General features: G+C 41.7%; 1 protein-coding gene across 1 annotated transcript; it reads left to right on the plus strand.

Annotated features, from left to right (window-relative positions):
• Positions 1-1956: 1956 nt before the first annotated feature.
• On the plus strand, positions 1957-46158 carry HEATR6 (HEAT repeat containing 6; the record flags this gene model as incomplete). The annotated part of the gene is made up of 20 exons (XM_082861199.1): positions 1957-2175; positions 4293-4400; positions 6591-6731; positions 7214-7329; positions 8187-8301; positions 9767-9868; positions 11154-11291; positions 13143-13441; positions 14225-14402; positions 20181-20387; positions 20774-20873; positions 31199-31554; positions 32455-32577; positions 33134-33220; positions 36480-36614; positions 37435-37557; positions 38294-38418; positions 39083-39179; positions 42234-42438; positions 44111-46158. 20 exons carry the CDS (start codon positions 1957-1959, stop codon positions 44680-44682), a joined length of 3546 nt encoding a protein of 1181 aa, XP_082717325.1. The 3' UTR covers positions 44683-46158.
• Between the last annotated feature and the right edge of the window lie 25931 nt (positions 46159-72089).

The raw sequence follows: 72089 nt of genomic DNA on the forward strand, positions 1-72089 counted from the left end.
TTGATATACGTTTCCTTCAGCTGGTGGTCACCAGAGAGTAGACATGTTCATTTCCTTGGAGAAACCACACTGCCATCCACAAGGGTATACTCCATCAGAACTCAACAGACTGGTATAGTTCACAATCTCTGAGTCATTTCAGTCTTGAATAACACTAAGTGTGGGTCATCCACATTTCAACCTAAGATTAGCCACACCAAACCTAGGTCCTTTCCACAGTTTCTTTCATGCCACCTTCACTGTGGTGATGACCAGGTCTCAAGTCCTTCTAGCCCAGTGTGTTGGACAACTCTTATGCACTGCTTCAAATACTCTTGGCCTTATAGTCTTATCCTAATCATTGCTATAGGAACCAGTTTATCTCCTGCATCTACTACATGTCAGCACAAGCTAACATGTCAGACTCCTACCCTAGTAGCCCACACCTCTCACTTTTGCCTCAGGACTTCTTTGTCCATGCAACAAGAGACTCCTGCAGGAACCACCACACACTGATGCATGCTCAACTCAGAAGCACTGGAGAATTAATGCTTGGTGGAGCAACACCTGACAACAGAGGTCAAAGGCTGGCAAATATATGCTCCCCCTTCCACTCCTCAGGACAGGTGTTCTGAGAGAATTCCGTAAGGTTTCTCATAAAGTCCGAGGACTGAGCAATCATTCACCCCTTGCAATGGGCAACTGGATAGCACATAGTTTTGTTGATTCCCCTTTCTTTCCTGTTCATTCCTGAGTAAATCACTCACATATCAACCTCACCTGAGGCTCTGTTTTAGGAGAATTCAAACTAAAACATCAGTGACTAGAGACTTGCCTGGCTGTCCGGTGGTTAAGACTCTGCCCTTCCAATGCAGGGGGCACAGTTTGATCCCTGGTCGGGGAACTAAGAGTCCACATGCTGCACAGTGTGGCCACAAAAAAAAAAAAAAAAAAAATCAGTGACTAGTTCTCAGCTACTGATCTTCTCTGAGCAAATGTTTGAGTATCACAAATACACATACATATGTATACACCCATCCAAGAAGAAATAATATACAAACATAATGAAATTTAAATTCAAAATAAAATAAGTATTTCTCCCCCCAAATCCCAAAGTTTTCAGAGAACTAGCTCTTCTAAAGCGTATCACCAATTCTCATTGCTAAACATAAGTATTTTATTCACAGGATAAAATATGTACATTTGGGTGACTTCAAGGGTTTCCCTAAGAGTTATGGGTGAGAATTTGCTTTATATTTGCATAACTCAAACGTCCTAGAGATGGTTTTCCCAGTCTGCCCAAATGTAAATTTCAAGCCTTCACTTCCGGTGTGACTGAAAACTGTTCACAGCTTTTTAAATGGCTATTTTCCTTTCCAGCTTCTTGCTTTTAAGGTTTCAGGAGATCTTGGGGTGTCCAATCTCAACCATGTCACCCTTAGGCAGGATATATTTTACATGGTTCAGTTTGAACTCCCAAATTACTTCTGTGTGATTAGGTGCTTTAAGATCTACAGGATTCATGGCCAGCTGCAAAGTATACTGGGGAACACAGTTTTTATTCAGGGTGGTTTTGTGTCTAGGGAAAAAATTAGGGGCTCCAATATGATGTAAGAAGAGAAGGATGTCGAACTAGCAGTTTCTGCCACTCCCCTCCACAGCGACCTTCCTGCAACCCCAGACTGAATCTGAAACGCTTAGTACTAAACAGGAATGTCAGCCCTGCCCAGTAACAAACTCTCTGGGAGGACAAACAGAGTCCCCACTTTTCGTCAGGGCTCAAGGAGAGGTCGGCGGCGAAAAAGTCTCCCACATAATTTCTCATATACCTTCACAGGGGACTAGTCCGAGGATCCGTTCTGTATTCTCAGAACCCCTCTCACCTCGGGTTCTGGTTTCAAACAGGCATTTCCGGAATTGGCGCGCGGAAGCGGAGAATACCCCGGAAGTATTTCCCTGTGGTCCTACGTACGAAAGATGGCGGCGGCGCGAGTAGCGGGTTCTTTGACGAGCGGGCCGGCGAAAGAGGCGCAGGGGGAGCCACCCCTCGAGCAGGGCCGTGGGTTCCGCTGCTTGTCAGCCAGGCTCTGCGCCCTGCGACCGGATGACAGCAGCTCCAGCCGCACCGAGCTCCACCTGCTCTTCGACCAGCTCATCTCCGAGAACTACAGCGAGGGCAGCGGCGTGGCCCCGGAGGTAGGCCCGCTGGCCCCGGCCCCACCCTTCAGGGATCTTAGCTGGTGGCTCCCGCCCGCCTCTCTAGCCTTTTCGCACCCCCACTTCGCAGTGCTTAGTTGCAGGCTCGTTTGCTCCCTCCGTCCGTGGCACATTTTCCACCCTCCCTTTCTGGAAGAACTGTGCCGTGCCTGGCAAACTAGCTTCTTTCAAAACCCAGCTTGATGACTTCTGCTCTGATAACATTGCAGGTGTCATCTCTGGTGCCACCTTCCCGTCCCTCCGCTCCCCGCATTCAGAGCACTTTGTGTATAAAATTCCTTACTACCACGTACTGCACTGTACCTACACGGTTCTAGGGATCTTAGAACGTGGGTATTATTAGGTCTATTTTACTGATAAACATACTGAGGCTCACAAAAAAGGTCCAGTGTCATATTGCTGGCAAAAGGCAGAGCTAGAATTGGAACTAAAGTGTCTCAAAGTCCCAGCCATTTTCTGTTCCTCCATGCTAGCTCCGCACTCTCTGAAGTACTTTGGCTCTGAGCAATAGTATTCACACACATCAGGCCTTGGATGCTACTGAGTTCCCTGAGCTCTTGACCCAGTCTTACCACTGTTTTCTGGTGCTCACAGGCACCTCAAACTTGACAGTTCTTAAAAATTAGTTCATTGTCTCCATACACCCACCACATCCCCAATCCGTCCCATCCCCCAACACACACAAACATGGAGTCTGCCCAGTCACACAGAGCAAAGGTGCAGACACTGGTTCTTCACCTTTCCTTCCTCCCAGATCCTATCCCATCTGGATTCTTCAGAATCTATGTCAGAAATGTTTCTCAGTCCACCGCCCCCCCCATTCCCATTGCCAAAGCCTTAGGCCCTCAGGCAAGATGATTCTCCTGGATTGTTCCACTGGTCTCCTCTAACTTATTATTTCCAGCTCTTCTCCAAACGATTCTTTGCTCTCCTGCCAGAGTGACCTTTTCTTTAGTGGAAAAGAATCTCATTAGAAAAGTAAAACTCTGATTTGGGAGGATCTCCAATACATATTGGTAACTGGGCAAAGCAAGTTACAGTATGAGACCAATATAGGGTGGGGAGGGCTTGAACATAAATGTACATTTATAGATGCAAAGAGTTCAAAACAATGTATGGGAGAGTTTACAACAAAATAGTAGTTTGCGTCACTAGGGAGCAGAGTGGAATTAAGGGAGGAGTCGGGGACTTTTGCTTTATTTATATAATTTGTGACTTTCCAGTCTTATGTCCCATCACTCCTGCTTCTGTGCCCTGTGTGCAGTCATTTTAAAACTTGCTGTTCCTCAAGCACATACTGGTGTTCCACACCTATTCCTGTTCCAAGCCTGCCCACTCCATTCCCTTTGCTTGCTGTGTCTTTCGGTGCCTTGTCTGTCTGGCAGAGTTTTACTCATCCTTCAGGTCATTCCAGATTCTGCTTAAAAATCACCTCCACAAGACCTCCCTACTTACTGTATTCCTGCAGAATTTGTACTGAATTCTTTCAGGACCTAATTCACTTTAATTATTTGTGAATAGTATTTCTGTCTCTTTCACTAGATTGTGAGCTCTTTGAGATTCAGGAATATGTCTGTTCATGTTTGGAGCCCAAAGACCTGGCACACTACGTGACACAGAGAAGGTGCTCAGAGCCTTTTAATTCAATAAACATCAATAGGTGAATGAATAGTGTGATTTGCAAATAGGTAAAAAGAATTCCTAATTTTACATGAAATTTGTACAAGTGTCATTTCTGATTTTCCCAGTGACATTGCAAATTTGGTTTGCTTACCCTTTGGTATTTTTAATTTCAGTGTGTGCTTTTATATTCTGGAATCCTTTCTTTGGTTATTTAATTGTACTGTCTCTACATATGTAGAGATTCTGGAGTCTTTAGCCTGAGAAAAATCATATTGATTCTTTTCCTTTTTTAGCACATGCTATTTTTATGCTGTCATCCTACTCTCTGCCTCATATTTCATCTTTCCCCATTTTGAGTGTGAACGTTCACTTTTATTTTCTCATTTGGCTGTGTTGGGGGCGGGTCTTCTCTTGGCTAACAGGTATAGCACCTTTTCATTGTCTGTTTTTTTTTTTTTTTTTTTTTTTGGTAGGACGTCAGTACTCTTCTTGTCCAAGCTTGCCAACTGGTGCCTCTTAATCAGAATCATCTTGTCAGCAAATTGTCTCAGCTTATCCACCATTTACTTAACACACTACAGGTAATCATATAGGTAACTTTAGAATTCAGATCATGAATTTTGAGAATAAGTAAGTACCTTTGAGATACTACATCTGTGATAGGTATGATAGGCTGGTCTTTTCAGAAGCTGTGCAAATGTGAGAAGCAAATGCCTTACTAAGAATTATATTAAAACAAATACAACTCTTACCAAAAAAAAGATTCTACAGATTTGTCCATCAGAGGTATTCCTATCAATTTGGTTCGGGAAACCAATATCATTCAAGCCCCCAGGTCTTAGAATTTTTCAGGAAAGATATATTTGACTAAGACATATCTATGAATAAATTGAAATATCCTCTACCCCTTTCCTACCAGTATTTTTTCCCCTCTCCCAAAGCTACCATTTTTGTCATCTACTTTTGGTCTTCATAGAACATAAGAAGTAGCTCAGGGGCAAGGTGACCTAGATAAAAAGATCCCTGTTATTTATGTCAAGGTCTGTACTGAAGCTCCCCTCTCTTCAGAATGTTTTCCAACTTGCTAGATAAATCTGGTATCTTTTTTTAGGAACAGTTCAAAATTTGAGGCTGTTACTATAAGCTACCACATGAGTATGTGAATGTAGTTAGCACAAAACTTATCAATTAGCATTATGTAATCTAAGATGCTTCTGGCTGCAAGAAACAGAAGAGCCAAGCCAGAATAGCTAAATAATTTTTAAAAAATTATCTTACATCACAGGCCCCAAGGGATGCAGCTTTAGGGGCACTTAATAATTAAGAGGCTTTCTGGCATCTTTCCATTCTGCCATCCTCAGTGGATGGGTTATCCTCAGCTAGCAACTCTCACACTTAAAATCCAGGCATCCCATGGAAAATAAATAACACCCAGCAGAAGCAAAAGAACTATTTATTTTTTGTCTCTTTTATTTAAGAATGAGGAGGCTTGCCTCACAGACTCTCCAGCAGTCTCTTCCCTGATAATCAGGCTGGAGAGACTTAGGTCATACGAGAACCCCTCTACAGCAGTCTGATCAGGGGAATGGTATTACCATGAATGGCTTAAACAAGGGATTTCAACCTTGACTGCCCATTAGAATCACCTGGAGGACCTGTGCTCCCTAGATGGTTACAATATGCAGCTCAGCCCTTATGTCAGGGTTTCTTATCCTTGGCACTGTTGATATTTTGGATTGGATAAATATGTGCTATGAGGGGGTTGTCCTGTGCATTGGAAGATGTTTAACAGCATCCTGGCCTCTACCCACTAGGTGCCAGTAGCATCTCTCCAATTTGAACAATCAAAAATGTCTACAGACATTGCCGAGTGTTCCCTGGGGGACAAAATTGCCACTGGTGGAAAACCACTGTCTTAGCAGAATTGGGGTTTACCTTCAGGTCTCGTGTGGGGAAGGTAGACACCCAAATAAGATCAGTATCCTGCCAGCAAGAAAAGAACGGCTCAATATGCTGGAGGTAACCAGGGTAACAGTGGGTAACCAGGTAACAGTGTATGCTGCATGTGACTTGCTAAATGAAATAAGGCTCTTTTCAAGTTTAGAATTTTTCAAACTGATGTGGTGGCTTCTGAATGTTTGCTGTTCTCAGCGGTAACATCTTTTTAACACTGGCAGTTGGAAAAGTTCCTAATCACCCATGGCACCCACAGCCCTTAACCAGGTTTCTAACGTTTGGTGGCAGTTTATTTCAGTTGTCCATGAATTGGTACTTGGATTAGCCTACTTTATCGCAATAAAATTATAAACTCCTTAAGGACAGGAATATGCCAGCTCTTTCTGTTATATTCCCCACATCATGGCAGAGACATAGTAGCTATTCAGCAGACATATTTAGTCACAGAGTATTTGTTGAGCATTTACTAGGCAACATAGTTGAATTAAAAGTTTTCAGCGGATTGAGTCTTACATATCTGTGTATTTACAGCTGCCGGTGTCTGGTTAGTTCAAGGAAAAGTTACAAGGACTTTGCCAGGTTATACTTTGAGTGGAGGGAGTAAAGGGGAAGAAGTGAGGAAGGCCCTGGGGCAGGGAGGGGGTCCTCTCGATAAGACTTTCAAGGTCTTTAAAGCTGATCTTTTTGACACGAAAAAGATGGATACATGTGCGCTCTCTGTTTCTTAAACAGCTTGATTCAAGTGAGCATTCATGTCTGAAAAGGATTAAATATCTTTCTAGAAGTTAGATCATAATTTTTTCCCCTCTTGATAGGTGATTGTTGATGAACAGAACCTGGATTTCCTGTTGGCATATACTATTTCTGCTATTCAGCAGTGCAGTTCCTGGACACACATGCAGATTCTCCAAGCCTTGGCAGCCCTGGTTTACTGCAACGGCTCCAAGTGTCAAAAGGTAGTTTAAACTGCATTCTGTCTTTCCTTTGAAAGGTTGGGAGCACAGGCTCTAAACCAGCAAGCCTGTGTTCAGGTTTCTGTCCTGCCATTAATTAGATGTGTAACGTTGAGTAACCTTCCTCAGTCACTCTGAGCCTCATTTTCTCACGTGTAAAATAGTTCCTCTGAGGGTGAAGTCTCACTTGTAAAGTGCTTGGCACTTGGTAAATATTAATCATTATTATGATTATCATTACCCTTCAGCTATGCAGCCAAGACGAAAGAGCTTCATTTCAGCAACAACCTAGGCTGGGAGTGCTGATCCTTACTGATGCTTTTTGGGCATATTTTTGCATGCCTGTCTGAAGGATTTACCTAGCAGCTAGTGTTTTGGTACCTAAATTCCCTTTAGTTAAAAAAAAGAAGAAAGAAATCTATTTAAAAAGTAATGTTTTCCTAGAAGCTTTTCTTCGGCCAACATTGGCTGTGATGTTGTTTCAGTACCTCCCAGACTTGCTTGGCAAGAGCGGACTCTTGATGAAGCTGAGTGACTTGGCTCAGTCGGACCCTGAAGTTAGGAGAGCTGCAGTGCACTGTATGGCAAACTTATGTCTCAGGTATGTGGAGTCAGTCAGATTTCCCAGGTGTAATAAGATAGGGCCTCTCATGGGCCCTTTGTAGGTGGTTCAATCTGTCTGAAGCCAGAGCCAACTTAGAAAAATAACCTACTTTGCATTTCCCATGCTCTTTGCTAGTGACATCATCTTATGTTGTTTATTTTTAATTTTAATGTTGCTTATGAAGAAAGCTTATGAAGAAGTGAAGGACTAGGACCTTAGACTAGGACTTTATTTCTAAAATATGGTAAAAGTGATATATGTGCAATATGTTGAGGTTTTGTTTTCTGTTGGTATAAATTCTAACCATATTAAGTCTTCGAGAAGGATATATTCATATTAATTTAAGCTTTGGTGAGATATATCTGTCAAGGCCAATTTCCTTTAAGAAAACAGAACCAATCCCAACTGCCCAATTCTAAATTCATGCAATAGAAAATGAGTGGCACAAGCTTGAACTGATGCGTAATATCTTATCTCTACATTGCAGTGTTGTCCAGTGGCTAGGAAGGCAGCTTCAGCTGTGTGATTCTAGCTTGACTACCTGTCTGCATTATTTCCCTCTCAGAACTGAAAAGCATAATGAAAAAGATTTTGCTTTCTGTGTACTTGTTTCCCTATAGACTTCTGTAACTTTTCCCTGTGGAAACCGTTCTTCTTCCTTTTCGTTCCAGCCTTGTGCTGGTCCACAGCAGTAGTTAATTAACCGGAGTGCACAATCTTCTATGATGCAGTTTCATTCAAGGGTATATTCTAACTCCATTAGTCAGTATTGCTGTTACTTTTAATTCTTATTCTTTGCAAGCCCCATTTCAAAGGCGACTGAGTTGGAGTTGCTTTTTCTGTGTGTGTTTTAGTGTGCCAGGACAGCCGTACTTGGAGGAGCCCTACCAAAATATCTGCTTCCAAGCTTTCTTGACCACTTTACAGTCTCCAAAATCATCTGATATGGATGATATCACGTTTTGCATGGTAGGTGAGACTACTACTAATCCTATGACTGTTACAGATGTGTTTACAAGCAGCAGTAGAACAAAAGCTGCTATTAAAGAGTTTAATTTTGTTGCTGTATTAGTTTTGTCTAGAGATATAGGCATAAGGGGATGTTTATAACCTAAAAAGGCTGAACCCATATCTTTCAGGTTTAAATTACAAGAAATTATTTTTGTTTGTTGTGTTTTGCCTTGTTTTTTTGTTTGTTTTGCAATTCTAGGTTCTTAAACTATTTTTACCCTCCTGACTATAAAAGTGGAAATAAAAAATTTCTGACTAGTGACTGTCTTTTAGATGGAATGGAAAGGAGTGGATTTCAACAATATCTGCAGTATTTTATTTCTTTTTTTAAAAACCTGATGCAAATATGACAGTTTATTAACATGATTTAAATTCAAAGTGACACATTTCAAAAATTACAAATCAAAGATGGCGAAAGTTTCTTATAGTCCCCAGCTTAGACAGAGCCACTGGGAACAATTTGTTCTACATGCCCCCAGATTTTTTTTGTATATAAATGAGCATATTTATAATTTTTAAGTGGGATCATATTTAATATGCTGTTTTGCAGCTCTCTCTCCTTTTTAAACTTAATATATCTTGGACATCTTTTCAATCAATACCTGTTGATGTACTTCATGCTTTCTAACTGCTGTAGCTGGGAGACCTTGGCAATTTACTTAACTTCTTGAGCCTACATGTTCCTCATCTCTGAAATGGGAGAAATGTTATAACCACCTTGTAGAGGTCTTATGAGGTGTATATGAACTGTTCATAAAAGCACTTAAATATGCTTGGAAAAGTGCTTGCTATTATTGTTAAGTTTCATATGTAGCAGAGGGTTAGCTTCTTAAATATCATAATTGATGGAAAATTAAAGTTTTTTTCAGTGATTGCACTATTTCAAACAAGGCTGCAGTTCACATCCTTTCCATGTAGGGAGTATTTTTTAAGGACAGAATCCTAGAAATGACATTACTGGCCAAAAAATTAATCTTGATCAGAATTGCCCTCTAGAAACCTGTCCCCACATACATTTCTTTGCTTTTAAGAGCTGCTGTGAAAAGAGCTGCTTTGCTTACTGCATGATAGGGATTTCCTGTTTCCAGTCTCTGCTGCCACATTTTTATTCCTATCGTACTCTTCTCACTAAACATCTCTTCTTTTTTTTTTTCTTGCTCACGATTAGTACGTGCGGGTTTATAAACATGTATGAAAAGACCACTCATTCAAGAGAAGCACTCCATTCTAGAAAATAATTAGTAGTAGCTCATCAGCTTTCTTCTCTGGGTCCTCATCTCTGCTCTTTTTTTTCCCCTCCCCTGTCTAAAGTTTTTTTCATCATCTAAAGACTTCTTTCTCCATCCTACGTGGTGCTAGAAAGTTGGTCCCTGGACAACCAAATTTCATTTACCTTTTAACTTGGTCTCCTTTTTCCCTCTAGTTGTTACAAAATGCATTAAAAGGTATACAGTCTCTTCTAAATGGTGGGAAGATGAAACCGACACAGACTGATGAACTTGGAGCTCTTCTGGCTGTGCTAAAGGTAAGGCATTGCCCGTTTAAACCCCAGGTCTTCATGTGGTTAGTGTCTTTCCTGTTTACACCCCAGACATAAGGACCAGTTTACATCATTACTCCAAGGCTAGCTTTAGGGTATTATATTTTAAGAGAGAAGAATAAAATGTTCATATTTAAACATATTTAAAATTAAGAACTGGGACTTCCCTGGTGGCACAGTGGTTAAGAATCCGCCTGCCAACACAGGGGACACGGGTTCAAGCCCTGGTCCAGGAAGATTCCAGATGCCGTGGAGCAACTAAGCCCGTGTACCATGACTACTGAGCCTGCGCTCTGGAGCCTGCAAGCCACAACTACTGAAGCCCGCGCGCCTGGAGCCTGTGCTCCGCAACAAGAGAAGCCACCGCAGTAAGAAGCCCGTGCACTGCAACAAAGAGTAGCCCCCGCTTGCCACAACTAGAGAAAAGCCCGTGTGCAGCAACGAAGACCCAGTGCAGCCAAAAATAAATTAATTAATTAAAAATAAATAAAATTAAGAACTGAAAAGACTAAATCTTGCTTTAGTAAATTTATGAAAATTCTAAAATTTTATTGGGAATAGATTATGAGGTATGATCTGTAGATTATTTAATTTTAGATTATGTTGAATCTGTTTGGACTTGAAAGAGGAACCAGTGCTTCTCCTTGGCTTTAGCTCCCATGTAGTAGGCAGACCAATCAAGATGTGTATCATTAGGCTGCCATCCTTTGGCTTCTGAGCCTGCCAGTCAGTGGGAGAGTCAGATCAACCTCTCTGGGGATCCAGCTGTCTTCAGTTCAGCCAAGAAATAGTAAGAAACTTTGTGGTGGCCTTAGATCAAAGCCATGTACGATAACTTAGCTTTATCATGACTAAAACTTTAATTCTTTTCCTGTACCATCTCCCCTACTCCCTAGTAGATAATAGAGAGCTAGATTTGGACATGGATATGCTAAATAAAATGATAGATTGGTTAAAAAAATTATCGATAAAATATTGGACAAAACTGATTGGGTAAATTTTTTAAATTAGTAAATAAAAGTGGTAAGTAAATAAACTAGAATCTAAAGTTTAACCTGATCTGGCCAAACCAGATCCCTCTGGTCTAGATGAAATTAAACTCTCCTTTAAGCTCTAAACCTTCAGGGTATCTATTTTCTTTCTCATTTCAGTTTCCTTAATAAAGCTTTTAAACATTAATCTATTCATCTGTGATTCAGAACATGGTGAATAATTCTGTTTTATGATTTGTTGTATGTGTGTTTGTGTGTTCCTTAACCATCATTATTAGAAAACCATGTTCCATGGACTCCCTGGACTAAACATAGAGATGCCCACGGTGTTGTACCCCACTCCACTTCCTCAGTATGATGGACGACCACCCATCAAACCGCAGCAGACAGAATCCAGCACTTCTCGACCAGCTGTGGTACATTTGCATATATTTAGATTTAAGTTGTGAATTGTTTTTAATTGCTTGCTATGTGTGTTTTCTATGATTTGCATCACTGCTGTGCCAAAGGCTCACCTTGAATTTGATTTCAAGTTAGGGTTTTTAGCATAGTAAATTTAAATTATCAGACTGCTAAAACTACCAGTTAGAACATCTTATACTTCTAAGCAGTCTAGGCAATGTAACAGCTATAAAAATGGGCATTCACTTTATACCCATAGCCAAGCATCCGCATCCCTCAAATGCTTAACACCACAGGTCAACAGACTTTTTCTCCAACAGGCTAGCTGGTAAATATTATAGGTCTCTGTTGCCACTGCCAAATTTCCCAGTCTTTCCAGATAGCTGCCATCTCCCTCCTGTTTCTGTTGGAGAACCTAAAGCATACAGATATACGGCTGAGGTATTACACCTAGAAATGTAATACCTGATTAAAATGCTTATAATTAGAAATTCTTTCACTCATTCACTTAATCAACATTTACTGAGCATCTGTTATATCCCAGACATTGTGCTAAGCATTAGGAACATAGATTGTGGTTTTAGGAATTTGGGGGAGAAAGCAAAGGTGGATAAATAAACAACTACATTGCAGTATTATGATTTCTTTCAACAGAATATTCACGGGGTATTCTAGGAGCACATTCAGGGCAACCAATAGAGGAGTAAGGGGGTGCTTTTTAAAAGATATAGTGGCTAACCTGAGCCTCAAGAATGAGTATAGAGAAGGAAGGAAGGAGAATGTTTTATTCAGAGGGAACAACAGGTACACAGTCTTAGGGAATGCGAGTTGAACAATGGGCTAGAGTGTCAGGTGTGTGGAGGGGAAGGTGGGACAAGTATGTAGCAGAGGCCAAATCATAAGGGTCATGTACAGTGTGCTAAGGAGTTTGGGTTTTTATCTTATAGGTGGTGGAAATGAAGCATCTGATACAGGGGAGTGATATGATCAGATTGGCATTTCAGAGAAATCACTGTGATAGCAAGTAAAAGGGTGTGAGTCTGGAGCCACATTAATAACTCAAGGTAGAAGTCATGAGGACCTTCTCTCCTAAAGGCTAGGGACCTTGAGAATGCAGAGGAGAGCACAGATTCCAAAGATCTTTGGATGTCTGAAAGAAGGAAGTCGCAGAAGAGAAAGAACCTGGCTTTTACTTTAAGTTTTTTGTTTTTTGTTTTTCATTTTTTTGGCTGCGCTGCACGGCATGCAGGATCTTAGTTCCCCGATCAGGGATCGAACCCGTGCCCCCTGTATTGGAAGTGTGGTGTCTGAACCACCAGGGAAGTCCCAGGCTTTTACTTTATATCTACAAAGCCCCAGTGCTCTAAAACCTGGATTGTATGTAAAGGAGTAACATCCCTCCTATGCATCTAGAGTGGTGCTAGCTGCGTATCCTGTTTGGGAGAACTGAGAAAATAGTCACTCAGGTCATTTTCTGTAGACCTTGATCTCTTGCAGAACCTTTGTTGAGAAGGCTGAATGCTTTCACAACCGTTCAAGGAAGGTGGCATTAGTCTGTACTTAAACAGATGAGGAAAGGCAAGCTCAGCGAGGCTAAATGATTTGCCCAGGATCACAGATACAGAATTTAAACCCAGGTCATAAGGTTTGCTCTGTCCCATGTATTTCCTACCTTGTTTCTTTTGGTCCAGTAAGTTGTACATAAACACTTAGCATAGTGCCTGACGTATGGAGTATTAAGTGCCGCTTTTTTCTCTTCTCCTCTTCTTTATCCGTACTACGTGTTGGAGACATATTTAGTAATTATCAAATGAGAAGTTACCAATAGCTATCATATATATGTTTTCATTTACTCCTAAAATCAGAATAAAAGGAAAAAATCAAAAGTAAAAGCGAAGAAAATCCATCAAGGAGAGGAGGAGGAGGAAGAATCCAGTGGTGAAAGAGAAGTAGCCCCAGTCACTGGCTCAGGCAGACTGAACCCGCATAAAGGGGACACTCAGTGCCCCTCCTCCCTGGGTGTTTCGAGTTTGCCATTAGCTGGAAGTGGAGCTGCAGGAAAAGACCAAGTCTCCTCATCCTTCAGTTCTTCCAGTTGGAAGAGAGTCAGCAGTAGTGAGTCAGACTATTCTGATGCTGAAGGAGGCATGCAGAGTAAAGTGAGGTAGTAGTATTTTGTTATATTTTTATGCCTTATATTCTAAGTTGTGTGTATAAGTTTCTAACCTTGCTTAAAAGTCTGACTGCCGCATGTGATTTAACTTGGAAGTCTCATTTACGTGGGACTTTGTATTACTATGCATTTTGCATTGTTCTCTTATCTGTCTTTGTACATGTGGTTCCTCTGCCTGGGTTATTCTTTCTTTCATGTTTTTTGCCTTTTGCCTTGTTAACCACTACCCATCTTCAGTTTGAGCTCAGCAATCATATACTCTGAGAAGCCTTTTCTGACCCCTTATTCCGGCTTAGGTACCCCTCCTATGTGACTGTTTGACTTATCTCTGATTACTGTGTTGTAGTCTCTTTAACTGTATGTCTCTGCCTTTAATAAGCTTGTCAAGGGCAGGGGCTTAGTTTATGTCTGCCAGCCTCAGCACAGTGCCTGGCACATACGTAAGGATTCTCAGTACATATCTGTTGGATGAATGGATACTCTGCAGTATCTCATATTTAATACTGATTTCCTAATATCAAAATGTTGCCATCTTATTCTCTATCTAGTTGTGTTTTTTTAATTGTTGACTTTATTAACTTGTTAGATAAATTGCTTTAACATGTTTTGATCACATTTTGAAATAATTTTTAAAATGTTGGCATCTTTCAGATTTATTTAGAATGTTGAATTTCCCACTGTATCATTTGAGTTGGCTGGAATAAATAGCATTTCATGCTTATGTTTTTAAAAACAATTAAAAGGCTTTTTTCTTCCTTCTTTTGGTTATTAAAGGTCTTACCAAGCCAAAGTTCGCCAAGGAGCATTAGCCTGTTTTCTTTCTACTATAAAATCAATAGAAAAAAAAGTTCTTTATGGCTACTGGTCAGCCTTTGTTCCTGATACACCTGAGCTTGGAAGCCCACAGTCTGTGTCCTTGATGACTCTTACATTAAAAGATCCTTCTCCAAAGGTAAGAGCATTTAAATTCTAAGGGTTATAACTAGGAAGAAAATCTTTACAAGTCTTTGTTGTTTTCTCTGCCCCATCTGATCTTACTGCCCCATCTGATCTTATGTGAACAAAGCTCTTATTAATACCGACCCAAGTCCTGACTTGAGAACCACTAAATGGGCAGGAGGATAGGAAATGGGCTTATGTGAATATCAGGTAGAGGGAGATCACACTGAGCTCACCTCCTGCCCCAGGGCTTGCTTGAAGCATGAGCACACTGAGTTATTGTTTCAGTGTCCTCTGAGCTGCGCTGAAGCAGCTGTGCTTCTCTCTCTTTTATGAAAATGTTGATTGCCATGGTGTTTATAATAGAAAGAAGTTAAAAATGGCTTTAATACTCACTGGAATATCATGGTATATAATGGTTATGAAAGATGTATAAGGCTTAGGGAAATGCTGATGATGCTTTATGAAAGTATAGGATATAGAATTATATGATCCCAACAGTGTTTTTTTTTCCTTCAACTTTTCCATATTTTTCAAATCACATGTAATAAATAGTAATACATATTTTTATGAGAAAAACTTATTTTTAGAAAAGAAGGAAAAGTAACTTGGCAGTCATGGATAGCTACAGCAAGGTAACTATGGCTGATCAAATATTTACCTCTTCTTGGATATGTTAGCTATTTTCCAGAAGTTAGCTTTTTACCCAAATAAGGAAACCAGTGTGGTGTTTAGATTCCTCTTACAACAATGAACATTAAAAAGTCATGCTACAGGGCTTCCCTGGTGGCGCAGTGGTTGAGAGTCCGCCTGCTGATGCAGGGGACACGGGTTCATGCCCTGGTCTGGGAAGATCCCACATGCCGCGGAGCGGCTGGGTCTGTGAGCCATGGCTGCTGAGCCTGTGCGTCCGGAGACTGTGCTCCGCAATGGGAGTGGCCACAACAGTGAGAGGCCCGCGTAACGCAAAAAAACAAAAAAACCAAAACAAACAAACAAGTCATGCTACATGGCATCTGGTATCCTCAGGTAATTAACCTACCCTCTCAAAATGAAAGTTTTAGTTAGGCCAATAGTATTATTTTCTGTTTTTAAGATTTTTCCCTTAAAAATGAGGAGGACTAGCAATCCATCATACATTGAAACTCCCTTTGATCATCTCCTTGACTAGCTAATTACTATATAAGAAAACTTCTAAATGACCCTTCAACACTCTTACAGGGTGAAGAAAAATAAACTAGCCTCAATTATGCACACACAAAAATGCCTTGTACGGTATTTCAAATACCCAATATACTAAATAGTTAAACCAGTAGAAATTTTTCAGATTGACTGAATCATCGGCAAATGAGAACCTGAAAAATGGTGGTGGCAAATAAATAAATAATGAGGCCATTCTAGTAATTGGAAGGAAAACTGCTATGAGGGTTGAAAAAATATATATATATATGTATTTATGTTTTTGAAGACCCTCCAGCTGAGGGAAGCTGCCGTAAGTAGCCAAGGAGATGGAGATGAAAGTAGATTGAAATAATTTTCATGATGTTTATATCTTTGTATTTTTCGAACATTTACATTTGAATTGCCATGAGAAATTTTACTTACTGCAAAGTGGTCCTCCTTGATTTGTGTACTTCTTACATATGTTCTTGCTGTTTAATTTCAATAATGCAAGAGACGTGATGAGTGAAAAAAAATATAGAACTCCCTTCTGGAGAAGTCCTAGGTCTAGCACGAAAGCCACACAAAGGTCCTGGAGAAAGGGAAGACCAGTCATCATTCTTACACAGTTTTTTAAAAAGATCAAAGTAATGATTAAAATTCATGAGTTCAGTGTAATGGCAAGCGAAATGAATATACTCAGATTTTTTAGCAGATACTAGGTTTAGAAGGGTGTAAATAAGGGTCATGATAATTGTCCACAACAGGTCTTGGAGTGCACCACTGCAAACTGTCCGTAGTGTAATTAATTGTGAACCAAGACCCATGTTAGAAAAAAGTGTTTTGTTAGATGATGTCAGTGAGAGAGTCTTTTTAGAAAGACTTCTAGAAAGTTACGTGCAAAAATTAAAAGTACTAGTTCATAGACTTCCCTGACAGTCCAGTGGTTAAGACCCTGTGCTTCAGCTGCAGGGGGCGTGGGTTCAATCCCTGGTCGGGGAACTAAGATCCCACATGCCGCAAGAAATGGCCAAAAAAAAAGTACTAGTTCATGTCATTGGAATAGAACAGCATTCTGGATTGATCAGAGCTAGGTTAAAAGGCACAGCCATGTGTAAAAGCTGAGTGGTCATCTCAGGTGCTTATTGAGTATAGAGTTGGATAGTATAGACTGAAGTTTGTATTAGCCAGGATGAAACATGACAAGACAAAAATAATGTCTCTTCTCCTTGAAGTACACAGTGATGATGGTTTTGAGTTCATGGCAGCTCTGATATGACCTATGGTAGATTCAGTTGGAAGCACAGTTGTCACTGATATACTGAGAAATTTTCCAGAGAGAAATCGACAGAAGGAAACATGATTGGACTACTCCATTCAGAACACCAACAATGACAGGGATTACTTTCAGGAAACTGGAATGTAAGATGCTAGAATGGTTCATTGAGAAGGAGAAAACTTAGAAATTTCTAGGATTTGGCAGTGTGATGGTACTTGGGAAATTGTCACATGTTTACATGCTGGAAATGTGCTTCAGAAAGCACATCCTATGTTTTCAGGCAAGATAGAGCAATCAGTATAATAATACGACTAATTAAAATAATACTAATGCTACTAGTAACAATATGACTAATTTAAGAATTTCTTCTATATGATTTCCTCAGGTGTTACAAAAGTAGATTATGTATATATATCAACAAGATGTGACCTAAGGGACAAACTGTAGGGCATACCTTCTTCTTGGTACCTTTAGAATTATCCTGATTTTCAAATTCCATGATGATTATTTATTTCTCTTTTAAAGAGCTATGAAATGTGGAAACAAATCAAAATCTAGATAATAGATATCATAACTAGGAAAGAGAATAAAGAGTTGAAACTTTTAACTGTCACGGAATGGTAGATAATCAGGTTTCCTCTTTTATGGTCAATTAAGAACAGGTGACCTTTGCTTGGAGGTCTCTAAGTCTAGAGACCTTGACACAGTATGCACATGCCTCCACCTAAAAGGCATCCAGCTTTGGGGGTGTGCTCAAATGAAATTAACCCTGAACATATGTGAAGGATAATCAGGACTTGGACAAAGCCAAAGACAAGCACAGCCAGGTGCCCTGCATTGAAACCTCAGTGGTAGCCATTCCCAGCAGTGACGACTTCATCACTCTCCCAGAAATATGCTGAGACTGAACATACATAAAAAAGGAAAAAATAAGGATTGACTGAGCTACCTCAGCAAAAATTTCTACTATATCCTTAAATAGCAAAAAAGGAAAAGTGCTTTCTTGTTTCATTACCTTTGAACAAGCCTTCGTGCCCAAGGAGGTAAAACTACCCTCTAGTGAAACTGAGTGCACTGATGTTTATAAGATTAAAAAGGCTTTCATCTACCAATGTAAATATTCAGACAATAAAAACTTAACAAAATGAGCTGTCTGGAGAGCTGCACCTCTTATGGTTTGCTTGTACATCAGTACTGTCTGCTGGAAGTGCTGATTAGAATGGTAAACAGTATTAAATATTGATATAAAAATAAATGAAGCAGAACTTGAACCTGATTCAGTGTCATGAATAGCATTTTTATAACAACAGAGGTATATTAAACAGTGTTTAAAGGAAATAAATCAGCACTATGAGAAGTAAAATTCGATATAGTATCATATTTCCATGTAGATTTTATACCTCGATGGTAGAAAATGACTAATTTCAGTGACATTCTTTTGTTTTCATCTGTGATAGTCATGAATGCTTTTTCCCACTTTAGGTACCAAAGTTAATTGCGCTGAAAAATTTTTACTTTTGAATATTAGTTCATTTCTTTCTACAACTTGGCTTTTAATTTTATTTGGTTTGTGAGCTGTTGAAATTGTAATTTTTAATTATGTTCTAAAGAAATGGAGGTTTAGCATAACATCCGCCTTTTTTGGTTAAGACCAGCCAGCAGTCTAATCAGAGGTTGGCAGACTATGGCCTGTGGGCCCAGTCTGGCCAACTACCAGTTTTTGTATGACCTATGATCTAAGAATGGTTTTTACGCTTTCAAAACATTTTTTTAATCAAAAGAATAATATTTTGTGACATGTAAAATTTATATGAAATTCAGATTTCACTGTCCATAAGTAAAATTTTATTTGAACACAGTCACATTTATTTCTTTGTACAGTGTCTGTGCTCCCATAGCAGAGTTGAGTGGTCGCAACAAAGACTCTGTGGCCTGCGAAGTCTAGACCATAAAATTTGTGCTACTGGTGCTTTATGGAAAAGGGTTGCTAGCACCTCATCTGAGTTCTTGGACCAGCTGACTTGTGCACGAGCTCTCTCTCTGTCTCTTTGTCTCTCTGACACACACTTTCCTAATACATTGTCAACTTCCTGCCTTCCTTAAGTGATTATGTCCAAAGACTCATACTACTATACTACAAATTTGTTCTCAAAGCAATAAATCTTTAGTTTTTTGTTTATAATTCCATTCTACGAAAAGCATGCAGAAATGATTTATTTCTTGGTAATTTTGAGATAACAGTTGAAGATTTTCTGGAAAACCTTTTCACACCAAACTCAGATATGCTTCATATTGAGTAAATACTTAGATTAGATCCTAGAATTATAATGTTGATTCCTTGCTTTTTAAATATCTGACTGAAAGGTTTAATTGACATTTTGGGGTGAGCTGGCCAAAGAGGGTATAGTATTATTTCATATTAGTAGTCCTGCATTTATCACCTACATTCCATTTTGGTTAAATTGGCTTTCTTTTCCTTTCTTTTTTCTTTTCTGAGTTTTAATACTGCAAAATCATCAGAATACTAATTACAAGTAATCTTTTAACCGTATAAAGAAAATCTTAATGCAGTGGCACTATTCCTGATAGATACAGCAGTCCATTGATAAAGGTGCACATGTTTTCCTTTCTATCCATAAAGTTATATTTAATAGTATTCCTTTGAGTATCAAAGATTTTATTGCAGATTTTATTTTCTGTACCTAAGAATGTTTCTGAAAGTTGGGTCACTAATGGTGCCTGCCAAGCTGAGTATGCACAAAGTTTCTAGTATCCTGTGTAATTAATATTGAGCACTCATGGATGCTTTCATGGACCCTTTGTTGGGTCACTAATGGTGCCTGCCAAGCTGAGTATGCACAAAGTTTCTAGTATCCTATGTAATTAATATTGAGCACTCATGGATGCTTTAGGTTGGAACGTAAAGCAGAAGGTCCTCGGGAGCTTTGATATGAAACAGACCCTAGATGCGTGTAGTTTTTCCTGCCCACAGGCGGTTTGCTTTTCTCTTTTCATTTGGCTTTATGCTTTAATAAACTAGGCTTCTCATCTTTAAGTTATTTTCATGCTTGTGACATCAGGTTTTTATACTGTGGTGCAGCTTAGGCTTATTCCTTACAGTAGGAAACCCTAACAGCCATGTGATTTGAGGCTCTGTTGGTTTTTTGAAGTGTGGGGGTGGGGCGGCGCGCAGGTGGCTTAGTTCACGGCTGCTCTTAGGGCCTGGTGGATAATCACATTGCCCTCTAATTAAAGGAATCCTAAATACTTTGAAAATGAAAAACATATATATAGGAAGAAGGGGATTCGACTCCTGATTTCTAACTGATGTGCATCATCCTGAAATTTCAGACGCGTGCCTGTGCTCTGCAAGTTTTATCTGCCATCTTGGAAGGCTCAAAGCAGTTTCTTTCTGTTGCTGAAGATACCAGTGACCACAGAAGGGCTTTCACTCCCTTTTCTGTAATGATTGCTTCTAGCATTAAAGAGTTGCACAGATGTCTTTTGTTAGCTTTGGTGGCTGAATCATCCTCACAGACCCTTACTCAGATAATTAAGGTAAATGTGCCAAGTTATCGGTGAGTTAACAGAGGCAGTTTCTTTCTTTTTGCATAATGTTTATATTGCCCAAAAGTGAATTGACAAGAATATAACTAAGTAGTAATTTTATTAAAGATATCCTGTTTGGAAGTCTGTTTCTACTTGTCTGATCATACCTACAATCTCTGTATGTACACCTAAATGTTTTACTAAAAATACTGCTTTATCTTTAGTATTAAGTTGGACCAATGAGAATACAAGTGCTATTCCCCCTGAAAAAAAAAAAACAAAAGGACTAATTTTTAAATAAGTATAAAGACTTTTTAAATTAAAGGCTCTAAAATTTTGTCTCTATGCTGTGACTATATCAGGCCCACTGATGAGCTCTTCTTTGTGTTTTGCAGTGCCTTGCAAACTTAGTATCAAATTCACCTTATAACCGTCTGAAACTCAGCCTGCTGACCAAAGTCTGGAACCAGATAAAGCCTTATATCCGCCACAAAGGTTGGTGGTAGTTTGAAACTGATTGCTTCTTTATATCAACCAGATCTAGATTATTAGTTTTTAAAAAATAGAGCATTTTTATAGCTCTAAGATATCTCTGTTTATTCTCCTCAAATTTGGGGGGGGAATCAACTATTGCTAGAACCCCACTTTTGACCTCTAAAGCCCCAGTGGACACCACTGGAAAGAAGTGACCTGGAGAATTAACTGTAAAGTTTAATGCCTCTTCAATGCATCAGTGCAGTGACCAGAGTATCCCTTTAGAATTGAGATTGAGCAAAATCCCAGGGGGTCCCACTCTAGTATGTAATAGTTCATATCCTTTAGATATAAGTAGAGGATGGATGGACAGTCAGATAGACAGACATTATCCTCATTTTGGAAGGAAGAAGTGGAATATAAAACCTAACTTCTTTAACATTAACTTCTCTGGAGTTCAGATAAAATTTCAGAACCTCAAATCTTCACTAACTACAGTCTTATTTCTTATTTCCTGACTTCTACATATATATGTGTTGCCTTTAGAAGACTTGTTTTTCTTTTGGTTGCAAGCTTCAGGATCAGACCACATTCTGTTGAGTTCTTAGTCAGAATTGTAGAACTTGAAGAAGGCACGGATGTTTTTGTGCCATCGTGGGAGATGTTCTGGACCCAGTGTCAGTCTGCAGCTCACTCCCATTTTTGCCACTGCATAGTCATGACCTTCTCTGAACCCTAATTTCCTCCTAACAGGAAGGTCTATGCCTACCTCATAAGATTTTTATGAGGTTTAAATGAGATAATGGTATGTAAATATGTAAACAAAGTCCAGTTCATCCCTTTCACCAATGTGTAAAAGGGGACCCAGGAAGGTAAATCTTGCCTTAAGATTGCTTATCACTTTAGTTGCAGAAGTAAGATTAAGACAGCCCAAGTCTTCTGGCTCAGTCCCCTGCTCATTCCACTGCACTAGCTTTTCTTCATCTGCAAACTGAGGGGAGTGAACCATGTCTCAAAGGTCCCTTTCAAGTATCTGACTTTGTCCTCCAGCAACCTTTTATTATTAAACTGTTCAAACCCACAGAAAATTTGTACTATTGTACAGTGAGCACCTGTTACCTCTACCTAGACTTAACAGTTGTTAACACTGTCATATTTGTTTTCTCTCTCTCTCTACATATATGTATCAGTGTGTATATGTGTACGTGTGTGTGTTTATATGCATATTTTGGTCTATGTGTACGTATTTATATAGACTTTCTTCCATTGAATCATTTGAAGGTAAATTATAGACATATTTCACCCTAAATACCACAGTATGTATCTCCCCAAAATAAAGACAATCTCCAAAAAACACAATACCATTCTCACACCTAAGAAAATTACATTGATTCCATAGTATTATCTAATGTCTAGTCCACATTTAGATTTCCTCATGTGTCCCCAAAAGTCTTTTATAGCTTTTTTAAAAAAACCTGGGTTCATTCAAGGTTCATGCGTGATATTTAGTTTTTATGTCACTTTAGCCTTTTAAACTTTTTTTTTTAATTGAAGTATAGTTAGCATTATGTTCAGGTGAACATAATGATTCAACATTTAAATACATCACAAGTGATCACCACGGTAAGTTCTAGTAGCTAGCCATCTCTCACAATACAAAATTACTACAGTATTATTGACTATATTCCTCATGTTGTATATTATATCCCTGTGACTTAATTATTTTATGACTGGAAGTTTGTAACCTCTTAATCCCTTTCACCTATTTCATGCATGCCCTAACCTCCTCTGGCAACCACCAATTTGCTCTCTGTATCTGTAAGTCTGTTTCTGTTTTGTTTGTTCATTTGTTTTGTTTTTTAGATTCCATGTATAAGTGAGATTATGCAGTATTTGTCTCTGTCTGACTTATTTAACTTAGCATAATACCCTCTAGTTCCATCCATGTTGTTGGAAATGGCAAGATTTCATTTTTTTTTTAATAAATTTATTTATTTTTGGCTGCATTGGGTCTTCATTGCTGCATGCGGGCTTTCTCTAGTTGCGGCGCCCTGGCTTCTCATTGCAGTGGCTTCTCTTGTTGTGGAGCACAGGCTCTAGGCCCATGGCTTCAGTAATTGTGGCACATGGGCTCAGTAGTTGTGGCTCGTGGGCTCTAGAACACAGGTTCAGTAGTTGTGGGGCACAGGCTTAGTTGCTCTGCGACATGTGGGATCTTCCCGGACCAGGGCTTGAACCCATGACCCCTACATCGGCAGGCGGATTCTTAACCACGGCGCCACCAGGGAAGTCCTTTTTTTATGGCTGAGTAATATTCCATTGTATACATATGCCACATCTTTTTTATCCACTTAGGTTGGGCATTTAGGTTGTTTCCATATCTTGGCTATTGTAAATAATGCTGCAGTGAACATTGGGGTGCATATATCAAATCAGTGTTTTTGTTTTCTTTGAGTGAATACCCAGAAGTGGAATTGCTAGATCATATGGTAGTTCTGTTTTTAATTTTTGAGGCACCTCCATACTGTTTTCCATGGTGGCTGCACCAATTTACATTCCTGCCAACAGTACATGAGGGTTCCCTTTTCTTCACATCCTTGCCAACACTTGTTTCTTGTCTTTTTGATTATAGCCATTATGACAGATGTGAGGTGATATCTCATTGTGCTTTTGATTTCCCTGATGATTAGTGGTGATTAGTAATGTTGAGCATCTTCTCATGTTTTTCTTGGCCATTTGTATGTCTTCTTTGGAGAAAGGGCTGTTCAGGCTCTCTGACCATTTTTTAATGGGATTGGTTTTTTTTGTTACAGAGTTGTATGATTTCCTTTTTAAGAAATATATATATATGTGTATATATATATACACACACACACACACACACACACACGTGGATATATCATTGGCAAATATCTTTTCCCATTAAGTAGATTGCCTTTTCATTTTATTAAAGATTTCTTCCACTGCGTAAAAGCTTATTAGTTTGATGTAATCCCACTTACTTATTTTTGCTTTTGTTTCCCTTGCCTGAGGAGACAAATCCAAAAAAATACCTCTAAGACTGGCATCAAAGAGTGTACTACCTGTGTTTTCTTCTAGATGTTTTATGGTTTCAGGTCTTATGTTTAAGTCTTAAACCCATTTTTTATTTGTTTTTGTATATGATACAAGAAAATGGTCCAGTTTCACTCCTTTGCATGTAGCTATCCAGGTTTCCCAACACCATTTATTGAAGGCGCTGTCTTTTCTCCATTACATGTTTTTGCTGCCATTGTCATAGATAAATTGACCATATAAGTGTGGGTTTATCTCTGTGCTCTCTATTCTGTTTTGATTACTGCAGTGTTGTAGTATAGTTTGAAATCAGGGCATGTGAAATCTCCAGCTTTGTTCTTTTTTCTCAAGATTGCTTTGGCTATTTGGGGTCTTTGGTAGTTCCCTACAAGTTTTAGGATTATTGGTTCTAGTTCTGTGAAAAATGCCGTGGGTATTTTGATGGTGAGTGCATTGAACGTGTAGATTGCTTTGGGTAGTAAGGACATTTTAACAGTATTGATTCTTCCAGTCCATAAGCATGGTATATGTATCTTTCCATTAATTTGTGTTGTCTTCAACTTCTTTCATCAGTGTCTTATAGTTTTCAGAATACAGGTCTTTCACCTTCTTGGCTAAATTTATTCTTAGGTATTTTATTTTTTTGATGCAATTGTAAATGGCATTGTTTTCTTAATTTCTTTCTCTGATGGATTGTTATTAGTGAATAGAAATGCAACAGATTTCTGTATATTAATTTTATGCAACTTTACTGAATTCATTTATTAGTTCTAATAGTTTTTTTGGTGGAGTCTTTGGGGTTTTCTATATATAGTATCATGTCATCAGTGACAGTTTTACTTCTTCCTTTCCAATTTGGATGCCTTTTATTTCTTTTTCTAGTCTGATTGCTGTGTCTAGGACTTCCAATACTACATTGAGTAGAAGTGTCAAGAGTGGGCATCCTTGTCTTGTTCCTGACCTTAGAGGAAATGCTTTCAGCTTTTCACTGTTGAGTATGTTAGCTGTGGGTTTGTCATATATGGCCTTTATTATGTTGAGGTATGTTCCCTCTGTATCCACTTTGTTGAGGGGTTTTAGCATAAAGGGATGTTGAATTTTGTCAGAAGCTTTTTCTGCATCTGTTGAGATGATATATGATTTTTACTGTTCATATTGTTAATGTAGTGTATCAGGTTGATTGATCTGCAGATATTGAATCATCCTTGTATCCCTGAGGTAAATCCCATTTGATCATGATGTATGATCCTTTTAATGTATTGCTGACTTTGGTTTGCTAATATTTTGTTGAGGATTTTTGCATCTGTGTTCATCAGGGATATTGGCCTGTAATTTTCTTCCTTTGTAGTGTCTTTGTCTGGTTTTACTGTCAGGGTAATGCTGGCCTCGTAGAATGAATTTGGAAATTGAATTCTCTTCAGTTTTTTGGAATAGTGTGAGAACAGTTGATATTAAGTCTTCTTTAAATGTTTGGTAGAATTCATCTGTGAAGCCATCTGGTCCTGGACTTTTGTTTTGGGGGAGTTTTTTTGATTACTGATTTAATTTCATTACTTGGTCTGTTTCAGTAATTGGTCTGTTCAGATTTTCTCTTTCTTTCTGATTCAGTCTTGGAAAGATGGTATGTTTTTAGAAATTTATCCATTTCTTCTAGGTTGTCCAATTTGTTGGCATATAACTGTTTATAGTAATCTCTTATGATCTTTTTATACTTCTGTGGTGTTGGTTGTATCTCCTCTTTCATTTCTGATTTTATTGATATGGGCCCTCTATTTTTCTTGATGAGTCTGGCTGAAGATTTATCAATTCTCTTTATCTTTTCAGAGAACCAACTTTTAGTTTCATTGATCTTTTTTTCTTTTTTTTTTTTTAAGTATCTCTTTCCACTCTGATCCTTACTTTCCCCTTTGAGTTTTGTTTTTCTTTTCTTAGGTTCCTTTAGGTATGAGGTTAGATTGTTTATTTGAGGTTTTTCTTGTTTCCTGAAGTAGGCCCTATTGCTACAAACTTCCCTCTAAGAGCTGCCTTTGTTGTGCCCTACAGATTTTGAAACACTGTGTTTCCATTTTCATTTGTCTCAATGTATTTTTTTATTTCCTCTTTGATTTTTTTCAGTGACCTATTGGTTGTTTAGTAGCATGTTGTTTAGACTCCACTTGTTTGTGTTTTTTCCAGTGTTTTATAGTTGATTTCTAGTCTCATAGGATTTTGGTCTGAAAAGATGCTTGGTATGATTTTAGTCTTCTTAAATTTATCGAGACTTGCTTTGTGGCCTAACATGTGATCTATCCTGGAGAATGTTCCACATGCACTTGAAAAGAATGTGTATCCTGCTGGTTTTGGGTGGAATGTTCTCTCTATATATATCTGTTAAGTCAGGGTAGTATAATGTGTCCTTTAAGGCCAGTGTTTCCTTAAACACATTGTTTCCTTCTGTATGGATGACCTATCCATTGATATAAGTGGGGTGTTAAAGTCCTTACTATTATATTACTGTCAGTATCTCCTCATGTCTGTTAATATTTGCTTTATGTATTTAGCTGTTCCTATGTGGGGTGCACATACATTTACAAGTGTTTAATCTTCTTGTTGGATTGATCTCTTTATCATTATGTAATGCACTTTTTTGTCTTTTGTTACAGTCTTTGATTTAAAGTCTTTTTTTTAACATCTTTATTGGAGTATAATTGCTTTACAATGTTGTGTTAGTTTCTGCTGTATAACAAAGTGACTCAGCTATATGTATACATATATTCCCATATCCCCTACCTCTTGCGTCTCTCTCCTACCCTCCCTATCCCACCCCTCTAGGTGGTCACAAAGCACTGAGCTGATCTCCCTGTGCTATGCAGCTGCTTCTCATTAGCTATCTATTTTACATTTGGTAGTGTATATATGTCAGTGCTCCTCTCTCACTTCGTCCCAGCTTACCCTTCCCCCTCCCCGTGTCCTCTCTACGTCTGCGTCTTTATTCCTGTCCTGCCCCTAGGTTCATCAGAACCTTTTCTTCTCTTTTAGATTCCATATATATGCGTTAGCATACAGTATTTGTTCTTCTCTTTCTGACTTACTTCACTCTGTATGACAGACTCTAGGTCCATCCACCTCACTAGAAATAACTCAATTTCATTTCTTTTTATGGCTGAGTAATATTCCATTGTATATATGTGCCACATCTTCTTTATCCATTCATCTGTCAATGGACACTTAGGTTGCTTCCATGTCCTGGCTATTGTAAATAGTGCTGCAGTGAACATTGTGGTACATGTAAAGTCTATTTTGTCTGATATAAATATTACTACCCCAGCTTTGTTTTCATTTGCATGGAGTATCTTTTTCCATCCTCTCACTTTCAATTTCTGTGTGTCTTTAAATCTGAAGTGAGTCTCTTGTAGGTAGCATATATATGGGTCTTGCTTTTTTATCCATTCAGCCACCTTATGTCTTTTGATTGGAGCATTTAGTCCATTTTCATTTAAAGTAACTTTTGATGGTTATGTACTTACTGCCTTTTTGTTATATGTTTTCTGGTTATTTTTGTTGTTTTTCTCTGTTCCTTTCCTCTTCTCTTGCTCTCTTGTGATTTAACGACTTTCTTGAGTGTTACGTTTGTACAGTAAGTCCCCTACATACGAACGAGTTCCATTCTGAGAACACGTTCGTAAGTCCAATTTGATCATAAGTCAAACACTTAGCCTAGGTACACAACTAACACAATTGGCTATATAGTACTGTACTGTAATAGGTTTATAATATTAATACATAAAAAACAAACACAAAAAATGAAACATTTTTAATCTTACAGTACTTTGAAAAGTACAGTAGTACAGTATAATGGCTGGCCTACAGGGGCTGGCATCGAGTGAACAGGCAAGAAGAGTTACTGACTGGAGGAGGGAGTGGAGGTGGCAGATGGTAGAGCTGAAGGATCGTCAGCTATAGGAGGTGGAGGGCAAGCTGCTATTTTACTCATGCCTGACATTGATGGAATGCATGTTTGCATCTTTGAAAGTTCACAACTTGAAGGTTCATATGTAGGGGACTTACTGTATTCCTTTCTCTTTGTTTTTTGAGTTAATCTAGTATTGTTTTATGATTTGTGGTTACCATGAGGTTATTATATAACAACCTGGTATACAGCAGTCTATTTTAAGTTAATGGTCACTTATGTTTGAGCACATTCTAAAAGTACTACATATTTACTCCCTACCCCTATGTTTTATGTTTTTGATGTCATCTTTAACATCTTTCTGTTTTGTGTATCTCTTAACTAATTATTGTAGATATATAGGATTTTACTACTTTTGTGTTTTAACCTTCATAGTACCTATATGGTTGGTTGATCCACTACTTTTACTATATGTTTGCCTTTATAGTGAGATTTCTTTTCTTTCATAATTTTTATATTTCTACTTATAGTTTTGTGTTTTCTGTTTAAAGCGGTCCCTTTAACATTTCTTGTTAGGTCAGTTTAGTGGTGATGAACTACTTTAGTTTTTGCTTGTCTGGGAAACTCTTTATCTCTCCTTCATTTCTGAATGAGAGCCTTGCCAGAGGGAATATTCTTGGTTGTAAGGGTTTTTCTTCCTTTCAGTACTTTGAATATCTTGTGCCACTCCCTTCTGGTATGTAAAGTTTTGCTGAAAAGTCAGCTGATCATCTTCTGGGGCTCCTCCATATGTAACTAGTTGTTTTTCTCTTGCTGCTTTTAAGATTCTCTAGTTAACTTTTTTTAAAAAATAAATTTAGTTAGTTAGTTAGTTTTGGCTGTGTTGGGTCTTTGTTGCTGTGCGCAGGCTTTCTCTAGTTGCAGTGAGTGGGGGCTACTCTTCATTGCAGTGCGCAGGCTTCTCATTGCGGTGGCTTCTCTTGTTGCGGAGCACGGGCTCTAGGCATGCAGGCTTCAGTGGTTGTGGCACATGGGCTCAGTAGTTGTGGCTTGTGGGCTCTAGAGCACAGGCTCAGTAGTTGTGGCACATGAGCTTAGTTGCTCCATGGCATGTGGGATCTACCTGGGCCAGGGCTTGAACTCGTGTCCCTTGCATTGGCAGGCAGATTCTTAACCACTGTGCCACCAGGGAAGCCCTCTGACTTTTGACTTTAATTATAATGTGTCTTGGTGTGGGTCTTTTGGGGTTCATCTTGTTTGGGACTTTTTGTGATTCCTGGACTTGGATGTATGTTTCCTTTGCCAGGTTAGGAAAGTTTTCAGCCATTATTTCTTCAAAGAGATTTTCTGTCCCTGTCCCTCTCTCTTCTCCTTCTGGGACCCCTATAATGTGAATGTTAGTACACTTGATGTTGTCATAGAGGTTGCTTAAACTATCCTCATTTTTCTTATTTCTTTTTGCTTTTCCATTTGGATGATTTTCATTAGCCTGTCTTCCAGATTGCTGATCTGTTCTTCTGTATCATCTAATCTGCATTTGGTTTCCTCTAGTCTATTTCTCACTTTTGTTATTTTATTCAGCTCTGATTGGTTCTTTTTTATGTTTTCTGTCTCTGTAGAAGTTCTCACTGTGTCCCTCCATTCTTCTCCTGAGTTCAGAGAGCATTTTTATGACCATTAGTTTGAATGCTTTATCTGGAAGATTGCTTATCTCCATTTCATTTAGTTCTTTTTCTGAGGTTTAGTCCTGTTCTTTCATTTGGGACATATTTCTTTGTCTCCTCATTTTGCCTAACCCTCTGTTTGTTTCTATGTATTAGGTAGATCAGCTACATTTCCTGTTCTTGATAGAGTGGCTAAGTATAGAAGGTGTCCTGTGAGGCCCAGTAGTATGGTCCCCCCTGGTCACCAGAGCTAGGTGCTCCAGGAGTGTCTCCTGTGTGGGTTGCATGTGCCCTTTTGTTGTGGCTGGGCCATGCTCTCTGCAGGTGTGCTAGGGGGTGGGGTTGGTTCCCAGTGCAGCTGGCTGTAACTGGGGACTGCATTAGATTAGCACTAGCTGGGTGGAATCCACAGGTGAACTCAGGGCGGGTTGAGTGATGCTAGTAAATTAGATGGGGAGATTCAGAACTGGTGACCGCCTGGGAATTCCCTGGCAGTCCAGTGGTTAGGACTCAGTGCTTTCACTGCTGTGGCCTGGGTTGGATCCCTGGTCAGGTAATTGAGATCCTGCAAGCTGTGTGGTGCAGCCAAAAAAAAAACTGGTGCCTGCCAGTGCCTGGCCACCTAGGTAGAAAGGGAGACAAAGAAAAAAAATTTTGAAGTGGCACTCGCCAGCTCCTCAGTACCTCTTGGTGACACGCCTTAATATTAGTCAATGAATCTATTAGTCAGTGAATCTCCTTCCCATATGATCAGGCACTTTTCAAACTGCTGTCTGTGTGCCAGGACCTGGAGTGACTGAGTTTTTGTGCACAGCCTTTTAGAGTGGATTCTTAATTCTCTGCAGCCCTCTGGCTCTCTCTTGGATGTAAGCCCTTCTGGTTTCCAAAGCCAGACATTATGGGGGTTCATCTACCTGATGCATGTCCCCTGGGCTGGGGAGCCCAATGTGGGGTTCAGAGCCGACCTCTGAGGCTGTGAAATCCCTCCTGCCTGTGGTCCACAGCAGTGGGGGTGTAGGTCCCTGCCAGACCGTGTCTCTGCCCCTCCTACTTGTCTCAATGTGGCTTTTTTTTCCCTTTTATCCCTAGTTATGGAAAATCTTCTCTGCTAGTCTTTCGGTCATTCTCAGAGATAGTTGCTCTCTATGCAGTTGTAATTTTCCTGTCCATGGGAGGAGAGAGCCCAACATCTTACTACAGTGCCATCTTGTCCTGCCTCCTCACTTTAGTCTTTTTGACTCTAGTAGTCTGTGGCCCTTTTTCTTTCTTTTATGATACTGATTTTGGAAGGGTCCAAGCCAGTTGTCTTATAGTATGTCGTATACTCTCAGTTTTCTGGGGTTTTTTTTTGGCAGTACACGGGCCTCTCACTGTTGTGGCCTCTCCCGTTGCGGAGCACAGGCTCCGGACGCGCAGGCTCAGCGGCCATGGCTCACGGGCCCAGCTGCTCCGCGGCATGTGGGATCTTTCTGGACCGGGGCATGAACCCGCATCCCCTGCATCGGCAGGCGGACTCTCAACTGCTGCGCCACCAGGGAAGCCCTACTCTCAGTTTGTTGGGTATTTTCTTTACAGTGTTAACTTACACTTCTGTCCCATAAACTGGAAGTTAGGTCTAGAGGTTTAATTAGATTCAGGTTAAACAAAGAAGCCATAATTCTTAATTGCCTGCAGAGATAGTTATGATCCTTATGGTAACTGTTCCTATGGTGATAGTTTCTTTTTGATTCCTTTGACAGATGTTAATGTTCGTGTGTCCAGTCTTACACTATTGGGGGCCATAGTGTCCACTCACGCACCTTTACCTGAAGTCCAGCTACTTTTACAACAGCCCTGTTCTTCTGGACTCAGCAATAGCAATTCAGCCACTCCTCACGTCAGTCCTCCTGATTGGTGGAAGAAAGGCCTTTCAGGACCCTTTCTGGAAGAAGCCACAGTTAGCTCACCAAAGGTGTCTTCAGAGCCCTGCTGGCTCATTCGACTTTGCATTTCCATTGTTGTTCTGCCCAAGGAAGATGCCTGTTCAGGTAGTGATGCTGGCTCCACAGGAGGAAGCACCTATGAGCCATTCCCCTTGCGACTGGAGGCCTTACAGGTAGGAGGTTTCATTTCCTCATCTCTGAAATGGAAGTAATCATTCATTCTTCATGGGGTGACTACTTCCTGAGGAGTAAGTCTGTGAAAATAAGGCCAAACCAAGCAGTGTGTCATTGGTGTTAGTGGGAGTTGTGTGTGAATTCACACTTTAGGTGTGAATGCTTTGTTTCTTGTTTTGTTTGGGGGAGAGTAGGTTGGGGGGGGGATTGGTTGTAAAACATCACATTCGTCCCCTTTTGTTGCAAGCCATTTTAGTCACCTCAGGTATTATGTGGCAGGTCAGTATAATAGATTATATAATAATTCTGAAGGAAGTTGTAGAGTTAATCTTTGATTTCTGCATCTGAAAGTTAAATAAATGTTTAATTTTCTATAAATTTCTCTTTGGTATTATATCTGTTTAGAGACAACAAAGTATTTGCTCCTTCAAAGGAAGAAAACCACCCTAGATTAAAGTATTTGTTTTTCTGTAATATTTTAAAAATACTAAAATATTTGTTTTTTCTGTACACCCTAGATTAAAGTATTTGTTTTTTGGTCCTAGGGTCTGCTAATTATCTGGTTAATATTGAACATGTCCTTTAACCTCTTTAACCTTTAACTTTTTCAGTCTTAGTTTCTTCAGCTGAAATACTCAATAAATACCTACCAGTAGATAAATTGTTCCCAGGCTTAAGTGTGATAATATTGATAATCTAAATGAAACACATTTTGTAAATTATAAAGCACCATAAAATTTTATGATATACTTCATTGAAGATTATGGTGGTTCTTCATTTCATTAACATCAGATTTCAGCCCCTTGTTGAGTGTGAGTGATTTCTGAAATATTGAAACACTTCTGGATATTGCAGTCCTGCATTCAGGTCTTGGGGTTAATCCCCTGTTTTCTTTGCAGGTGTTGGCTCATCTGGCAAGGGGCTACTTTTCAATGACTCAGGTCTACTTGATGGAGCTTGGAGAGGTGATTTGCAAGTGCCTGGGGGAGGCAGATCCATCTGTCCAGCTTCATGGAGCAAAGGTAATTTTCATTAAAAGCCCTGTGCGTCAGGGAGCACAACTTGGTGCTCTGTGGTGACCTAGATGGGTGGATGGGGGTGGGTGGGAGGGGTATCCAGGAGGGAAGAGATATATGGATACATATAGATGATTTACTTAATTGTACAGTGGAAACTGACACAACATTGTACAGCAGCTATACCCCAATTTTAAAGAAGAAAAAAAAAGCTGTGTGCTTTTTTCTTCTCTTCCTTTTATGTTCTTCCCTCATCTGCATGTCCATCAATTCTGAGTTTCTTTAGGAGGTTTCAGGTAGGCAAGTGATATCAATACATTCCTCTATTTTCAGCTCTACATGTAAACCCAAAGAACTGATTTGATAATAAATTAAAAATATATAGTTGGTGATTTTGCTTCTGGAAAGAATGCCTCTGAGATAGCAGTTTCTGAGAAAAGAAAGAAAATCAGTTGGAAATTACTTTTCCCCTTGATTTGAGGTAATCTCCAAACTGAAGTGGCTTTTTACCTCCATGGTTCTAATATTCATCTCTGATAATCTATTTCTTTTATCTTGGCAGCTTCTGGAAGAACTGGGTACAGGCTTAATACAACAGTATAAACCAGATTCTTCCATAGCACCTGATCAGAGAGTGCCAGTCAGCTTGGTAGGTAAATGTATATTCATGGTTTTCTCTTTTCTTAGTGCTTCAGTCAGTTTTATTTTGAGGCTCAGTGATAAAGTGGCGTAGAGAGTATGGTTTCTTCCAATATCAGAAATTATGGTTTATAATCTAGGATGAATAGGTTTTATTTGCATTTCAGTTTATTTGCAGTTTAGTGTGTGGTAAGATTATGTGTAACATACAGCCAGTAATGGAAGAACCAGTTTTTTGGGTTTTTTTTCCCCCACAAAACCTAGTTTGGTTACACAGTGTGCCCAAGAGACAGACTAGAATGGTGGGAAGAGCCCAAGATTTGGAATCAGAAGGCATGGAATTAAACCACTTAATGAATATGTGACTATGAGCATAGTTTCCTTGTTGTAAAGAGGAGTAAAAATCCTTAACTCATTGGACTTTTGGAAGATTGAATGAGATGTGAAGACTCTGGCAAATAGTAGATGCTCAGTGAGTCTTAATTCCCTTAGCCCCTCCCTGCCGGGGCCCTCCCCCTTATTCCCGTTCATTTCTGTGGTCTGAGCTTGTGTGTGTTGCCCCACACTGTGCCAGTTATTCTTTGGAGGAGGAACATGTGAGCCCATAAAAAAAACCTTCTACTTAGTGCCAAAAACCAAATCAACTCAACATTAGGGATGTTTTCTCCCTCTGCCCTCCTCATCCTGCCTATTCTCTTTCTCTTCACAATTTCCATCACCCTAGGTGGAATGATAGAATTAAGAATGTCTAGCTTGGGCTTCCCTGGTGGCACAGTGGTTAAGAATCCACCTGCCAATGCAGGGGACACAGGTTCGAGCCCTGGTCCGGGAAGATCCCACATGCTGCGGAGCAACTAAGCCCATGCGCCACAACTACCGAGCCTGCGCTCTAGAGCCCGTGAGCCACTACTACTGAGCCCGTGCACCACAACTACTGAAGCCCGCGTGCCTAGAGCCCGTGCTCCACAACAAGAGAAGCCACCACGAGACGCCCCCGCTCGCCACAACTAGAGAAAGCCCGTGCGCAGCAGCGAAGACCCAATGCAGCCAAAAATAAATAAATTTCAAAAAAAGAATGTCTAGCTCTAGTCCCTTCCCTAGACTGCCACTAAAACTGAAATGTCACTGTTTGTGGGGAGTTGCGTTGTGCTTTGCTATCAGACAGACCTGGGTTTAATCCACACTTCTCCCCTTGTTCCAAGTGACTTTGAGCAAGACTCTTTTTTTCCTTTTTTTAAAAATAAATTTATTTATTTTTATTTTTGCCTGCGTTGGGTCTTTGTTGCTGCACGCAGGCTTTCTCTAGTTGCACTGAGCGGGGGCTACTCTTTGTTGTGGTGCCTGGACTTCTCATAGCAGTGGCTTCTTGTTGCAGAGCACGGGCTCTAGGTGCGTGGGCTTCAGTAGTTGTGGCACGCGGGCTCAGTAGTTGTGGTTCGCGGCCTCTAGAGTGCAGGTTCGGTAGTTGTGGCGCACAGGCTTAGTTGCTTCGCGGCATGTGGGATCCTCCCAGACCAGGGCTTGAACCCGTGTCTCCTGCGTTGGCAGGCGGATTCTTAACCACTGCGCCACCAGGGAAGCCCTGAGCAAGACTCTTAACTGTTCGCACTTAAGTGTTGTTTCATATGTAAAAAAGGGGTATACTTTCTGTATTACTAATCTGTTGAGTGATAAATTATCCTAAACACTTTGCAACTTAAAACCATATCCTACATTTATTCTCTCACATAGTTTCTGTGGACCAGGAATTGAGGGCAGCTTACCTGATGGTTCTGCCTCAGGTCTCATGAGGCTGCAGCCAGGATGCTGGCAGGGACTGCAGTCAGCTGAATTTGATGGGGGTTGGAGGAGCTCCTTCAAGGTGGCGCGATCACTCGCATACCTTGCACGTTAGTGCTGGCTGATGGCAGATCTCACTCAGTTCCTTCCCGTGAGGACCTCTCCAGAGGGCTGCTCGAGTGTTCTCCTGACAAGGCAGCTGGCCTCCCTTATAGCAAATGAATCGAGAGTGAGCAAAACAGAGCTGTAGGATTTTTATAACCTAGTTTCAGAAGTTCTGCACTGTCATTCCCACAATACCCCATTAGTTCCACAGGTCAGCCTTAGTCAGTGTGGGAGCGGATGGCCTCCTGAACATTAGGAGGTGAGAATCACTGTGGGCCATCTTGGAGGCTGGCAACCACACCTGTCCACATTCTTCTGGTTTGGGGCAGGAGGACCCAGATTGGGTGTCCAGGAGCTAGGATTGTGGGGCGAAAGAATTGGTGTGTGAGTGCATGGCAAAACTGAGGACTAAGTCCATGGGGCAGGAAATGGAGACACCAAATCCCCAGACAGATTTGCACATGGGGCATGAAATCCCAGGGTTTTTATAAAGCATGGGAAGGAGACTGTTAAAGGTACTCTGCAGATGCCTACCTTGAGGGGCATTGAAGTGAGAAAATTCGTCAAAGTGCTGAAAACAGAGCCTGTTGTTAAATTTAAGAATCTCCACTGTACATCCGGCACTGTGCTAGAGACTTTACACAGTCGTACATTTTATTATCACACAAACTGTGCCAAGTAGATCTCTTTGTCCTGTTTTACTGAAGAGGAACCAAAGCTTAGACGGTTCAGTGACTTGCCTGAGGCTGCAGAGACAGGAAGCAGAAGCTGAAGGGCTAACTCCACCCCAGCTCCTGCTCTGGATCCCGTGCTCCTTGCACTCGGGCACATGGCCTCTGGGCTGCTCTGGGACCCCGACCCTTGTGCCCTCGAGGTTTGAAAGAGCCCTGGCTGGGTGTCATTTGATCTGATTCTCGACCAGCTCTGCTGCCCACTAGCAAGTTACGTTATCTCTCTCTGCCTCAGTTTCCTGGTGTGAAAATGGAGATAAGGATATATTCTTCATTTAGTTGGGCTGAAGATTAAAATGAGTAGATATGTGTAAAACACTTAGAACAATGCCTGGCGTATGGGAAGCTCTCTGAGAAACAGCTGCTGCTGCTGTTACTGCTATCCTCATCTTCATCTTCCTCCCAGTATCATCATCACTACTGCCTTACTGTACCACACTGTAGTTTCCTAATGAATGAAATGGAAGCATTGAATTAGTTGTTTTCTAAAGTTCCTTTCATTGCTGTGGAAGAAGTACTAGTAAAAGTATTTATAGTAAGCTACTACGTTAAGGAAAAACTTTTCATCACTGTGGTTACTAGTGGTAGTCTTAGTGTCTAGCTGGTTCCACTGTTGTCTCTTGGGCTGCAGTTGTTACTGTGCCTCTGTTCCAGGTGGTGATGTTCTGGACTGTGATGCTGAATGGTCCTTTACCCAGAGCCCTGCAGAATTCAGAGCATCCGACTCTGCAGGCGAGCGCCTGTGATGCCCTGTCTTCCATCTTGCCAGAAGCCTTCAGCAATCTGCTGGTAACCTTAGGGGTGTTTTATCTTCTTTAATTTGTGACTCTGAGCATGAGAGCATGAGTTTGATTTTGACTGTTTTTCATTTTGAACCGGTATTCAGCATTATCTCTGAGGAGAAGGTGCATGTTCTGTTTGAGCGTAGGGTGAGGGCAGTGGGGAGCAGCACTGAAATCCTAATGCCTCAGAGGAGCTTTTACTCCCTGTGCGTAGAAGGCAGGGAGAGAGAAGTGAAAGTAGCAGAGGCTTTGAAGTCAGATTTCAGGAAGATTTCAAATCCAAAAGTTAGAAAATCCTAGCTCTTTGGATTTAAATCCTAGCTGGTTTAAATCTCAGCTCTTCTACCTTCTAGCTCTTTGGTTATCTTAACTTCTCTAAAAATTAGTTTTATCCCCTATAAAATGTAAATGATGTGAGTAATAACATGAAGCATGTGAAAACGCCTTGCTTGGTGCCCAGCACACATAGTGTTCAGACTGCTACTTCCTTTAATCCTTAATGGCATTTGCATCCATTCTTATTTATGTAAATTAGTTTTTATAAGGAAGGCAGCTTGACTAAAGTAGGAGAATAAAGTGACCTGACTCACGATGGTAGAGGTTAAATGTAATCACGATGCTGTGTGTCCCCCTGCCCCGAGTGGGTACTCAGATGATAACTGGATCTGAGTTGAACCTTTGTTCTCTGCCAAGTTAACCTCAAGGGCTCAGTTGTGGTCAACTCCTGAATGTGGATTCAACACAGGTGTGTCACAGTCACTTGTCGAAGGTATCGGCTCATGGCTGTTTCATTCGCACTTTTCCTTGGCCAACCTTTCTCATTGCAGAGTGACAGGCAGATCCTGTGCATCACCATGCTGCTGGGGCTGAATGACAGCAAGAACCGATTAGTGAAAGCTGCGACCTCTCGGGCCCTTGGGGTCTACGTGCTTTTTCCGTGTCTCAGACAGGTCAGAGTGAGCCTGTGTAGCTCCACTGTGCCTCTTTACAGTCCATTTTCTTACTCTCTTTGGTGGATATAGAGCTCCTGAGTTGGACAGTAAAGGAAATTAAATTGCTTTGTAATCTGGTTTCCTTAATTGCTACTAAAATATGCTACTGCCTGTAGTTCATTTGTTTTTAACGATTTTGCACACTGGCCAGGACCCTAAAACAGTAAATGTTTAAATCAATGGATAATTGGAAAAAATGAAATGGGACATTACCATACGATACTAATAATTTAGAAAACTAATAGAGTTTTTATTAACAAGGAAATAAATTTCTCCTTCACTCTTACTTGTGACCTTTATCTCTCTGAGAAGTGTGTAAGTGAACAGGATGTGTTTTGGAAATGTGTTTCATTGTCCACATCTCTTCCTGAGGTGGAAATCAAGCCAAGCTCAGAATTCATAGACAGTTGTCGCAGGCTGGGTTATAAGATGTTCACAAGAGCGAAATCTGTAGGCTCCTTGCGTGTGCATGGCACATAACCAGAATCGTGGGAGACCTTCCCCTGGGATTTTAATGAGTGTCCAAATTGTAATATATAAGAAGAAGAGTAAATAGATTGAGTAAATGGATTTTGATTTCCAAATAGAGATTTGTGGTAAAGGCTTACAGCTTTATCTGCAAATAAATTTGAGAATTTTCAAGGTAGCAGTGTGAACTCTTAAAGTGACTACAGTGTTTTGTTTTATCTTACAGGATGTCATATTTGTTGCAGACACAGCAAATGCAATATTGATGTCACTTCAAGACAAGTCTCTTAATGTCCGGGCCAAAGCAGCCTGGTCCCTAGGCAACCTGACAGACACTCTGATTGTCAACATGTAGGTGACTCAGCTCATTTCTCCTGGGTGACTTCCAAGCCTAAGGTCCCAAGAGGATATCTTTGAGCCCTATTATAAAACCAAAACCTTAGTAATGGTTGCCCTACTTTTTAAATATTGTGTTTGTATTTTTTTAAGTAATATATTCACAGGTTAAAAAAAGAATTCAAACAGTACAAGGGGGTATGCAGTATAAAGCCTTTCTCCTACCTTAATCCCCTGGTTTCCCTCCCCAGAGGCGACTGCTTTATTCATACACAAGTATCTTGCTTTTTGTCATTTAACTCTAACATATAACATGTATAAGCATTCTCCTGACTTCTACTGACTTTTTATAAATTGGTATTTATTATTACACAGTCATCACTATGTGATGATTATTTCACCATTACCCTGTAAGTGAACATTCATGTTATTTTAGGCTTTTATATGCATTGAACATTTTCGTGCATGAAATCTCTCCATTTTGAGATATTCTTTTTGGTTACATCCAAAAGAATGTGCACCTACTAGGTCAAAAGGTATAAACTCTAAGTTCTTGGTATAATCTGAACAGATTTGTGGAGCTGTTTTTATAGTTATACTGAGTGAATATAATTTGTACATGTCTATATTTAACTGGGCTTTACCTTTTAACATGTTTTGCCTGCTTTGGATGGGACAGGGAAACACCAGACCCAAGTTTCCAGGAAGAGTTCTCTGGCCTCCTGCTCTTGAAGATGCTGCGATCAGCTATAGAGGCATCCAAGGATAAAGACAAGGTAGACCGACAGCAAAACCTAATATTTTTCAGTTAGATACTTAGTGTATTATAGTTTTATCCCACCAAATTTATCCCTGTTCAAAGGAGATTGAGGGTGTACTCAGGGTATGTAGTGTATACTCCACACTTGTACAGTTTCTTTCCTGTCTCATGAAAAATATCAGTGCCATTTATTTTATTTTTTAAATTTATTTATTTATTTTACTTATTTGTTTTTGGCTGCATTGGGTGCTTGTCGCTGCACGCGGGCTTTCTCTAGTTGCAGTGAGTGGGGGCTACTCTATGTTGTGGTGTGCGGGCTTCCCATTGTGGTGGCTTCTCTTGTTGCAGAGCATGGGCTCTAGGCGCACGGGCTTCAGTAGTTGTGGCTCACGGGCTCTAGAGCGCAGGCTCAATAGTTGTGGCACACGGGCTTAGTTGCTCCGTGGCATGTGGGATCTTCCCGGACCAGGGCTCGAACCTGTGTCCCCTGCATTGGCAGGCGGATTCTTAACCACTGTGCCAGCAGGGAACCCCGTCAGTGCCATTTGTAAGACTACTCCATGATATGTCCATGTAGCTGTTTTTTTCCAAAAATCTTTAAGTAGAATAGACAAGTCAGAAAGATGAGCAGCTTGGCTTTGAACATTTCCTGTTACACTATTAAGTTTTAAAAATGTAGACCTAAGCTTTAGGGTCAGGCAGACATGGTTCAAATCCTGGCTTGCCGGTTACTAGCTAAGTGACCTTTGGTGCGTTATTTAACTTCTACGAAGGTGAATTTCTTCCGTAACATGGAAGTTGTTACATATACCTCATTGGATTCCAAGATGCCTTTTTTTTTTCTTAAAATCTTTATTGCAGTATAATTGCTTTACAGTGGTGTGCTAATTTATGCTGTATAACAAAGTGAATCAGCTATACATATACACTTATCCCCATTTCTCCTCCCTCTTGCATCTCCCTCCCACCCTCCCTATTCCACCCCTCTAGGTGGACACAAAGCACTGAGCTGATCTCCCTGTGCCATGCGGCTGCTTCCCACTAGCTATCTGTTTTACATTTGGTAGTATATATATGTCCGTGCCACTGTCTCACTTCGTCCCAGCTTATCCTTCCCCCTCCCCGTGTCCTCAAGTCCATTCTCTACATCTGCATCTTTATTCCTGTCCTGCCCCTAGGTTCTTCAGAACCTTTTTTTTTTAGATTCCATGTATATGTGTTAGCCTATAGTATTTGTTTTTCTCTTTCTGACTTACTTCACTCTGTATGACAGACTCTAGGTCCATCCACCTCACTGCAAATAACTCAATTTCATTTCTTTTTATGGCTGAGCAATATTCCATTGTATATATTTGCCACATCTTCTTTATCCATTTGTCTGTCGATGGACACTTAGGTGTCCATCGTCCTGGCTATTGTAAACAGTGCTTCAATGAACATTGTGGTACATGACTCTTTTTGAATTATGGTTTTCTCAGGGTATATGCACAGTAGTGAGATTACTGGGTCATATGGTAGTTCTGTTTTTAGTTTTTTAAGGAACCTCCATATTGTTCTCCATAGTGGCTGTATCAATTTACATTCACACCAACAGTGCAAGAAGGTTCCCTTTTCTCCACACCCTCTCCAACATTTATTGTTTGTAGATTTTTTGATGATGGCCATTCTGACTGGTGTGAGGTGATACCTCACTGTAGTTTTGATTTGCATTTCTCTAATGATTAGTGATGCTGAGCATCCTTTCATGCGTTTGTTGGCAATCTGTATATCTTCTTTGGAGAAGTGTCTATTTAGGTCTTCTGTCCATTTTTGGATTGGGTTGTTTGTTTTTTTAATATTGAGCTGCATGAGCTACTTGTATATTTTGGAGATTAATCCTTTGTCCATTGATTCGTTTGCAAATATCTTCTCCCATTTGCAGTACACGGGCCTCTCACCGTTGTGGCCTCTCCCATTGCGGAGCACAGGCTCCGGACGCGCAGGCTCAGTGGCCATGGCTCACGGGCCCAGCTGCTCCGCGGCATGTGGGATCTTCCCGGACCAGGGCACGAACTCATGTCCCCTGCATCGGCAGGCGGACTCCCAACCACTGTGCCACCAGGGAAGCCCCTCTTCCATTCTGAGGGTTGTCTTTTCGTCTTGTTTATGGTTTCTTTTGCTGTGCAAAAGCTTTTAAGTTTCATAAGGTCCTGTTTGTTTACTTTTGTTTTTATTTCCATTTCTCTAGGAGGTGGGTCAAAAAGGATCTTGCTGCGATTTATGGTATAGAATGTTCTGCCTGTGTTTTCCTCTAAGAGTTTTATAGTGTCTGGCCTTACACTTAGGTCTTTAATCCATTTTGAGCTTATTTTTGTGTATGGTGTTAAGGAGTGTTCTAATTTCATTCTTTTACATGTAGCTGTCCAGTTTCCCAGCACCACTTATTGAAGAGGCTGTCTTTTCTCCATTGTATATTCTTGCCTCCTTTATCAAAGATAAGGTGACCATATGTACGTGGGTTTATCTCTGGGCTTTCTCTCCTGTTCCATTGACAAGATGCCTTTTTTAAATAGCACCTAGCATAGTACCTGACCGATAGCAAGTGCTTAATTTAGTACAGTGGTTCTGGGAAGCCCTACATCAGGCTAATTTAGTCAGAATTGGTTTTTTAAAAAGAAAGCTTCCCAGATGATTCTAGTATGCTGCAAAGGTTGAAACTCTAGTCTAGCAGAAAAGTATTGACTGGAATTATGAAACCTAGCTTTTCCTCCAAGCCTTACTGCAAACCACCAGTGTCCTGTTGCCCCTGGGCCTTACACACCATCTCTGTACCACAAGGAAAATGGACCTCTCTGAAGTCCAGTCTAACATTAAAAAGATCAGGGCGAGGAGCTCTGCAGAACCTGACCTCTCTGATGGCTCAGGATGTTAACCACACAAGACCTTGCCGAGTTCTAAGAACTTGCACCTTTACAGGCTGAATTTTTCATTATCTTTTTTGCTTTAAGATGTCTTGGGCATCCTGGATTTTTTTAAGTGGAAATTATACTTTCTGACACATGTCTTTAGCATGTTTTACGTTTGATTCTAGGTAAAAAGCAATGCAGTCCGGGCCCTTGGAAATTTGCTTCATTTTCTGCAACCATCTCATATAGAAAAACCCAGATTTGCTGAAATCATTGAGGAGGCTATCCAGGCCCTAATTTCTACTGTTCTAATTGAGGCTGCCATGAAAGTCCGATGGAATGCTTGTTACGCAATGGGAAATGTATTTAAAAATTCTGCTCTTCCCTTAGGTAAGAATGTCTCCCTCTTCTCTCTGGTGGAGGGCCTCTTTGGACAGCACACACCAGTGTGCATTGTTAGTAAAGCCACAGGATTATTCATAATGTTTTAAAAAATGGAAACATACTGAACACCCCAGTTTAGGGGAAAGGTGAGATAAATCATGGTATATATATTCAGAGAGATACTTTGTTGCCACTTAAAGTTATGTTTACAAAAAGTTTTTGGTAATCTGGGAAAATACTTCTGATGTTAAGCAAATTATAACAGGATATGAAAATTGTTTCTACCGTACAGTCTCAGTTAATGGATAGAAAAAAGACTGAAAAGAAATTAGTCTAATTATTAACAGTGGTTGCCTCTGAATGGGATGATGAGTAGGATTTTATCTGCTTTCATTTTCTAAGTTTTTTACAGTGAGCATCTATCATTTTAACAATCAGGAAAAAAATAAAGGGGAAAACAGACCTGGGAGGAAGAGGGTATAAATTGGAGATTCCATATGCGCCCTTGGTACTGAAGTGGAATGCTGCGTAGGGATCTGCCTCTGAGTAATGACATGCTGTGCCCCTTGATATATCATCAGTGGCTGACAGCTGCTTGGGTGTCTGGATCGCAGCCTCCTAATCCCAGTCGCTTGAATTGCCAGCATTTACCTTACATATTTGTCTCTGTGACAAGATTTGAAACATAAGTGTGTGTTCCTGGAGAGGTGAAGCCATTCTGGACCAGCAGAGCCTGCATCACGTTAGGGAAATCTGGCTCTTCTTCCCTTTACTGCCAAGAGCGTCCAGGCGGACCAGTCAGCCGGGAACCAGTGGAGATATAGCCTCGTGGCTTTTTCTACTGAGGAAACAGCCTGAAGTAACTTTTGGGGTTGGAGCTCATGGAAGCTGGGTATCTGCTGCCTGTCTTCAGAGACATCAGAGATGTTGGGAAGGGCTGGGAGCATTAGGGAAGCTGCCTTCTACTCTGCTGCCCACCTTGAGGACTGAGAACTCCCGAAATGGAGTAAGTGGTAACTCTGACAAGGAATAAAGCTGGCCGATTTCCTGGGGCCAACAGGAAGCGAGAGGAGCCAAGAATCTAGACATCATCTTCTCAATATTAGAAAATTGAGCCTTCACTTAATCTGAGTCCTCTGTCCCCCAGTCACTGCCTAGACAGTATTTTCTTTTTCTTTGCAATTAAATGCATGACTTGCTTTGTCCAGAGCAGGGTCTAGATGCCAATCTGTGTGATGAAATGGCCTTTTGCCAGCATGAGCAGGGCTGGGCATACAGTTGTGCACTTTGTGCACTGCTCAGAAGCACCCAGCCGAGAGGACAGGTGGGGCTGCAGTTCAGTCCCTGCTTCTCCCACCAAGCCTTACCCCCTCAGACGAGCATCTTCCCAGAGAAGGAGCCTCTTTCTAAGTCACCAAAGTTCCTATTCAGGGTAGCAGAAGTCCTGAGCACATGTCATGCTCATCTAGGGAAAGGGAGAGCTTTGGGAGCCGGTACTTGGCCACTTACCTAGGATCCCATAGTCACTCACCACCCCGATCTTGTAGGATTATTGTGAGAATTAAATGAAAACATAAAATGACTAACTTGAGCACTAGTGTATGTGCTTCTTTCTACCCCTCTCACCCCACTTATTTTTAAACCTTTATTTGCTTTAATGACTATGGATTCTTTCTAGGAACAGCCCTGTGGACCTCCCAGGCCTACAACGCCCTGACATCAGTTGTGACATCATGCAAGAACTTCAAAGTGCGCATCAGATCTGCCGCTGCCCTTTCTGTCCCGGGCAAGAGAGAGCACTATGGATCTGTTGACCAGTACGCTCAGATCTGGAATGCATTGGTCACTGCCTTACAGAAGAGTGAAGACACCACAGACTTTTTGGAATTCAAGTACTGTGCTAGCCTACGGACCCAAATCTGCCAGGCACTGATTCACCTCTTGAGCTTGGCCAGCGCCTCAGACCTGTCCTGCATCAAAGAAACCCTTGAATTGAATGGGGACATGGTCCAGTCCTATATCCTACAGTTTTTAAAATCAGGAACAGAGAGAGATGACACTGGAGCACCCCACAGCCTGCAGGAAAGAGACCAGATGGTCAAAACAGCCCTGGAGCACATAAGCAGTGTCCAGGCACTGGCTGGCGACACAGCCAAAAGGGCCATCATGGGCTTTTTAGAAGATATCCTGGCCGTTTATTTTGACTCATCTGGATCGCAAGTAGCACTCTTAGGATTAACAAATCGGTGAATATTTTACCGGACCTTCCACGTGTCAAGTGATGACAGGAAGACCTGAGCTTGAGCATCAGATGTGTGGGATTTAATCTTAGGGGCAGAAACAGTCCTTTCACTATTTATTTAGATTGAGTTAGCAGCTATTTAAATTTTTCTCAAAGGGCTCAGCCACTTAAGAGAGTGGTTTCACTGTGTTGGCCATGGCCATGGTTGTTGGAACCCCTGACCTGTGCACGCGGGAGCCAAGGAGTTGGGTTGTCTTGTGGGCTGAGCAGACTGGGGGTTGTAAAGAGTGTTTAGTCTCAGAAGAGTATTTTTAGAATAGCAAAAGGATTTCGGAGTTAGAATGTTGTATATTGTGTCTCTGGGAATTGTTTTTCTTTTATAATAAACTAATGTAAAGCAGTGTGCCCATAATCTACCATTTTTATCAAGTTGCATTTATAGAAAGCTGTGAGCAGAGCTGCTGTTCAGCCAGTTCGTTCTGGTACAGCTGCATCAGTTGCTAAAATACTGAGACGGTTCCTTACAGGTTAATAAATAGCGGTTGCACTGAGCTCCCCAAGTGGCAACCCTGGAAGCCCCCTCCACGCCTTCCCTCAAGCCTGTAAAGAGTGAACTGGCACGCGAGGGCCTCTGGCCTAGGCCCATGTCCATTTCACCCTGGCCGTAACATCAGCTTCTATCTGAATTTCCTAATGCCCTTTGGGAGAATGTGGTCCCATATGCTAAATTTATGGTTGTTTTGCCACTTTTGGGTTTGTGCCTTAAAAAAGGATTATTTGTTTAATTTAGATGATTACAAAGAAAGGTTTTTAAGTTGTATTTTGATAATGCCCAAGCAGTTATAAAAAGTAATTTCTCACTGAAAAATTATTGACATTTAAATTTTGTGTACATCTCTTGACCACCAACAATTTATTGGAAATTATTTCAGTCAGGAATTTAGAGATATATAATAAAAGATTCCACACTTATACTTGATATGGGATAAATAAGAATCAAGATACGTAGAGTGGGTTTGGGCAATATATTATTTACCTATGGTTATTTAGCTTAAAATACATATTTCACAGCATACATACGTCCTCAGTTTTTCTTCTTTGCCCTTAAGTTACTCTTCTCCCTCTGTGGTGTTGTATGTTCAGAAAATACTGTTTAGGCAAAGACTAGAGAACAGAGTGCTCAGAGAGCTGAAGGCTCACTTTTCTGTTGGTAGAGTACAAGTTTCCAAAGAATGAGACCACCAGCACAGTAAAAACTACCATATAGAGCATTCTTTAGACTTGCTTTTCTTTGGAGATGATTCTGGACACGATTTTTTATAGAGGCCGTGGAACTGAGTTGAACCTGTACTGACCCTGCAATGAATCTTAGGACTTCCTTCTCTTGAAGGAATATATTCTTAGTAGCAGTTTATTTGCTTGTTGTTTTCATGAAAGTAAAAATGTGGCATATATAACTTATTCCTGGTTCTTTGGGCTTTCACTGGTGGGTTCCTTGATAAAATATCTGTGAAGTGACTTTGAATGGTTTTACTTGATGATTCACTCTTATCCTTTGCTTATCTTGAATAAAATCTAATTTTTTTCTTTCTAAACCTTTTGCTTCCATTAAGGTGTCCAGGTTTCTGAAAACAGATGTTAATATTCGTATGCAGGGAAAAAGCAAGGGTAAGCACTTCTAGACATTCCATAATGCAGGGTGTGGGCTTCCGTCCCAATGGGGTGCTGATTCTCTTCTCCCTGTGGCTTTGTGGGTGTATACCTGGGCCAGGGGCTCCTCTCAGACACCTGGGCTGGGGCCTCAGTAAAGCTGCCATTATGAAAGGAAGCCACTCAGAGAATAAAGGGCCGGAACTTATTTGACGCAGAAACAGTAGGAAGTCTGGCTCTGATACAGAATTCTAATTCAGAATGCCAAATTCTGAACTTTCTTTTGATATTTGAAAGAAAAATTTGGAGGAATCAGCTTGGCACAGATGTCTAGATCCTTTATTCATTGAACTGACAGCATTAGGAAACATCACTTATATTCGAACCTTTCCTGTGAAACCCACTAATTCCTGCCCACTTCTAGAACCCGAGGAAGACGCACACTGAAACCTCTTTTGTAGAATTAGTTAATGGTAGAGCCAGTGCCCTAAGGTGATTAGAGGGTAGACAGAAACCTCCTATAGAATAGCAGGGCAGCAACTTCCCTGATTTTGATATTTGTATATGAATCCAGACGAGGAGCAGAATCTCACGAACGTAAGAGCTAAGTGAGTTCTAGTTACTCCGGTTCATTCGGCCTTCAGCTCATTAATATAGTGCAGCCTCTCTGGAGACATAATTCTAAACAGGAGCAGCTGTGTCAATGGAAAAAGCCCTTCCTTGAGAATTATTGCTCTGCAGTCTGTTCTGTGACCTAGTAGGACTGACTCTAGGAGCACAGGTATTTTTTAAATTTAGAAGTTCTGTTAACAAAATGTTATCACATTGATAGGTCAAATAAGAAAACTCATAAAAATGGTCATTTTTATGGATACTGAAAGAGCCCTTGATAAAACTCAATGTTCTTTACTGATCAAAAATCCTTTTAAAGATTTTAAAGAATAAAAAAAGATGCTTCATTAGCATCATAAAATATTTCTATCTTGATGGTGACTTTGCTAAAAAAGTCACAACCAAGACAAGCAAGCCTGTCAGCACCACTGTTACCTAACATTGTGTAATTTGATAGTGTGATTAAATAAACCAAAAGTAGAATTTTCCAAGTTTTTTCAAAGAGAGTTCCAAATTATCTTTATTTGTAGAACACCAGTCTGAGGGATAGAATTCACAAATAATTATTTGTAGAAAATCAACTCAGAAAATAATAGAATAAAAGTTCTGTAAGGTAGCTGGTTACAGAGTAAATATGCCAAAATCAATAGCTCTTCTATATATCAACAATAACCAATAGGATTTTTTTAATGTTAAAAAAGATCCTATCGGGCTTCCCTGGTGGCGCAGTGGTTGGGGGTCTGCCTGCCGATGCGGGGGACGCGGGTTCGTGCCCCGGTCCGGGAGGATCCCACGTGCTGTGGAGCGGCTGGGCCCGTGGGCCGTGGCCGCTGGGCCTGCGCGACCGGAGCCTGTGCTCCGCGACGGGAGAGGCCGCGGCAGTGAGAGGCCCGCGTACCGGGGAAAAAAAAAAAATCCTATCACAATAGTAATAAAAAGAATAACATACCCAGGAATAAATCTAACCAAAGCGTATGCAAGGATTTTATGAAAAAATTAAAAAAATTTGTTGGAGGTCATTGAAGACGACATTAAAAAAAAAAAAATGAGGGCTTCCCTGGTGGTGCAGTGGTTGGGGGTCCGCCTGCCCATGCAGGGGACACAGGTTCGTGCCCCGGTCTGGGAGGATCCCACGTGCCGTGGAGCGGCTGCGCCCGTGGGCTGTGGCCGCTGGGCCTGCGCGTCCGGAACCTGTTGCTCCGCGGCGGGAGAGGCCACAGCGGTGAGAGGCCCGCGTACCGCAAAAAGGGAAAAAAAAAAAAAAAAAGAGAAGATATACCATGTTCCTAGACAGAAGGACCCTTTATTATAAAAAGACCATATCTCTCTGAAACTATAAATTTAGCTTAAGTCCTATCAAAAACAATATTTTTAATGGCAAAATGATTCTAAAGTTCATCTGGAAAAATGAATGTAAAAATTCAAACCAAAGGGGCTTCCCTGGTGGCGCAGTGGTTGAGAGTCCGCCTGCCGATGCAGGGGACGCCGGTTCGTGCCCCGGTCGGGGAGAATCCCACATGCCGCAGAGCGGCTGGGCCCGTGGGCCATGGCCGCCAAGCCTGCGCGTCCGGAGCCTGTGCTCCGCAACGGGAGAGGCCACAACAGTGAGAGGCCCGCGTACCGCAAAAAAAAAAAAAAAATTCAAACCAAGGATTAGGCTTCTAGCCACCACACTGCAGGGGAAAAGAGAATCTCTTCCCCAGTTAGGGTGCCCTAAGGGAGCATTTTTCAGCCTTTGTAAATCCACGGCCCTGTTTGTTACATAAAAATCCATCTCTTATTCTCATTCCAGTCCTATCCCACCCTGTCTCTCCCACTGCATGCAGCTGTAGTGCCTGGACTCAATGCATGGAGCTGTAGTGCCTGGACTCGATGCATGGAGCAGCTATCTTGGAAAGGAAAGAATAACAGGAAGATCAGGGAAGGAAAGGGGAACTCCGAGTACCACCAAACTGGCAGTAAGTTTACTGTTTTTCCCACTCTGGTGTCTCCTGGCCTGGACTCCAAGCAGACAGAATCCTGGACCTGCATACCATGAAGGCAGAAGGAGCTCCCAGAGAAGCTGTCTATTTCTGGTCCTAGGATGGGGCAAGAGGGCCTACGTAAGTCAGAGAGAGTCAGGGAGATCCCTGTTTATTGCTGCTTCTCATCTCCCACTCCAGCCCCTCGGCAATCCCACTGCAGCAGAGGCTGTCACAGCCAGGCAGGTGCCTAAAACTTCAGGGAGGGGAACCCTTCTCTCTGACCAGAGGAAGTGCGGTCCCAACAGCAAGAGAGTGATGCCCATTGCTTTCTCTTGCTCTCTGGGTTTTCTCATTTGACTTCTTGGTGTGATAATATTTTGTTAATAGAACTGACACCAGAGGGAAATTCAAAACCGTGAGAATGAGGGAAGAGCAACAGAAATGGGAAATATTTGGATAAATATACTATTTTTCTCATCTTAAGCTTTTTATAACATGTATAATCAGTTAAAACAAGACTTATAACATTGTCTGACGGGGTCTTCAGTGAATATAGGTGTAATACACGTGAAAGTTACCACATAAAGAGGAAGTGTGAAGAGATTTATACGGTAGTAAGATTTCTATATTTCACTTGAATGATAAAATATTAATCCCAAACAACCTATGAAAAGTTAAGTATTTTTTAGTCGCTAGAGAAACCACATGCACACACACACAAATTACACAGAAGATATATTTAAAAACTCAATAGGTAAAGTGGAATACTAAAAAAATATTCAAATAATCCAAAAGAAGACAGGAAACAGACAGGAATGAAAAACATAGGGAACAAATAGAAAACAAAAAACAGTAGACCTAAATCCAAACATATCAACAGTTACATTAAGTTTAAAAGGTCTAAGTATACTAATTAAAAGACAGAGATTGTCCGAATGTAAAAATATCCAAGACCCAGCTATATGCGTTTTGTAAGAAACCCATTTAAAATAAGTAGTATAGGTTAAAAATAAAAGGAGAAAGAAAAATATACCATGCAAATACTAATCAAAAGAAATTTGGAGTAGCTATATACTGTCAGACAAAATAGACTTCAGAGCAAGAAAATTTACCAGGCATAAACATGGAAATTGCATAATGATAACAGTGTCAAGTCACAGAGAAGACCTAACAATGCTAAATGGATATGAACCTAACAACACATCTTCAAAACACATGAAGCAAAGACTGATAGAACTGAAAGGAGAAATGGCAAGTCAGCAATTAACAGTTGGAGACTTTTAACACTCACTCCTTTCTCAGTAACCAATAGGACAAATAGACCATATTCTGGATCATGAAACTGAACAGATATTTAAGAATTGAAATCATACCAAGTATGATCTCTGACCATAATGAAATTAAGCCAGAAATCAATCACCAGGACATCTCTAATTACTTGAAATTAAATAACATACTTCTAAGTAATCCATAGGAGGTCGAAGGGGGAAGTCTCAAAGGATATTGGAAAATGAGAACTTAGAAAATACTTGAAACTGAACAAAATGAAAATATAATAGTATTTGATATATAACATATCAAAATGTATAGATGCAGCTAAAGCAAAGCTTTGATGGAAATTTATAATATTTGGTACTTATTTTAGAGAAGAAGAAAGGTTTCAAACAATCACCTAAATTTCAAACTTAACTAGGAAAATAAGAAACCTAGAGCAAGCAGAAGGAAGAAAATTATGCTGAGTGAAAGAAGCCACTCTCAAAATGTTACAGTTTGTGATTCCATTTACATGACTTTATGGAAAAGGCAAAACTTTAGGAATGGAAGACAAATCAGTGGTTTGCAGGGATTGGGATAGGGGCAGGATTCGACTACAGGGAAGCATGAGGGAGTTTTGGAGGGATGATGGAACTGTTTGGAGTCCTGATTGTGGTGGTAGTTACATAAATCTATGCACGTGACAGAACGCATAGTACAGAATACTCCCCCAAACATCTATAATTTTAAAAAATCTCTCTCTCTCTCTCACACACACACACACTCTCTTGATCTCTCTTTGTCACTGTACAGACTGTATCTTTGTACCATTGGGTACACATAGCCAACTGTGTGCCAGGTATAGTAGCACTAAATATATTTTTAAAATATATTTTAAAAGATGGGGGGTTATCTTATGCCTAATTATAACGGTAATAATCAACATTTATTGGCTTTTTATTTGCCAAGCACAAAAATGATCCTAGATGCATTATGTTAATACATTTCTAACACTTAAACCATCCTATTATAAACAAGAATATATTTTGTAGCTATTTGTATTACTTAAACATTTAAAATCTTTTTGGTTCTCTGATTCTTTTGGCAAACATTTTTTAAATTTTATTTTTTATTTATTTTTGGCTGCCTTGGGTCTTCGTTGCTGCACGTGGGCTTTCTCTGTTTGTGGCGAGCAGGGGCTACTCTTCATTGCGATGCACGGGCTTCTTATTGCAGTGGCTTCTCTTGTTGCGGAGCACGGGCTCTAGGTGCGTGGGCTTCAGTAGTTGTGGCATGTGGGCTCAGTAGTTGTAGCTCCCGGGCTCTAGAGCGCAGGTTCAGTAGTTGTGGTGCACAGGCTTAGTTGCTCCGTGGCATGTGGGACCTTCCCAGACCAGGGCTCAAACCCATGTCCCCTGCATTGGCAGGCAGATTCCCAACCACTGGGCCACCAGGGAAGTCCCAAACATTTTTTTTTAATTGAGATATTGTTGATGTACAATATTATATAAGTTTCAGGTGTACAACATCGTGATTCACAATTTTTAAAGGTTATACTGCATTTATAGTTATTATAAAATATTGGCTATATTCCTTGTGCTGTACAATATAACCTTGTGGCTTACTTATTTTATACATAGTCGTTTGTGCCTCTTAATCTCCTATTCCTATTTTGCCCCTCCCCCCTTCCTTCTCCCAACTGGTAACCGCTAGTTTGTTCTGTATATCTGTGAATCTGTTTCTTTGTTATATTAACAAGTTGGCGAACATTCTTAAAAGTACATACAAGCTGCAGCATGTCTTGGAAACTCAAGTTGTAAACTATAGCTATGTAGCAGGATGGCCAGCAGATGGAGACAGAGAACATAAAATGATTCAGACTCAGGGCTCTTACCAAAGCTGTGATTCTCAAGCTCCGGAGCTGCAGCACCTGGATTTCAGGTTGCTCTCGTTAGAGCAGTGTTTCTCAAACCTGGCTGCACGTTGGCATTACTTGGGGAACTTAAAAAAAAAATACCGATTCTGAGTTTAGTGGTCGGGGGTACTTTTGCCATTGGGAGGTTTAAAATCTGCACAAATGATTCTAATTACAGCAAAGTTTCAGACCCACTACTTTAGAACACACACCAACAGGCGGTCTCAAGCTGGCATGTTTCAGAATCACCTGGAGAACTTGTGAAAACAAGTACCCAGATTGTTGTAGTCTTCATTCTTTGGAGAACCAGTGCATATTGAAATGTTGATGTATTAACTTAAGACAGTTACATATATAATCAGGACTAAATCTGATATAGTCTCAGACTAGATTCTAATATATCAGAGTAACTTCAGGCATCAAATGTTTAAGAAAATTTTATAGGAGAAAAATTTTAATTGAGAAAACGCTAACCGTGAACTTAATTTTTCCCCTGGAAATGGAGAGATGCCCTGGGCCACCCCTAGCCTGTCTTGTGTAACACAAGAGCAAGGTTCCCAAGACTGGCCAGCAGGTTCCCTCCTCAGAGAAACATAGCCTACGCATGGTGTCGGGTTCCAGAAGTTTATAGTCGTGTTTGGTCATTCCATGGAATGGCATCAGGAAAAAGTAGAGCTGCTCAGGCAACCGGATTCCCAGCCTTCATGGTGCAGGCTCCCCCAATTTTTTTCCACTTTCTTTCACCAAAGTGTTTAAATTATTTTAATATTAAAACCATCATAGATTCATTTTCTAAATAACATTTATTGATTTTCATATTATACAAGTAATGAATCTTCATTGTGGAACTTTAGGAAAAAACAAAACAATAAATATGTGTAAGTAAGAATGACTTGAGATAATCACTATTATCATTTTGATATGTTTCATGATACATGTCTATGTATGTGTATACACTGTGTGGACTCACTTCAGTTATGTGTGTGTGCACACGAACACTCTTCCAGATATATTGTGGGAAATTAGTCTACAAAATTGCGATCATAACCTGTATACTTTCTTGTAGCCTGCTATTTTACTTAACAATGTATCATGAGCACTAAATACTCTTCTAAAACATGACTTTAATGATTTGATAGTAGTCCATAGTATCAGTATTCCATAATTTATCCAGTTCTCTATGGGACATGGTTTTCCAATTGTTTGTTGATTTATATGCACTCTTTCATAGATGTTAGAATTTTATCGGGTTGTGTGATGTGAGGCAGAGGTGTAACTGTGTGCCTTCCCAAGCAGTCAGCCAGGTGACTACACCACTGATGTAGTAATCATGCAATAAACAATTAAAACATACTTGGAAAACTATAAGACATTGATGAAAGAAATTGAAGATGATGCAAGCAGATGGAAAGATATACCATGTTCATGGATTGGAAGGATTAATATTGTTAAAATGACGATGCTCCCCAAGGCAATCTACAGATTCAGTGCAATCCCTATCAAAATACCAATGACATTTTTCACAGAACTGGAACAAATAATTCTAAAATTTGTATGGAACCACAAAAAGACCCTGAATAGCCAAAATAATCTTAAGAAAGAAGAACAAAACAGGAGGTATCATGCTCCCTGATTTCAGACTATGCTACAAAGCTACAGTAATCAAAACAGTGTAGTACTGGCACAAAAGCAGGTACATAGATCAATGGAACCAAATAGACAGCCCAGAAATGAACCCACATTTATATGGGTAATTAATCTATGACAAAGGAGACCAGAATATACAATGGGGAAAAGACAGCCTCTTCAATAAATGGTGTTGGGAAAACTGGACAGCAACCTGCAAAGTAATCAAACTGGACTACTTTCTCACACCATGCAGAAAAACAAACTCAAAATAGACTAACTACTTAAATGTAAGACCTGAAACCATAAAACTTCTATAAGAAAATAAAGGCAGTATTTTTTGGATATGTCTCCTCAGGCAAGGGAAACAAGAGCAAAAATAAACAAGTGGGACTACATCAAACTAAAAAGCTTTTACACAGCAAAGGAAGCTATCAACAAAATGAAAAGTCCACCTCCTGAAAGGGAGAAGATATTTGCAAACAATATATCTGACAAAGGGTTAATATCCAAAATAGACAAAGAACTCATACAACTCAACATCATAGAAACAAACAACCCAATTTAAAAATGGGCAGAGGACCTGAATAGACATTTTTCCAAAAAAAGATACACAAGGCCAATAAACACACGAAAAGATGTTCAACACTACTAATCATCAGGGAAATGCAAATCAAAACCACAATGATATACCACCTCACACCTCTCAGAGTGGCTATCATCAAAAAGACAACAAATAACAAGAGTTGGCAAGGATGTAGAGAAAAGGGAACCTTCATTCACTGTTGGTGGGAGTGTAAATTGGTGCCACCGCTATGGAAAACAGTATGGAGATTTCTCAAAAAATCAATGGTTGTTGATCCTTTACATGAAGGAAGAATCACATATGGTGAAGTTCATGACATGTGTACCTTTTGAGCTGAAATATGAACACTCATGAGCCTAGATGTAAAGAACACTTGCTCTTGGTCAGGGAGGGACTGGTCAGACCCGCACCAGCAGGAGGTGGTGAAGTTAGGTAACTGGCCCAAAGTGGCGGAGTCTGAGCTCTTTCCAGTAACAAGCCCACCTTACATACACAAACCCAAGTGTGTCCCATCACATGGGTTCAGATCGGAGTACCTTCAGGTCCCCACACTTTTGGAAAAAGTTTAGCAATATGTATCCCAAAAGCCTTAAAAATCTTCCCACCTAGGAATGCCACTTCTGGAATTATTGTAAGGAGACCATCCAAAATGCAGGCAACACCTACTGTATAGCACAGAGGACTCTACTCGATGCTCTGTAATAAGCTGTATGGGAAAAGAATCTAAAAAAGAGTGGAGGGCTTCCCTGGTGGCGCAGTGGTTGAGAGTCCGCCTGCCGATGCAGGGGACACGGATTCGTGCCCCGGTCTGGGAAGATGCCATGTGCCGCGGAGCGGCTGGGCCCGTGAGCCATGGCCATTGAGCCTGCGCATCCGCAGCCTGTGCTCCGCAACGGGAGAGGCCACAACAGTGAGAGGCCCACATAGCGCAAAAAAAAAAAAAAAAAAAAAAAGAGTGGATATATGTATATGTATAACTGATTCACTTTGCTGTACACCTGAAACTAACACAACATTGTAAATCAACTATACTCTAATAAAAATTAAACAAAGAAATTAAAAAAATGCAGGCAAATAGAGATTCATAAAGCTATCCATCACAACATTTTAATGGACAGAACTGGAAATAACCCAGATGTAAAACAGCTGGGCAATGGTTAAATCCACTATGGGACCTCTCTATGTTAAAGACCTTACAACCATTTAAAATGTTTATGAAGAGTTTTGAATGGTGTGGGGACACATTTATGTTATAATGTTAAGGAAATAAAGTAGGCTACAAAAATTTAATGCATATGTTTTAATAACAGCTCTGTTGGTACACTAAGGAAGAAAAATTTTCCAGTGTATTAGGAGTGGTTATTTCTGAGTAGAGAGATGAGTGATTTTTCATTCTATTCCATATATTTTAAAAAATATTTTGTCCTTTTATTCTACATGTTTTTGTGTAGTTCCAAGTTTTACACAAAGTGATCAGGAAAAAGTACACATTTATTTAAAAAGAAAACAAAAAGACCAAAAACTGAGTTACCCAGTAAATATAAATGGCATTATAAGCACTATTGTGGTGTCCAGAAGAACTTCCCCTATCTGAATGATGCCAGTTTGGACTGGGGAATGCCACCCACCAAACCCCAGGGACCACCTGCCCTATGTTGTAGTATCTGTGTAGAACACACATTATTCCTTAACAATTTTATAGAAACTAACTCAGTTTTTTAAACTTAACTACATGTATTTTAAGATAAAATTTTAACTACTCTAAAATTAAAAAATAATACCACTTTCTATTCATGAGACCTAACCATAAAAATAAATACAATAAAGCAAAACAAATTACCAAATTCTAGACTGGTAAAGATTCTGAGCTTGAGCCCTTTTTTCTCTCTGTTTAATAAAAAGTGGGGGCAGAGGGGAGAGTGTTGTCAGGGAGAAAGGGACAGATTAGCAAAGTTTTGAGAGTTATTAAAATGTCCTAGCTCATCAACAGACCCCATGAATCAGAAAGATTGAAAGATAATTGAAGCAATCTTCTCACTGGAGACTTTGATTTGTTTTTAATGATTTGCCCAGGTAGCACCCAAACTGCCCACTATACCACATCCTGGGGGAAAGTGCCAGACAGTATTCCTAGCACCAGTGGATCTCCCTCAGTCTGTGGCCACTTGTCCATCTGGTTTTAAGGTCAAGGACAGGTGTTTCTACCATGAACGCCTTTCCATTCCTCTTACAATTCCAAAGTCCTACCTTGTTCAAGACTTTGGTGTTTCCATGCAGTACTCCAATGCCTTCATCATTTATTTGCAAAGCATGTTTCGCGGCTTATAAAACCATAAACTTGCTGATACTGTGCCAGTTCTGATCTGAAACAGGCCAGGCAAGCTTAAAAGGGCGAAAAGATGCCACCAGTGCTCGGAAATGGTGGAGGCCAGATAAAAGCTTAAGACACTTAAATTCACTCATTATACAGAGAGGAAACTGAGGCCCAAGAGGAGGGTGGGACCGATGACAAGTGACAGAGTTGGGTTACATCCAGGTCCCCGAATCCCAGTCCAGTGTCACCTCTCTGCTGCACTCCATCTGAAGTTTGCTCAGAACCAAAGTCACTGTTTGCTTTTATCATGAGAGGTTTGCTTACTTTGGAATCTCTTTCCAGCTACAGGACCAGAAACTAAAATCAGAGACCAATAAAGAAGAGAAGGGTCCTCCTGCAAGTGTTTCTCCTTGCTTCCTTATTAAATGTCAGTGGCCTCACTTCTCCCTCTCCTGATTGACACCCAGCTGTGGGCTTGCTTGGCTCAAGGAAGAATCATGGATCTGTGAACTTTGGCAGAAGGTAGGGACCTCATCTCACTCAACTGACATCTAGAGAGACTCTCCATCTGCTAGTGTCCTGGTCCAGCTGCCTCACTCATAGAGGAGACTGAGTCCCAGAGAGGAAGGGTAACTTGCTTAGGGTCGCCCAGCTAGTAAGCAGCAGGGCTAGGCCTGGAATACAAGTCTTCTGCGTCCAAGGTCAGTGCTCACTTTAAAAAAAAAGTTTTTAAAATAAAATTCTCTTTTAAACTTGGACAAGGAGAACTGTAGCATCCATGGGACCCTAAATAAAATTCATTTGTTTAATGCATTCATTCAACAAATACTGATGAGTGGGATATGCCAATATATGATTGCCTGGCAGCACTAAGGAGCCATCAAGATTTGAGGTCATGAATCTAAAGTGTGAGCTGCCAGCCTAGCTGAGCATTTTTCTCGAACTTCATTCAGGTACATGGGGTCAGGTGCTAAGTGAGCGGAGAGTCAGATCTAACCAGGGTTGTGATATTGCCAAAGGAGTGTGATAAAGGAACGGGACAAGAATTGAGGGGATGTAAAGAAGTGAATACGATGAAAAATCATAGGATTTAAACGTGAATTTTATTATAAAAACTTTTTGTTTTAAATTTCACACAATGAATTTTGAAACCGAGTTGTGATGCACGTTCAGGTTGAGATGGTAATATTGTCATCTTTGTTTGGAAGCTGTCTTGAGGGTGTTTGCTTGGGCAGGTGCAACTTGGAGACAGTGGAGGCTCTGCTTGATTTAAATTGTTGTTTGAGCCAGTGCTCGACCTGAGAGCCTCAGGACTTTCCTTCCTCCGGAAGGAGGCTTTTGAGACAAATCTAGGGGCTGGTCAAAGCTCAGGAGCTGCAGCTCAACTTCTAAAGCCCTTTTATAGTGTTATTTGTATAAGTAAATAGTTGGCTTCCTATTTCAGGGAGGGACATATTTGTCCTCAAGGCTGCCTCGTGTCCTGGGCAACCACTGGGGTGCTGGAAAACACAACTGCTCCTCTCCTGACGTTGTTTTGAAATAGCCAGGGCAATTTGGACCCTTCCACCACAAAAATCAATTGTATCCTGAAGCTGAAATGCAAGCCACCCTGCGTCCCCCACTCAGTTTTGTATTCTGTCCATCCCCTACCTCACTGTAGCACTTACTAAGAATCTGGCCTCCTTTCCACTCATTGTAGGAGCCCATGCGGATGATCTGCATTACTTAGTTTTCATTGATGTCAGCGGTGGTAATGATTAAGTGGAAACACCCCACCCCATTCAAACGTCTCCCTCTTCCCTGCTGATCCCCACTGCGAGAGAAAGTGCAGTGTGCCTTCCAATATTCCTCCCAGAACTTGTGGCTGGAGTGCAAGTGAGGTGAAACAGTGGAAAGCAAGTCCTGTTGATTCCAGTCACACCACCACCTTCCAGCAGCTCCAAATGTCAGCCTCCTCCCCAGGTGGATGCAGCAGTCTTTGGAAAAACTCAATGGATATTTCACTACCAGTTGGTACCAAACAATAACTGAAAGTATAAGCAAAGCAGAAGTATATGCATATATAAAAGTGTACCAAGATGCATACTTCTGATGTGTTCTCTTTACGTAAATTGTAACCCAGGATAAAAATTTTAATAAAGCAGAATTCTAGAATCCTAACTAATGTAGGATCTAGGCATGGGGGCAATCAAGAACGCCGTTACCCACTTTAAGATCCCAGTGTTCTGGGTTGCCTTTGACAAGAGGACATCAAAACAGTGAAGAATGATTGCCGATTGTTGTTTCAAAAAACAGAACAATAAAAGGTAAGTCACCCCACCACCACACACACATACACTTGCCCTCACATTCTCAATCCCTAGAATAGATCTGAAAAAGAAAAGCCCAAGAAATTCCAAGCATGCATACCTCCCCAGATAAGACAGAAATGGAAGAAAACCAAACTTTTTAAAGTAAGCATTTTGATCTTCATGCAAACATGGAGTTAATCTTGGGACAGCTAAGCACAATTACACAGATGAATTCATTGTGTGAAATGGTCATTGAGCGTAGAGAATGTTAGTGCCAGTTCAGAGTCCAAGCTCTGTAGGGGTCATACCTGAATCTGCTGAGCTGAGCACATGGAAACCTCAGTGTGCATTCAGGCTTGACCACTCTTTTTAATTTATTTCAGAGCTGCTCACTGGGGTGGCTTCAGGAAATGCAAATAGAATGTCCATAGTGGTGTTTGAAGACTGCAGGGTTTTGATGCATGTTAAAATGAAAATATAAATAAAAATCTCTGTGCCTGTATTTACATGGATTAAAGTTGTTCTTAAGATTATGGTCTGGGGCTTCCCTGGTGGCCCAGTGGTTGAGAGTCCGCCTGCCGATGCAGGGGACACGGATTCGTGCCCCGGTCCGGGAAGATCCCACATGCCGCGGAGCGGCTGGGCCCGTGAACCATGGCCGCTGAGCCTGCGCGTCCGGAGCCTGTGCTCCGCAACGGGAGAGGCCACAACAGTGAGAGGCCCACGTACCACAAAAAAAAAAAAAAAAAAAAAAAAAAAAGATTATGGTCTGATATTTATAATCCTTTACTCTTCCAACTGGTTTTTATTCAATTTTATGCATACAGAGAGGACACAAGCAAAGCACTAGATTGGGTGTGATGGTACCCAGGTTCTAGCTCCAGTTCTGTTTAAAGTCTCCAGGAATCCTGGGGTACTTCCTCCTTGACTCTGGGCCTTCACACTTATAAACTGAGGAGTTTGGACCACATGGTCCAGCTCTAGTTCTGAGGCTACAATTCAGTGGAATTTGGAAACACCATTTCACCTCCAGGATTTTATTTTGAGCAAACGAGAAATATTTTTACAATATAAAATGCATGTGACTCTACAGCCTGATGGGCCTACCAAACCCACAGACTTAGGGCCACAGGTGGAAAGAACTCAAGTCCCTGTTCCAACCAAGAGAAAATTCTAAACATCAGGTATCATCCTCCATGGTGAATGTGTAAAAGTCAGTACTACAAAGGAACTACGTTATTGAGATGATTCTCTCCCTGTTTATAACCATAAAATATTTGCACTGAAAGAGTCCTTAACAAGCATGGAGGCCCAGAGAGGTTAAGCAACTTGCCCAAGACACACAGGCAGCAGGAGGGAGTCAGGACCAAAATGTAGGTCTCCTCATTCCCAGCCTGGTCAGGACTCCTGCATGTGCCCTTCAGAGTTAGACAATTTCACCTTTAGAATTTTTCTTTCCGGGACTTCCCTGGTGGTCCAGTGGTTAAGAATCTGCCTTCCAATGCAGGGGACATGGGTTCGATCCCTGGTTGGGGAACTAAGATCCCACGTGCCACAGGGCAACTAAGCCTGCACACCACAGCGAAAGATCCCACATGCCGCAACGAAGATCCCATGTGCTACAACTAAGATCTGACACAGCCAAATAAATAAATTAATTTTTAAAAAAAGAATTTTTCTTTCCATATTCACCAGTACCCTTCACGGGGAATGGAAATGTTAATTTTTATTTTTTAGAGTTAATCTTGTTGAAATCCACTAGAGAAATGAATATTGATGAAAAATTCACAGTTGCCTAATCTTAGGACAGTTTCACAACAGAAATGATGAAGGTCTTTGTTCCAAGCTATCCCTGCCTCATCACCAGAAGCAGAGGAACCAGGAGACAAGAGAAGGAAAGGGGATCCCAGGATTTCTCAGGCGCAAGCAGGAGCAACCTCAACTGCGGATGTGTGTGCTGACTTTCTAAGTCTGAATCAGAACAGGGTCCTGGCCTGCTGATGGAGCTTGGGCCTATGGAAAACAAGCTGGTCTTGGAATAAAAACCAAACCCAGGTATGTCCCACAATGTCCACTGATCTTGCATTTTTGGGAAAGACTCCCATTTCCAGCATTCTCAAATGCTTGAGCCACCAACACACGTCCCCCCCAAATCAAAGCTTATGCACAAGGCACCACACCTCTACTCGAATGCACTCGAATTTAGGGACCATATCTGCTACATGTCCACCAGGGAGAGGTGGCAGGGCCTGGGGGCAAGGGGAGGAATTGTCAGCTGAAGCTGATGGGAGTTATGCTGGTGGAAATAGCTCACAACCAGGGGAGCCGAGTTTCACTGCTCTTGAGCTGTGTGACTTGGGCAGGAAACTTATCCTTTCTGTTTCCTCATCTGTTAGGTGGGGAGAATCATACCTCCTGAAGGCATCGTTAAGGGAATTGAAGGAGAAAACATGTTCCCTTCCTCTGTCCCTTTCCTTAGCAGGATCTCTACTGAGAGATGCTACCATTTACTGAGCACCCACTAGGTTGCTCAGCTAGTGGGTGCTCAGTAAGTTCAACTTATCTTTACGACTGAAAGTGTTTTCACACATGTCAGACATGGAAAGATATGGTACCCGAGGTAGGATGTCACTTTGACACCCAACCCTCCCCCAACCCAAACCAGTATTACGGTCATTTGTGAAACAGTGGCATGGCACGTGGTTCACTTGTATATTCTCTGGTGTCTGTAAGATGAACTTCCCTCTTTCTCTTTTCCTTCCCAGTTCCCACTGTATTCCTAGCGCTCTCTCCTGTAGGTGATGCTTAGCCCTAACCCTTCTTACATAGGAAAAGCAGCTTCCCATATCTGAAAGAGGAGGGACCGCACTGGACTTGGTGAGACATCCTGTCTTCCAGCCCACATGTCCCCTTCTCACTTTCCCATACACACGGTCACCCACATAGCTCCTTCCATCCTCACACTGGTCACTGCTGGCCATCAACAAGGTTCAGGTGCAGAAAGAAGTGCCTGTCAGGGGTCAGCCTGGCTCTGCCACGCACTGTGTGACCTAAGCCAGTCCACATTCTCTCTCCGAGCCTCAGTTTCCCCACTGGTAAAAGGAAGGATCTGGATGAGGTGTCCCTCCAGGGCCACTCCAGCGTGGCCTTCATGTGGTGAGGGTTATCTTCCACCAGAAGATGCTTCTTTTCCCAGCTCCCAATGTATAAGGACTCCTCCACTCACTCTAGGTGGTTCAGACTTTGTTTAAAAAGGATCTCATTTTACCAGGTTTTTGAGGCCAAAATTATCCCAACGTCAGCGGCTAAAAGCAAATCAGATCAAAAAGCATCCATGTGCCTCATGTGAACACAATTTCTGCTTTGAACCTTCTGCCAAGTCTAGGGCTTATCAGCCAAAGTGTATGTGAATTACCATATGAAAGAACTCTCTTGGATCCTATTTAAAAGAAGCCTCTTTTCAATTTAGGTAAGAGAAACACCCAGTCCTCCAGAAAATACATATAAATTTTTGTCTAAATGTCCAAACAGAGTTATGGCCACAGAAGATGTAATTATCTCCTTCTGGGATAAAGGAATCTTCCAGCTACGAGGGAGAACCAAGAAGCCAGAACGTCCTGCTCGAGACGGCAGCAAGGCCACCACAGAAGGTTGTCCACATTGTTCACTGCACAAGGTGCTCCACTGTTGAGAGGGGAGGGACGTTGGAGGAGAGCCTGCCCTCCACTAGCCAAGCCACGTGCCCAGTACGAGATTACGTCAGGTCAAAGGGAGGCGCACCTCTTGGGAATTCAGCAATGGCAGCGTTGATGCTAGCAGACAGCCTCCAGCCTGGAGAAATAGGCCTTTCCTCTGCTTAGAATACATCATCTTCCAGAGGCTCATGGCAAGAGGAGACTGCAGAAAAGCAGAAGTGAAGGTGGGGTCCTGGGGTGGGTGTGAGGAGAAGCTCCTTCTGGAGACCATCTTAGTGTCTGGAGGGGCATGGACCCCCAATGCCTCGCAGTCGGCTTCCAAAAGAGCACTTGAAAGAACCCAGTGAGACTGCTCCCCACTACCCCTGTCCTCCACTAGCCCTCATTTAGGGCTCAGCCCAGGCTTCCCTGACCTCCCAGCTGATGCCAGAGTCCCTGGTGTAAGTTCTCAGAACAGCTTTGTTTTTCCTCTATAAGGTTCATGTGGCACTTTGCAATAAGATGTGTGTAAGTAGTTTGATTTACCTCTGTCTCCCCGGCCAGACCGTCAGCTGTACAAGGCAGATTGTGTTGGGCTTTGCTCTTGGATCGCCAGCACAGCGTCCGGGGCACAAAGCAGGAACAGAAAAAGGATGGAAATTGTGTGAATGAAAGGGCAGGGGTCTTGCACTTTTGCAGCCCTTCCTGTTTGGGCTCAGAGACATGCAGTCTCCATGACCTAAGCCCTGTGCCCAGGCCTAGGGGACAGAGACTAGAGAAGATACACCCAGCCCTGGCCTGGCATCCAAAACACACATGAAGACCGATAAAAATACAGCTTTACAAGTTCACCCCAAGAGACTTGGGCATCTAGGATTTGTATGTTTAACAAGGTGCCCCGGGTGATGCCAAGCTGCCTATTAGGGTTGAGGATCCACAGGTATTGTTGCCAATAGGTGTAAGGAACCGAAGATACCAAAGCGCAGGAGCCGAGGGCCCACCTGAAGGCTCACGGGAGGTTTTCTGGTGGAAGTGACACCTCAGCCAGGTCTTGATCAAAGTGAGTGACATGGAGAAAGGAGAGAAAGGCTTCTGGGTCAAAGGAACAGCATGAACAAAAACAGAGACCGGAGACCGCGTGAGGCACGCTCATGGGTAAGGGCAGTGGGATTGAACCAAAATGACAAGAATTCAGGCTCCTGGTAGAAAACCAAGCACAAATCACCCACTACTTAACTGGGCTCCCAGAAACTTCTGGGTGGGGAGCCCACATTTCAGCAACCCACAGAGAAGTTCTTCTGCACCCCCCCTTTTTTTTTTTTTTGCGGTACACGGGCCTCTCACTGCTGTGGCCTCTCCCGTTGCGCAGCACAGGCTCCGGACGCGCAGGCTCAGCGGCCATGGCTCACGGGCCCAGCCGCTCCGCAGCATGTGGAATCTTCCCGGACCGGGGCACGAACCTGTGTCCCCTGCATCGGCAGGCGGACTCTCAACCACTGCGCCACCAGGGAAGCCCTGCACCCTCTTTTAATGCAGGCCCCATTCCTATTTTTGGTTCCATTTACCTTCTTTTCTTATCTTCTTTCTCTATGGAGACTGTGGCCTTATAGAATAGCCTTCTGTGCCCAGTGCCATGAGGGCAGTATTGCCAGGGCCTTCCTTGATAAATAGGCTTGACTTAAGAACTCCAAGTTGTCCTGGCTAGAAATAAGAGATTGCTGAAGCTGACAAAATGGCGGCATCCGCAGCCAACAGCTATGGCCATGGGTGTCCAGTATGGCAACAAAGGGTCATCTTACTTGATAAAGAAGTGATGACTGGAGCATGAGGGTCAGGCCGCAGGGGGACCTGCACATCATGATTCACCTGTCTTTCCTGGACCCAGAATGGGGGCGGTGGGCTAAGACTGGAAATGACGGAGGGGATGCACATGGGATGGGAGGGCAGACCCTCAATGACCTGCCTTTCCTGGAGTGGCCGCAGTCCACGAGCCGGGGGCTTCAGGCTGTAGGAACCATCTCTCGTCCCCACCCTGGGCTCCCATCCATCCTTCCACATCTTTCCACTGCCTCCTCTCTCCTCGCTCGTTCCGTCCTCTTCTCCCCTCCTGCACGGTTTGGTCCACGGGCCTCGGCTGGGCTGGCAGGCACGTGCTCCCCCTTAAGTGGACTTTTTAAACTGGACTTTTCTACTGAGGCTGGCTGTTGCCTGGACAGGTTTTCTAAGACCAGCGAATATGCTGCAGAGAGGAAGGGAGGGTCCTGGGCACATTTCCCCCCACTTTGGAGGGAAAGGGAGGTGGCCCGTAGGAACCGGTGTGGATCTGAAGTTCTCAGCGTCCGCGCCAAGCTGTGGAGCAGGCGTCTTCTGAGAAATGCCCATGCCACAGTTCAGTGCCGCCCCACCGGAGCCTGAACTATCTTGTCTGCTGTCCGGTTACAAATTAATCTCTCGGCATCAGTGATTAACTTACTCGAGCCACAGGAGCTGCTGAACCAAAACAGCCCCTTGGGGTGAAGAGTGTCCAGCGTCGTGCGGTGTGTAGCTCTGCCTGTGACCCTCCTCACTCTGGGCCTTGTGCTGTGTCAGCAGGGGAACCGGGAGGCCAGGGTCCCACTCTGGGCACTGCTGCTCTGGAACGCTCCCCCAGCCCCTCAAAGTGGAGATCCGCACAGCAAAGGGCTGGGGTTTGTTTGTCCAGTATGTTTGTCTGCAAGGAAGGTTTTTAAAATGGGGTTGGGGTGGGTATATCCTCTGGAGACAAATGCCACCCGAATACAACAGGCTGGGACTGATATGGAAGAATGGGGAGCCAAACTTAGGGATTTGACGGATGTTCAGGGAACTTACGGGTCATCTCTTAGAGTATAAACCGTCACAGTGGGAAGAGGCCCTGGAGATCATCAGTCTCAACCTCCTCATCCTACAGACACCAAGAGGGAGGGCTTGACTCACCAAAGGTCCCACTTTAGAGCCAACAGGAGAGAAAGAACACGTGTCAAGCTGTGTGTGTTTGTCAGATGAAGGCTCATTTCTTCACCACCGTGAGGATAGGCAGCATACCACTCTCCTTGGAGAAAAGACCAGGGAATCCTTCCATACAGCACTTCTACCATTTGAAGGTCTCCAAAGTAAAGTTTCCCTGGTTTTTCTGAATAATCCTGAAAAATCTGGTCTCACTTCTTAGTTCCAGGGCTTTTTAGCAATTTAAAAATGATGGCTTTATTCACCTCAGTGGTCATCCCCAGAAAACCCATAATCCCCGTCTAACCATGAGAAAAACATCAGACAAACCCCAACTTAGGGCCATTCTATCAAGAACCTGACCAGTCCTCCAAACCGTCAAGGTCATCAGAAACAGGGGAAGCCTGAGACACCATCACAGGTCGGAGGGGCCTAAGGAAACAATGATAATTGAATGCAATGAAGTGTCCTGGATGGGATCCTGGGACAGGAAAAGGACGTTAGGGAAAAAGTAGTGAAATCTGAATAAAGTGTAGAGTTTAGTTAATAGGAAGGTAACAGTGCTGGCTCCTTAGTTGGAACAAATGTACCACAGTAGGTAAGATGTTAACAATGGGGGAAACTGGGGGATGGACGTATGGGAATTCTCTACTATCTCAGCAACTTTTCTATACATCTAAAACTTTTAAAATAAGGCATTTATTTAAAAATTTTTAAATAGTGCCTTTTGATTTACCTCAGACTGGAACATTTATGAGATGTTTAATCACAGTGCCCATAACGTGGTAGGTGTGGAATAACAAGCATCTGAGAGAGGAAAGCAGGAACAGGGAGGGAGGGATGGACAGAGAAGAGACAGAGCAAGAAGACAAGGTGACAACGGAGGAGGAAGACATCAAGGTACAAACTACAAAAGTAACTGTAACCGTCCAGCCACCGATGACTGCACAAACAGAAGGTGGTACATTCAGAGTGGAGTATTATTGGCCATAAAAACGAATGGAGCCCTGATCATTGCTACACTGTGGATGCACCTTGGAAATATCACACTAAGTGAAAAAAGCCAGACACAGAAGGCCACATTACTGCATGATCCCATTTATGTGAAATGTCTAGAAAAGGCAAAACCACAGGACAGAAAGTAGATTAGTGGTTTCCAGGGATTGGGGGCAGGGGAGGGGGCAAATGACAGCTAATGGGCAAGGAGTTTATTGCGGGGCTGATGAAAATGATCTGCAATTAGATGGTGGCGATGGCTGCACAACCTTGTGAATATACTAAAACCAATGAACTGTCCCCTTTAAAAGGGTGAATTTTATGGTGTGAATTACATAATAAACTAAAACATAAAATGAAAATGTTAAAAAGTCAATACAACTTAGTCTCTTCCTTCAAGGAGCTCCCGGTGTGCTGGGGGAGACTGTTTCGGTCCAGGCAAATGTAAGCCTTTCCCCTTGTCTATAAGCTGCACGGGACAGGAGCTGTGATAGTTTTGTTTACTACTGATCCCAGCACCCAGCACAGTGCCTGGCCCCTAACAGGCTCTCAAGAAGTACTGAATGAAAGATTGAGTGTGTGAAGTCCTACGACGGTTACAAGGTCACAGAGGAGACGTTAAAGGTGCTCAGAAAAATCCAGGGCGCTCAGAAAATCCACAGGCTGTGACGTGGACAAGGTTGGCCGTCCCAGGACACCATGAAGATTTTCAAAGCCCTCCCCTGTGACTAATCCATGTGACCCTGACTCACCAAGCGAAGTCTGACAAAGGCGCCTCCTTCCAGCCCACTGCCTACTCCTTCTCCCTGGGACCCCTTCCTCTGGATACCACAGACTTGCAGAAGCCTGAACCGGTCTAGACCAGCTCTGCTCTGCTCAAGGAGCTCACAGTTTAGAGAAAGAGGTGTATGTGCACACACTCCTCTTCTGATTGCTGTGTGCTGAGAAAGAGAACAGAGGCCAGTGCCAATGGCAGTAGGGGGAGCAGTTCATGAGCCTGGGGCAGAGGCAGGTCCCCAAAGGCTTCCCAGAGGAGGTGACATTTCAGCATGAGGGGCCTTGAAACACGAGGAATAGATTGATTCTGAAACACGGTTTCTGGGTCGGTATATCTCCACTCTACCTTTCACAAATGGTTGTTTGTTTTCCTGTTCCTCCTTCCAAGGAGGGCTTCATAGATCCTTAGAGATAGCCTTTAATATCATCACCAAAGCCCCCATAAGACCCCCAACGTGACTCAGCTACCCAAAGGTAAGTGCCACAAAAAATGAAAACTGCCTTTTGACTTTCTTGAGCCAGCCAGAAGGAAGTGAATATTTTTGAAAGTCTGGTTTCAAGTGCCTTAATACTGGGCGGCTGAGCCTGGCAGTGGAGTGTCATTGACATGTGAGTGACTTGGCAGACAGCTCTCCATCACAAGCCCGACCAGCGGGGAAGGAAATCTGCAGAACTATGCACTGTAGTCTTGGCAGAATATCAGAGCCGGAGGAGCACAGGATTTGCAGTCAGACAAAGCTGGGTGTGAAAAACAGCCGTGCCGCTCACCAGCTGTGTCCTCTTAGGAAAAACCCGAGTGAACTTTTTGGCCAACCTAGTACAAATCCTGAGCTCAGTTTGCTCGTGTGTAATATGGCGATATAGTCCCCAGCCACCTTGGGTTGCTCTGAGAGTTAAAAAGGATAGTGTGTGCAAAGCATCCTGGTCAATAAAAGTCCCTCAACAAATTGCAGGTATTATTTTTCATTGTTTATACAATTATGTTATATAGAGACACCTTGTCAATTTGGAGGGTATTTGAAAAATTTCCATCCCCAAACTCCCTCTCACCTTCCAGTTTATTCTAAAACCTATTCAAAGAACAGACTGAGCTCTGGAATTTTCACCTGGGCTAAACTGCCAATGGAGTTTCTATACCGTTTCATAGTGAGTATTTATGATGAAATTACAGAACCACAGACGCTGAATTGGAGACAGGGAAGCTCCTCTGCCTTTTAGCCTTGCCTGTAAAACAAAAACACAAACACGGCCTCAGTGGATATGCTGAGGATGAGAGGTTTTGTCCATAAAATATCTCAAGTTTTAAGGTGAAATCTGATTTCAGTGACCATCTCTTATCATCTTCAGCATTGCCTATTGCACTCCTTTAAAGTAATACCATGTGGTTGTATAAACTCACATGATTTAAACAGGAGAAAAAGAGAAGGAGAAGGGGGGGGAGGGAGGGGAAGGGAGAGAAAGAGGAGGAAGGGGGAAAGGACAGGCATTGGTGCTTTTAAAAACACCCCAGGTGATTGCAATGTGCAGCCAGAGGCCCATTGGATGGGGCCAATTCCCTTTGGCACCTACCCTATACCCTCTTGGTAAAATAGTAAACAGGAAATACTTGCTTCCTCAAGTCTCCGTACAGGCCTGGTTGGGTTTAATAAAATTGCACCAGCCTGACATTTATTGTACTTGATAGATATGGCTGGATGCCAAATGCTTATTGTGAAGCATCACTAGGAACGCTGGGAACCACAACAGATCAAGGACAAGGCTGTGTATTTGCCTTTAGGTGTTAATGGAGGAGCCCAAGGCCTCAGCCCAGTGAGGGTTGCTGTTTAAACACTGGCTGATCTACCAGGGATTTCAGATATTCACTGGACACTCTAAGCTGTTGACCTGATCACAGACACCACATCCAAAGAAGTAAGTCAAAAAAATTTTTTAAAGAATTTTTAAAATTAAAGCCTAGTTGTTTCTTTTCAGCTTTCTGGATTGCTGCTTTCAAGTTGTTTCTTGGGGACGGTTCTTGGTTTCCTCTTTGTTCATGTAACCACTAGATGGTGCACATTACAAAATATTAGCCTGGAAGCAGGGCTGCATTTATCATTTTTGCAGTGACCAGAAGGGAATCAGAGGTAAGGTTGCCAGATTTAGCAAATAAAAATAGAAGACTCCCAGTTAAACTTGAATTTCAGGTAAACAAATATTGCATGAGACACACTTACACTAAAAAATTATTCGTTGTTTCTCTGAAATTGAAATTTAACTGGATTGCCTGTATTTTACCTGGCCATCTTAATCAGAAGGGACTTCAGGGAGTAAGTAGATAATCTGTGGCTCTCAGCTTTGTCAGATACTAGAATTTTTGGTGGCATACCTGAAGGGTTAACCCTCAGCTAACCCTCAGCTCCCTGATTTGCCCCGTGTCATTGTATGCATCCAGCTGTTCCTGCCCTGTCACACCTCTCATGTAATCAAGGCAAACTTCTGGAATACTCCAGCAAAGTCCGTTGCTTTCTTTGGCTTGAATGCAGCCTTACCCTATGCCTCCTAGCTTTTAAATTAAGTTGGACCTACATTACTTTGAGGCACACAATCTCAGTGTTCAATTTGACAGAGAATGGTGTTTGTCATTTGTAAGAAAAGCAAGTTTTACACGTTGAACAATTTGGTGGCAAACATGAAAAGTTTAGTGCCCATAGCAGACCTCCCCTGGCCAGCCTCAAGTTTGATGCCTCATCGAGAAGAAAGCAGGCACCTTACCTGCATTCTGAGTTCTTTCTTGACACAAATTGGCCAATCTCCCTGCTTGACCACAAGCTTTCTACAGGCAGGGACCATCTTTATAGCATCCTGCATAGAGAAAAGCTGAAGGGCAACCTTGAATACACATGCACTTGAAGTCCCCTGAATCACTGTTGCACTCAATGCACTTTCCAGACAGACTGGTTGTCCCAGTTGTGTAATCCAAGCTGTGGTCCATCCGGTCTCCCTGCACGGCAATTGGGTCCCTGCAAAGAAGGAAGGAAATGGAGAAGTTAGAGTTTGCAAAAGTGAACCTTAAAGGCTACCCAGCTACAGCCCACTCTGATATCTGACTGTTCTCTGCTGAGGGGGAGAGGAAGAGCTGATGGTCAGAAATCTGTCTCAAACCCACTCTTAGGATCTAGTTTCTTCCCTTGCAAGATGATTGCTTGCAGGAGTAGATACATGGGAGAGTATTTAGGTGACACAAGCCATCCTTTTTTTCCCATCACCCCTCCCCAACACTTCCCTAGATCTGTTTCCTTTGAACAGCTTTATTGAGATACAATTCACATATTTAAAGTATATAATTCAATGGTTTTTAATATATTCACAAAGTTGTATAACCATCATCACAATCACTATTAGAATATTCTCATCACCCCAGAAAGAAACCCCCTACCCATTAGCAGTCTCTCACCACTGCTCCCACTTTCCACCCCCAGCCCTAAGCAACCATTAATCTACTTTCTGTCTCTACAAATTGACCTGCTCTGGACATTTCATATAAGGGGAGTCATATAATGTGTGGTCTTTTGTGTTGGTTTCTTTCACTTAGCATAGTGTCCTCAAGGTTCCTCCATGTTGTAGCATGTGTTAGTACTTCATTCCTTTTTCTGCTTTTATTTTATTTATCCATTCATCCATTGATGGGCATTCGGGTTGTTTCCACTTTGGGGCTATTGTGAATAATGCTGCTATGACCCTTCATGTACCAGTTCACAATCCATTCTTGACTCTGCTCCAGATCTTGTGAAACATTGAGAAGGGTCAACTCTCTCTTGTTTCTGGAAACTCATTCAAAGTAGAGCAGTCCCATGGAGGTGTTGCCTCCACCATAAGAACAAAAAGAGAATATTCATTTAGCTGGAGGAGAGGGGACCCCCGGGGGCCAGGGACCTCTTCTTGGTAAATTCCTGACAACTTATGTGAGCTCATGGGCTCTGAGAAGTTTGGAGAAGATCATGAGGTTTTCCATCTGCAGAACGGGTACATGATCCCTTTGCTTCCTCCCAGCAGCCCCTCATTAAGACATCCACATCTAGTGAAATTTGGGTCCTAAAGTAACACCATATTTAAACAGCCTCATGGGAATGGTCAGACAGTGACATGTATGGGAGATATCCTGAATTCCTTAGGTCAACACATGGATAAGGGTGAACAGGAAAAGAACCTGCATTTTTCAGATTTTCCTCACAACCCTCAGGGCATAAGGGTCCTGGAGAGGAAGCTGAGCACTCCTCCAGGGGAGGGGAAAGGACGAGTCAAGATTGACTGGAGTGAGTCACCCTTACTCCCCTGCTGAGAGGCTCCTCCGACGCCCGGAACTCTGCCCATCTTCCTGGATTCATTCCACATACCTTACTGAGCACCTTCTGTGTGCCAGGTGCTGCAAATAAAAATGCCATATCGCTTGGCAAGTGAGGAAACTGAGACTCGAGTTCCCAAGACAACATAGCAAGTGATGCAGCAGAAATTTTAACAGAAGCAAGCTGACTACAGGGAAGCCATTACAGAAACTTCAACAATGATTAAAATAATCTCCTACTCTCAAGGAGACTGTAGTGAGGAGAACAGTAAATAAACAAAAAATTAAATAGACACAGATTTGTACCACAGGTGAGTAACACAGAGAAGCCCTGGGGTAGAACTGAGGGGACTTAAACCAGTGGTGGGAGGAGGGGAACACAAGGTGGTCAAGGAAGTTCCCCCCACGATAATGAGGTTTGAGAAACAAGGACGAATCTACCAGGGAAAGGAGGGGAAGAAGGGTTTCCTT

The sequence above is a fragment of the Leucopleurus acutus genome (genome assembly GCF_964270905.1).
Source record: "Leucopleurus acutus genome assembly, chromosome: 19".
Classification (NCBI taxonomy): Eukaryota; Metazoa; Chordata; class Mammalia; order Artiodactyla; family Delphinidae; genus Leucopleurus; species Leucopleurus acutus.